Raw genomic sequence first — 72,089 nt, forward strand, 5'->3', positions numbered from 1 at the left:
GTTTCCTTATCATCGAGTTTGGTGTGTGCGAGAAGAAGAGCCGGAGGGTCAAAATCCACGCATCAACAGAAGATAATATCATAGAATGTTCGCGACTTTAGGCTTTCCGACGAAGAGAGCTTTAAGCAAAGATACCATCACACCTATCTATCTTGACATTGTTATTCTCATTTCTTATTGAAACAAGAACCTCTTCGATTAGTGTGATGAGTTAATTTTGGGATTAGTAATTTTGAGGTGTTTTTGAGTCATTTGATAGTTTTCTGTAGGTTTTTCATTGGCTAGCTAGTTCATTTACTTTTTTTGTTATTCCTTATTTTGTAGGAGTTGAGTTAAAGAAGTGGAGAAAAAAGCAATTTTAGAAGAAAATCGAGCCAATGTTCCAGCGCATTGGGTGCAGGTGGCACTACAAACAGATTATGAGTTTTAAGTTTAATTTTACCCTAGCCAAAAAGGGATAAGGACACTATTTTTTTAGAGAAAAAACGAGGGAGATCGAAAAGGAAGAAAGATTTTGAGATTCCAAGGAGAAAGCAACGACACGAACATTGAAAATTCACGAGAGTGTTCGGAATTTACTTTCTTCCTACCTTTTTCCCTTCTTTTCTCTATTTCTTATGAACATTGAGATGTTAATTTTTTTTAGTTGCAGCATGAACTAAATACACTTTTGTAGGGCATCGATGTAGCCTTTATCAAATTTTACTCTTCCATATTTTTTGTTTGATTTCTAGTCTAAACTTGTTAGTTGTGAAAACATTTTTTCTCTCAATTGAGATTGAGAAACAAGATTTGGCCAATTTTTACATTGATTCTTTGTCATAAATTGAGATTGAGAAACAAGATTATTGGCTAGGTTTGAATAGTTCTCCTTGATTAAAGCAAGAGATAAAGTTATTCTTACACAAATTTGGTGGCATCTTTGGGTTTTACGTACTTGAGTATTTGAACTGTCTGAGTAGTCATAGAAATATAGATACTCTACTCTTCGAAGAAATTCATTATTACTTGAGAAAGAATATCGAGTCCATAAGGTAGAATCTGCCAACAACCTTAATTTAGAATAGTTCAAATTAAAGTTGTAGAAGAGTCAAAGCGCGATATCGGTGAAGTCATACTCTAGAAGTCACATGGAAAGAGAACAAGTCACATGAAATTTAATCTCCTCAACTTTCCCAGTTTTTTTACTTTCTCCTTCTTGTGGTCACAGATTGCATTTCGTGGAATGTTGCAAAGGATGGTATTTTTAGTATAGAATCTATAATGAATCTACTAGCATGTCAAAGCAATATCGCACACCGATTGACTCATTTGCCAAAATAGGGGATAAATACTCATGATAGACTCCAAATTAAATTTCCTTCTATATGCTTAAGCCAAAGTTGCTGCACCCATTGCAACCAAAATAGCGATTCTATATGGATCATCTATTTCTCCACTGTGCATACACACAACATCTCTTTGGAGGCGTTTCCTTGATACCTTTAACTTATGCATTGTCCTCCCTGCCGACATCAACGTGTTCATATGGGCATGTATAAACATTCCTCTTTCAAGTTGTAAGAATGTCTTTGGTGCAATGGCTTCTGCTCGATCCTTTAGTTTATTTGGCTAGAGAAAAAAAAATCATCTCTTCTCAATAAATATAAGTCTTCAACCCTCGTCTGGGATGACACATCAAAACAGTTGCCTCCTCATGGTCCATTAAATCGACTTTCTTTTGTAATTATGACATTCCCTCTCTCTTTTTGAACTAGAGCACTTTTATTTAGTCTAGAGCACTTTTATTTAGTCTCCATTTGATGTGCGTGTCTCACCTACACCTTTTGAATATGAATGGTGTCCTATGTTTCAGAGAAAAAAGAAAGTGCCCCTCAAGCTCTCTCTAATTTGTGAACTAATTCTCCTTTACATTTGTGTTTTTAAATAATTCTTTTTCAATATCTTTAATCTCAAAAAAAAATATATATATGAAATTATAATTAAATTCAAATATTTAAACATAATTTATTAATAAAATATAAAATATGAGGGTATTTTGCATCTTATACAAAAACAGTACTAGAGCTGTTTTTTTTTTTTTTTGAAATTTTTAAACTTTAGTAAACTTATTTAATGGTTAACCTTTTGTATTAATCAAACTTAATTTTGTGCAATGTTAAATTTTCATTAAATTTGCTAGTTTTTTAGTTTTAATATTAATTTTTGTTTAAACTTAGTGGATGAATTAATGGAAACTAAATAAAGAGTAAAAATTGCAACGTCACATATCTAATCTAAGTTTAAGGTGAAAATTGATACAATTTATTGACTTTAGGATTAAAAATTTATCTCTCTCTAATAAAAAAACAAGAATTTAAAAATAAATAAACAAGTCACCAAACACCTGGCTTGTGGTTGGAGGATATTTTTATGGCCTTTCCCACTAGAATTTTCCTAATGCTCCAACTGATTTAAAGTGGAGTTTAACCTAAATTGTGGGGAAAATAAGGTATTTTAGTTAATTAAAAAGTGCTATTCAAATTCTTTTATGGTCTTTAGTTGTATAGTCAAAAAGGTAATTTTTAAAAGTTTTAGAATACATAAATGTGTTTTTAGGAGAAAGTAAATATTTTCTTCAAAAGTGTTTATAATTAAAATTTTCATTAAAATCATTTTTCCAATTGCCGTCTCAAAGTTAATTAATTAAGATGTGTGTGGGGATACCTTGAACAAGTGTTTCTAAGTGAGCACCTAATTTTTTAATTTTAAGCCTTTTCAAAACAAAACAAATTAAATGCATGCTTCATCTGAAAGCACTTTAGGTTCTTTTTATCTATTTTTAAAATCTTGCAAATTCTTTTGATTATTGAAAAGGTTTAAATAGTATATTTCTAGCTAGCTAAAAGCAATTTTTACTATTAGATATCTAATATATAAATTAAATTTACCCCAAACTTAAACTTTTGTGTTCAGTGGTGGTTTATTCATCTTTAAAATGGTATTAGAGTGGGAGGTAGAGCGGGATCGGAGGATATCACGTTGATAAAATAAGAGACCTAACAAAGATTTATTATATAAGTGAACTAAAACGGCTATCCCGTTTAAATTAAGAGATCGAGTTGCATGGCTCTACATGCCCCAACATGCCCCAACCTACAAGTTAAACAGCTCACTCGACAGCAACCAAATAATGGAAAAGAAAATTGGAGCCTCCAACAAGAAGACATAGTTTTAGTTACTTGCAAAATGGAATGTCTTGGTCGTTGGTTTGGTTTTGCTTGGAGTAAAATAGCTTCAAATGAAGGATATCCAACTGTTCAATATTTTATCTCTTCCCCAAGAACTGCATGCAATATTCAAACTTTGCTATTTCAACTTACTCCAAACCCTACAACGATAGATCAACTAAACCCCTCTTCCCTTTGTTTTCTCACCAAAAATATAACTAATTATTAATCACAAACTTCCCAACAAACACAACAAAGAAAAAAAAATTTAAGTCAAATTTGACATGTCTTTCATATATATGGTTCTTTCTTGTTACTATTATTTTTGGGCCCGTTTGATAGCGTTTTCATTTCTTGTTTATGTTTCCTATTTTTAATAAAGAAAAATAGAAGTGCATGACTCAAACACTCATGGATTCACGAATGATAAAACAATATTTTTATTTATGTTGGAACAAATTAGAAACCGAAACAAAAAACAAGAAAACTTGTTTTTGTTGTTTTCAAAATTTTTATACAATTTTGAAAACGTTTCTAAAAAATAAGAAACAAAAAATATAAATATTTGTCAAATGATTAGATTTCTTAATAAAATTGGAAACAAAAAACAAAAAACGAGAATGATACCAAACGGACTCTTAATGTCTTTCTCTCTCTTTCTTTTTGTTCTCATTTTTTCTTTCAAGATACGAGAATGAGTTGCAATAAAATAATAGAAACATTCATGGTTGGTGAAGATCGTGGTTAAAAAAACAAATAGAAGTCCATTAGATCTATGAGAATATATATCTAAATAAAAGTTTACAACAAGTTTTGACACCATGATCCGTTGGATATAACTTTTCGAGAATAGTATTTTTAAGTAAAAAACATCATTTTCTACAGATTATTTAAAAGAAAATAGAGGGTTTAGTTCGAGAGAAGAGAAATCAAAATCTAATTAACTTAAACTAAATGAAAGAAAGTTTTAATTTTAGAGAGAAGAAATCAAAATTGCAATGTTGATTATCTTGGACACTACTCTAAAGTTGTTCCAACAGCTGGCCCTCCCTGATTAACGAATATGTCCATATCAAAAGTAAGTGTGTTCTTGATTTTCATTATTCTCTCTCCCATTTTGACCAACCAAACACTTCTCTTTTCTCCACTATATATACTGTACCCATAATCCATTAATTCACACAGCAGCTCAAGATTCACCCACCAATAATTTCCAACACCCAAAAAGCTTGAACAAAAATGGGTGTCTCTGATCTCAAATTCTTCCTCCTCTGCTTCATTTGCTCATGCATGATTCCTCACCTGGCATTTGCAGGCATAACCAGGCATTACGAGTTTGAAGTATGTATTTTTTTTTTCTTTTGTTCAGTTTACACAACTTCTTACTTGGAGATATATATTTTTTGAATTTACACAATAATAAATAATACTCTTTTGAACACTATATTTTGTAGATTAAATTGCAAAATGTGACACGTTTGTGCCACGCGAAGAGCATGGTGACGGTCAATGGCAAGTTTCCTGGGCCTCGTATTGTTGCTAGGGAGGGTGACCGTCTTCTAATCAAAGTGGTTAACCATGTCCCTAACAACATGTCTATTCATTGGTAAAAAGTTATTTATATATGAAGTAAAAAAGTAAAAAAAAAAGTTATTCTTATTTATTAAAGATCGTAACAATATAATAATTTATGTGTGTGAGTTTAGGCATGGAATAAGGCAGCTGAGATCGGGGTGGGCTGATGGGCCAGCATATATAACTCAATGTCCAATACAAACTGGGCAAAGTTATGTGTACAATTACACCATTGTTGGGCAAAGAGGAACTCTTTTCTGGCATGCTCATATTTCTTGGCTAAGATCAACAGTGTATGGGCCTCTGATCATCCTCCCCAAACATGGAGTTTCATATCCATTTACAAAACCCCACAGGGAGGTTCCAATCATCTTTGGTGAGCTCTCAAATTTCAAGCCAATTTTAATTTATTATCTGTCAACTGGTTAACCAGAGTGTGTTAATTATTTCTATATCTTTAAATTGTGTTTTTTAGGAGAGTGGTGGAATGTAGATACTGAGGCTGTCATTAGCCAAGCACTACAAACAGGTGGAGGTCCAAATGTCTCTGATGCTTATACCATGAATGGTCTTCCTGGACCTTTGTACAATTGCTCTGCCAAAGGTATAGTAAAATATCATTAATGAATGTTATTAAACCACCGGTGAACCTAAAAACTTAAATTGATGACTCATTTATTGGTTTTAAAATTTGTGGAGGCTCAACAAGTGGTAATCAATATTAAATGAAAACGAAAATGACAATTGATCTCTACCATTATAAGAAATAAGAAGAGTAGTCCATATATACTATAAACTTTTATTAAATGATCTCTTATTTTTTCACGTGAGATCGTGCCCTTAAAGAGGGTGGCTCTTTTAAAAATCATATTTTGGACCGGAGGTTTGTTTGAAATTGTTGGACTCACTTTGGTACCATATTATAATATCAATAAAAGAAAATGAGTAATAAAGCCCCAATAATATTATTAAGAGATGAATACGATTACTCTTATTGAAATAGAGATAACAATGCCAGATTAAACTATTCAAACTCATCATTAAACTATATACAACGGAAAATAGAAAATTGGTTAATGAGAGGAGTAACCCAGATTTATAGATCTTAATATCTTCCGTTCTATAAAATTGTCACATTTGTAAAATCTTATCCCTCTTGCTATATTTACAAATATGACAAAACTATTATTCATCCTCGCACCCATTATAATACTTTTCCTCTTATTATTATCATTATTCTTGGTTCTCCTGCGTTTCTAGTAATCGTGTAAAACTCGGTTTGCAGACACATTAAAACTGAAAGTGAAGCCAGGAAAGACATACATGCTGCGTCTAATCAACGCAGCACTAAACGACGAGCTTTTCTTCAGCATAGCAAACCACAGTCTCACAGTGGTGGAAGCAGACGCCATGTACGTCAAACCCTTCGAAACCGACACCCTTCTGATCGCCCCAGGGCAGACCACCAACGTCCTTCTCCACACCAAATCCAACTCCCCAAACGCCTCCTTTTACATGCTGGCTCGCCCCTACGCGACAGGCCAAGGCACGTTCGACAACTCCACCGTCACAGCAATTCTCGAATACATTCCCGATTCGCAAAACAAAAACCTCCCACTTCACGCCCCAACTCTCCCCGCCTTGAACGACACCTCATTCGCCACAAACTTCACCGCAAAACTCCGCAGCCTGGCCAGCTCCGAGTTCCCAGCCAACGTCCCCCAGAAGGTTGACAGGCAATTTCTGTTCACTGTGGGGCTGGGGACAAGCCCTTGTAGCCACAAGAACCAGACCTGTCAGGGACCAAACGGGACCATGTTTGCTGCTTCGGTGAACAACGTTTCGTTTGTGATGCCGAGTAGGGCTCTGCTTGAAGCTCACTACACGGGGCAGTCCAACGGGGTTTACAGCCCCAACTTTCCGAGCAGGCCTGTTTTTGCGTTCAATTACACTGGGAATCCGCCGAACAATACCATGGTTGGGAATGGGACGGAGTTGGTGGTGTTGGCGTTTAATGCGAGTGTGGAGGTGATAATGCAGGACACGAGCATTCTTGGAGCGGAGAGCCACCCTCTGCATTTGCATGGATTTAACTTCTTTGTGGTTGGGCAAGGATTTGGGAACTTTGATCCTAACAAAGATCCTCCCAAGTTTAACCTTGTTGACCCTGTTGAAAGGAACACTGTTGGTGTGCCTTCTGGAGGATGGGTGGCCATTCGCTTTCGAGCTGATAATCCAGGTGAGTTATGAGTCAATTTTACCAACCAGATAAATATATTATTTTCTCAAAATTATTGGCCATTGGGGAGTAAAAGCATTGACCTTTGTGTTATGGGACAGGTGTATGGTTCATGCATTGCCACTTGGAGGTGCACACAAGTTGGGGTTTGAAGATGGCTTGGTTGGTATTGGATGGAAAGCTCCCTAATCAGAAGCTGTTGCCTCCCCCATCAGATCTTCCCAAATGTTGAAACTTTACCATTTTTTTTCCCTCTTGTTTATTGCTATTTTGTCTTGTTTGGAATTTTGAAAAATCATGTTTTTTATTTTTTAATTATTATTTTACCCTTGTCCTTGTCCAAGGCTGAGATTGAAGAATGCGGATCCCTTTTTCTTGTGTACTTGAGTTGGGGTTGGCGATTGATTGCTTTTCCCTCTCCGTCTAAGAGAGATCGGCTAATATATGTACGGTTGTAACATGGATTTCTTTGTTCATTAACAAAGTAGAGTTTGATTATTATTGAGTTTTAATTCTTAATTACATTTTACCCTTAAATATTTAGTTGGTTACTGTTTTCTTTATTAATTAGAAGAAACGAGGAATGACAAACAAAAAACGAAAAATGAAAAACTAGAAAATATGAAAATATGAATGTTGCTAAATAGATCGTTCTATAGTAACACTACAAGAAAAATGAGTTTCAGAGACACTTAAAAAATGTCGCTGAAAATCCAATTTTGTCGCTAAAAGTTTCAGCGACGAAACTTTATTCGTCACTAAGGACGTCGCAGATAACTCATCGTTTAAAGTTTCAGCGACATTATATGTTGTCGCTAAAACTAATTTTCAGCGACATCTCCAGTTATCGTTGAAAACAATTTTCAGCGACTTTCGTTATACTATGTCGCTGAAAATGATTTTCAGCGACAGCATAAAATGTCGCTGAAACACATTTTCAGCGACAATATTGATTGTCACTAAAAACCAGTTCCATAATAGGCAATATCATGTTTTCTTTCCAACTTCGCCTTCAATTTTGTTCAATTTCTGTGCTTTAAAATGACACATATATAAAACGTCGCTGAAAAGTATTTTTAATATTAAAAAATATGTAAGGTAGATTCTCTAAATGTGTAACATCCTATTATAAAAAAAAAAAGTACTTTCTAGCTACAAATAACAATTTGTCTTATAAGTTATTCAATTACATATAACAAAAGAAAACATGTTGTTTTGTGCACGAAATTCTTCTTCTGAATGATCCAGCACAGCCGCTTTTAATGACATAGTATATCCTATAAAAAATTAACAACACAACTTATTTAACATGAAAATATAATCAAAAGAGTTTTTTGACCTATTAAACCAACATATATATATCTATATTCACACCAACTTACTAAATAATGAAAAACGTAGTGAATAACACTAAACCAATCAACAAAAAGTAATCTATTAGAACTCCAAAATCATAGTTTATAATCCAAACAACTATTAAATCATTTCTAAAACAAACAAAATTGTAACACTACAAGAGAAATAGCCATGTTATATCAACACTATAAACAACCTAAAATGCTCATAACTTCATAAAATACTAATAAACTCATTTGTATATATATACAACACAAGTAATGACTACCATAACTGCAAGATCATCACGACATTTCAACTACATCAAAACTAATATTTATAAGTATATGCATCAAACGATCGTTGTTATGCTTCTATTAACATCATAAACAACTCAAATGCTCCTAACACTTGAATTTACTAACAAACTTATATTAGACATAATATATGCTATGACTACCATAAACCTATATTAGCCATAATATAAGCTATGACTATCATAACTGCAGGATAGCCACAACACTTAGCTACGTCAAAACCAGCATTTCATAAGTACATGCATCAAATATGTAGCTACACTTCTATTAACATCATGAACAACTCAAATGCTCATAACATATGAATATACTAACAAATTCGTATCGATATAACATAAGTCTTGACTACCATAACTGCAGGATAGTCACACCACTTCAAAGCACATCAAATCCAATATCTATTATAAAGTATCATCTACTTAAATATTCATCTACTATGGACAATATGTATGAATACCTTTTTAAACATCATTCGACGGTTGAGAATTAGCTCGTTGTGACGATCCTTCTCCAGCATTGCTTAGCCTGTTTACAATTTCTTGTAACTGACTCAATTGAGCCATTACTGATTCAAGCAGGCTTTGTTGCGTCTGTACAACGGATTGCAATTGAGCGATTTGATTTCTTGACTCTCTATTTCTTTGAGAACTTCGTTCAACTGAGTCGTTGCTGTTGGTGGTCTCTATCCAAGTGCACCTCGCCTACCTAGTACTTGAACACTGATTTGTCGAGCTAAAGGAGGTTCTGCACCTTCTTCCACTGGTGCATTTTTCAGTTCAACCATTTGTTCCTACAATGTTCATATATAAATAATATTAGTACATGTCAAATAACACAAAAATAAAAAAAGTAGTTTTACCTACATGTTTTTGACCAGCCACCGGGCTCACCCACTCGTCGTTCATCCTTTTGTGTGTTACTTCGAACAGTTCAATGTCATCTACCTCTCATCCCTCTTTGTTTTTCTACATAATTCAAACAAGGTTATGAGTAGTGAAATATTTTTGAAGTTATAACAAGAAAAGAGATACATACAATGTTTTCTCTGTGACGTAAAAATGCGATCGTTCGTGTGACCGTACAGTACAGACGCTCGAGCTCTAGTGTTTGTTTCATAAATTTTCTGACATATATATAATAGTTAGTAGCAAAATACTTAGAATAAAACTAATTCATATCTACAAGACATACCTTAAACTTCTCTATTTCCCAACAATCGCATAAGCGATGCCAATCTTCATCTCGTGCAACATCTTTGTGTTTGTGATGTCGTGCTTTTTCTGAGGAATATTGCATGTAATGCTTATGCAACCTATACCGGAAATCTCTATGCCTACTACTCATCTCATGCTCCAGATAACGATAAACAATTGGATCATTGAGATCGAGAATGAATTAGTTCTAACAATAAACAACAAAAAGACGATGTGTTAATGATAATCACAATATAACAACATTTTAAAAAGTGTAACTAAATGAAACTTACGCTAAGTATATTTATAATACTGTTTTTATCGTCTTGGTTGACATCTGACCAATGTTCACAATTCAGAGGAACGATTGACCGCACCCATACCCCAATTTGAGAGACCAATTTCGAACTATGGCTACAAACTTGCTTGCCATCTTATTCTTCGATATTAATTTCTTTCAGACCATGATTTTGGACATGTTTATCAACATTCAGCCCTCTAGTGTTGCGTTTCCCTTTTCTTTTAGTCATGCCAGAACCTACATGAAAGATATCATATATTTATATATTTAAGTTTAACTTGGAATAAAAAAAGATTTCTATTTAAAGATCATACTCTGTGCTGTTTGATTAGCCTCTCTTGGTTGAGTGCTTTCTATTCTATCGACATTGCTTGTGTAACTCCGTCGGTTTCCTGGTCCAAGATTTTAAGACGACATCCTGTAACATAATAATGGACAAAATCAAACTGTAATTAATAATAGGTCGAAATAGAAAAATAGTGTAAATATAAGACGAAATATTACATGCATATTTATCGACTTACAAATAAGTTTATATGTCACTATCGCTCTCTTCATTGACTAATAACATATTGGAATCTGTGCTTCCAGAATCATCACTAGAATACTCAAAATCAAACTCTTCTTCATCACTAGTTGTTTTCTCGTCACTATCTATATATACTGCATCTTCAATAGGAATCAGCTCAACATCTTCTCTATTGGAGGTTTGTGAATCTAAGTTATCATCAACTTATGGGTAACATGTGCGAATGCTTTCATCCGCCACTACTTCTTTCGTTTCATTATTTTCAGCCTCCGGAATATCCCACACATGTCTTGGTTGAATTTGTTGAACAATCTTCTATTCTTGACCAAGTTTGTAATCATCTAAGTAGAATACTTGGCCAGCATGACTTGCAAGTATGAATGGCTCGTCTTTGTACCATCTATAACGAGTATTAATCGATGTATAACCATCAGATACATTAATTCTATCCTTTTTGAACTTGTATCATACCATTCACATTTCAAAAGAATTACTGACTTCAGATGAATGTATTGTAGCCTAATTACTTCATGCAACACGCCATAAAATTTATTTGTCCGGTTTCATCATCTCTAGGCACCATCACGCCACTATTTTGTGTAACTCGACGACTATCATGCTCTTTTGAATGGAATCGAATTCCATTGGCTATACACCTAGTGTAAGATCGAACACAGTCGTTTGGGCCAATTGCTAGGGCATATAACGCATTAGAAATCCCTTTTTCACGATACAATACTTGAGCCTAGTCAAAGAGTTTAATTTATAGTTAAAATAATGGAGATAACAGAGTTGTCACTCTAAAAAGTACCAACTTACTTTTTTTAAAACCAAGTAGGAAATTCCAATTGTTGTCTCCTGTGCAAATCACCATGACCGTTTGATTGGAGAAGACTTATATGCTCCCAAAACATGAAACATATCTTAATTTCATCGTAATGTCAAAATCTAGTATTAGAGTTGTACTAGAATAGATATGTACTTTAAGTAAGGTTCCACTTCATCACAATTGTTTAGAATATACCAATGTATTTTTTCTAACACATTAGAAGTCAAGCGTTTAAATTGGCTACCACCCAATAGTCGTACATGTCCAGAAAAAACCGATAGCTCACTATTGTTCTCTACATCCTTGACATTATCATAATTATGCTCACTCCTATTGAATCTTGTTTCAATCCCATGTAAATACATAGAACAAAAAGTTAAAGATTCATTTATGATGTAAGCTTCTGCAATTGAACCTTCAGGTCGAGCTTTGATGAAGCATATTGCTTCAAATATCGCAGACTCCTAATACAAAAATCGTGAAGAATGACTCAGGACTTAAAATCAATCGTAGGAAAAAAAATGGAATGAACGAAAAATGATACATTTTCATACCTTTCAATTCGGTACATACAACTATAACCCATTGGACCAACGATCGTTGCTTCCCACGACAAATGAACAACTAAGTGAACCATAACGTCAAAAAATGCTGGTGGAAAGATCTTTTCCAACTTACACAGGATGAACACTATGTCAGTCTACATTCTTTCTAATTCTGATATACGCAGAGTTTTTGCACATAAATCATGAAAGAAGTTTGACAATTCTGATATAGTTGTAGCAATATCTTTGGGTATATATGGCCGAATACCAATTGGAAGAAGTCTTTGTAATAAAACGTGACAATCATGACTTTTCAGATCGGTGATTTTGCCCTCATTCGCGTTCACACATCGAGATATATTCGAAGCAAAACCATCTGGAAACTTCACAGATTTTAAAAATGTACATAAGCTAACTTTTTCACTCGCAGTTAATGTGAACGATGCATGAGGCTTCACACACCTGCCTCCAATTTCTTGTATATGAAGTTCTTTTCTAATTTTCAAGTTTGCTAAATCCTCACGAGCTTTAATGGTATCTTTAGTCTTCCCATCAATATTCAATATAGTACCAACCAAATCATCACTAATGTTTTTCTCAATATGCATCACATCAAGTTTATGACGTAACATAAGATTTTTCCAATATGGAAGATTAAAGAAGATACTTCTTTTACTCCAATTGTGCTTGTTAGCTAATCGCTTACGTTTGTTATCAGATACTATTGTAGGATGCTTGCTCAACGTAGGGAAACTCATGAATTCAATTGATTTATAATATCTTGTCTAGTTAACATCTTCGAGGCTAATCTAAATTCTTGTTTCCCATCGTGTTGCCTACTCCTACGCCATATATGTGTTTAAGGTAAATATCGACGATGTCCTATGAAACAGATTTTGCTTTTCAATCTCATTGAACTCGAATCATCGTTGCAAACTGGACATGCGTTATATTTTTTCGTCCTCCAACCAGACAAATCACCGTAAGCTGGAAAATCATTAATCGTCCACAATAGTGCCGCATGAAGTTGGAAGAAAGATTCACTAAAACTATCATAGGTGCGAATGCTATTCACCCACAATTCATTCAACTCATCTATCAAGGGTTGTGAATAAACATCAATCTCTTTACCAGGAGACCTTGGCCCAGGGATGAGTAGAGATAGAAAAATAGATGATTCTTTCATGCACTTCCAAGGAGGCAAATTATGTGGAATGAGCATAATTGGCCACATACTGTACGATAAACTCATATTTTCGAAAGGGTTAAAACCATCTGAAGAAATCGTCAATCTCACATTACGAGCATCTGCAGCAAAAGAGGGTACTTTCTATCAAAGTGTTTCCAACCCTCAGCATCAGTAGGATGTCGAAGTATTTCTTCAGTTTCACACCTTTTATCTTTATGTCACCTCATATCCTCAGCAGTATGTTTTGAAACATATAATCTCTACAATCTTCCCTTCAATGGAAATTATCTCAGGACCTTGTGGGGAATTTTTTCCCTTTTGATTTATTCAGTTTGTACCTCGACTCTCCACACTGAGGACAATTGTCAAGAGATGCATATTCTTTCCAAAATAAAACACAATCATACTTACACACGTGAATTGATTCGTATCCCATCCCTAGATCACGTAATTTTTTCTTAGCCTCATAATTTGATTTAGGAAGCTTTACACCATCTGGAAATGCATCGTTCAATAATTGGAGTAACATATCAAATGATTTATCACTTCAATGATTAAGAACTTTAGTATGCATAAGCTTCATTAAAAAATTAAACGATGTATACTTCGAACATTCTGGATACAACTCTTCTTTAACATCGCGAAACATTTCAGAAAATATATTATTAGTCTCCTGCTGCTCACTGGATTCTCCGGAACTGTCTTCAAACACTGGACCATTTAAATCATTCATCATTTGAAGCATCTCATTATCATTGACCATAGTTGTCACTTGATCCATACGATTCCCACCATCATCTGGTCTATTATTTCTAACAGAATCTGAAAATGTTGCTCCAAAAAACCTTTATCCAAGTCTTAAAAATGAAGAAAGATCTACATTTTATCCAAATACGATCCGTAGCAATATTTTCTATAAAAACATATAACTTATAGTTAATTACCTAACTCTAAATTTGATTTAACTAAAACTAATGTGAATTATAACTAAAAACGGTATCGAGATATATCGTCACACCAAAAACTACATAATCAAAACATCAAATCAAATTCAAATAAGTCTCACCAGAAAATAAACACCAAATTGATTTATATAATCTTCATAATTCATGTCTAACATAAAATTTATAAAAAAAAACACTTCGGAATTCATATCCAACACAAACTTCAAACTCATAAACTTCATAATCAAAACTAAGTGCTAATCAATATCCAAAACTACACTTCAATGTCCATCACGAAACTAAGTGCTATGACAAAATCCAACAATTCAAAGCATCAAATAAGAATCGAATAACTCACATCACTTCATTGCAATATTAATTAACATTCACAAAGAAAAAATCAAAAAAATCAACGTCAACTCCCTTATATACATCTTCACTCGACCCAACTCCCTTCCATTCTATTTTTACTCCCACAAACTACATCAAAATCAACTTCAACAACATCCAAATACAACAAACATTCAATTGACATCATAATCAGTACACAAACACTTCATTACTAAATTCCAATTCAAATCCATAATGTATATTTCTAAAAAATCGAACCTTGAGATGGTGATGCTTACAGCAGCCGGCACGGATGGACAGTAGCCACAAAACTCACGGAGCAAGGCACGATGAACCAAAACTGAAATGAGAAATTATATGAATCATAAACTTAATCGAGCGGTATTTTGACAAAAGCATTCATTCGAGGAGGACAAGAAGCTTACTTTTTGTAAGATTGAAAGGGAATACAACAAAACCCCCAATCTTCCCACGGCCGAACTTCAAAATCTATCACCAAATTCCATTTCAAAATCACACTTCAAAACATCAAATAAAATCCAAATAACCCATATCTAACATAATCATAAAAATCAAATATATAAACTTTACAATCCATAGTTAACATAAACTTCAAATAAGAAACTAGAGAATGCATATCCAACATAAACTATACAGTCCTTACCTCCCATAGAATGTTGATGAATAAAAAACATAATTAGAATCATAAATGTCTTTCAAAGGGAAAAATAAGAACTCTACTTCTATTAGCTCAATGACTTGCACATACCAAATCAAAACACCCCACATAAATTTCTATTTAAAATAAGATTCATAAATCTAAACAACCCACATTTTAACTCATTCCAAAATCAAATCCTAAACCATCCAAAAGTGAAAATACAACTTAAGGAAGAGATTAAAACACCCCACATTTTAACACATTCCAAAATCAAATTCTAAACCATCCAAAAGTGAAAATACCAAATCAAAACACCCCACATAAATTTCTATTTAAAATAGGATTCATAAATCTAAACAACCCACATTTTAACTCATTCCAAAATCAAATCCTAAACCATCCAAAAGTTAAAATACAACTTAAGGGAGAGATTAAAACACCCCACATTTTAACACATTCCAAAATCAAATCCTAAACCATCCAAAAGTGAAAATACCAAATCAAAACACCCCACATAAATTTCTATTTAAAATAGGATTCATAAATCTAAACAACCCACATTTTAACCCATTCCAAAATCAAATCCTAAACCATCCAAAAGTGAAAATACCAAATCAAAACACCCCACATAAATTTCTATTTAAAATAGGATTCATAAATCTAAACAACCCACATTTTAACCCATTCCAAAATCAAATCCTAAACCATCTAAAAGTGAAAATACCAAATCAAAACACCCCACATAAATTTCTATTTAAAATAGGATTCATAAATCTAAACAACCCACATTTTAACCCATTCCAAAATCAAATCTTAAACCATCCAAAAGTGAAAATACAACTTAAGGTAGAGATTAAAGAATATCCACTCGAATCTGCGACTACCCACTCGAATCCAGCGACTATATGCAACGACAACCACCACACCTCGATACCCGCAACCGGAGGAGGTGAACGGCCACTAGAATCCGCGACTACCCACTAGAATCCGACGCTACCCACTCGAATCCGGCGACTATATGCGACGACAACCACCATACCTCGATACCGGCAACCGGAGGAGATGAACGGCGACGGGAGGTGCTGAAATCGGCGACGCGACGACGGAGGGGAGAAGAAATTGCATTGGGCGGCGAGGGTTTGCAAAATCGCGAAGTGAGGAAGATGGGATAAAATCTGGGATTTTCAGCGATACATACAACTTATGTGTCGCTGAAAGTGCATTTTCAACAATATTGCGCTAACGGCGTCGCTGAAAATACACTTTCAGCGATATTCTGTTGATGGCGTCGTTGAAAATGGTTTCAGCGACAACACGTGTGTCGTTGAAAATTACTTTCAGCGACATATACTTCAACACGTCGTTGAAAATAATATTCAGCGACACTGTATGTTGACAGTGTCGTTGAAACAATATTTTAGTGACATTGTTGCTAATATGTCGCTAAAAATATGTCGCTGAAAGCTCCGTTTCTTGTAGTGTAATCTTGTAAGAAGGCATTTCAACTTAATTATGAAGTATTTGCCCATCATCAAAAGTCATATGAGCTTCAGTCATATATAAAAAGGGCAACTGCATAAATAATGATCAAAATAAATAAGGTGTTTTAGGTTAAAGAATCCTAAATATTATTTTAGACAAATATATCCCTATAACTATATGTGCTTAATTTTAGGGATTTTATTTGGTACAACAACTTGCAAAAACAACGCATCCTAATTATACGAATTAATTTTAAATAATCAAATTTAAATAACTAAAATCTAATTTAAATTTTGAAAGTATATTTTGAAAGTAGATAAATAAAAATTTATTCAAAATTTGACTAACGTTTAAAATTTATAAAGAAACTACATATACTAAAACAGATTTCGGGTCTGAGTGATTTGTTTTGGTCTCAACTACCATCATATAGAAATGCGATTAGTATAGAATTTTCTAGGCTGTTATATGCCCACCAGCTTCCACTTTAGACCAATATGAGTCTTTTCAGATTGCTCCAGGTCAAACACGCTTAACTTTGAAGTTTTTACGATTGAATTACCGAAAAGGAAGGTGCACCTTGTTAGTATAGGTAGTAACTATTATTTCTTTTAAGCTTTCTTAACCATACTTTCTATGGTCTCAGGATCCCTCTCATTCGAATGTGGTATCGGTTCATTCTAGTCGGGCGTTACAATATTAGGTAGTTTCAAATGGGTAGGAAACAACATTTGAATGGAAAAGTAAGTTTGTTGGGTGGTTAAATACTTGTAAATTCCAAAAAAAAAAAAAACATAGGAAGAGCATTATGGGGAAAAAACTAAAAAAATTCAAATATCAAATATATCATTTTGCCATTTTTGTAAAATTATAAAAAAAAATGGACATTTTCTTAAGTGGGTGGCATAATTTAGCCACTTACTTAAATTCTACTACATAAAACAAAGAATAATTTATAAGAAAGAAAAAAGCAAGACAAAAAACACCTTCAAGAGAGACTATGATCAAAATTGAACTAATCTTCCAATTAACCAAAATATACCAGGTGTATCTTTACACTCTTTAGCTAGGTGACTCAAACAATCACCACCAACAAAAGAAATAAGCGGTATATCTTACACTTTGTTTATGCAAGGATATGCACAATAGTGTATTTCAGATTGCAGCTCGAACTCGGCTTTCGGACCGATCTGAATACTTGGGCGGACCTGCACAAAAAGGTGAGCACTCCGACGATCAAGTCAGTATAGGTCGGATTCCCAGTTTAGTTCGAGGTCAGAAATCATCGTATCTGATCGCGGAGTGAGGTCCTCTACTTATGGGTGGTAGTCTCGCTAATCTCGCGACGGTTACACCCGGTAATCTCGGGACCGTCGGTTACACCCGGTAATCTCGGGACCGACGGTTACACCCGATAATCACGCCGCTGACAGTAGCTCACATCAGCCCCCACCGAGCTTCCCGGTAGGTCGGACCTCGGCCAGGTTCACCTCGGCCCTCATACTTAGTATCTGTCAACGCTAGTGGTGGTGATCTCGGCCGTCCGAGCTGGGCATGACTCATGACTCATCTTGGAGCACCAATAGGGGTCCTCCACGTGTCCAGGGTATTCTTTTCCCCAAACATTGGTCCCCTCTCTGTCTGGTCCGATCTCGACCTGGCAGAGAAGTTCATTCGACTTGCTTTGGACGCGTGGCGACTTCCTATTCGTGGGAAAATATAACCGTTGCGATGGATTTATCGTCGGAATATTCAAATATTCCGACGCTTCGGATCTTAGGGAGGATCCTAGCCGCTCGTTGATTACACATGTACGGTGGGGAAATTTTTCCGACGAGCTATAAATACCCCCAATCCTTCAGGTCATACCTTACGTTCCCTGAATTCTTGGAGTTCGATCTGAAGGCAGCTCGAACCCTTGGTAGGTCGGTCTCTTCCCTCACTTTCTCTTTCGAACATAGTTGCCATGTCGTCCTCTTTTAGCAGCGACTTAGGGTCCGATGAGGATTTAGCTCGTAGGTTAGAGTCCGAGCTCGAGGAGATAGAAAACTTTAGGTTCTTCGATGACGGGGAGGATAGTGATGCCTCCACCTCGGGTCAGGGTTTGGAATACCCTTCTAGGATACCTGAGCACTACCTCGGATCCCTTCGTAAGGGGTTCGCTATCCCTGAGAACATCCTCCTTAGGATTCCGGAGGAGGGGGAGAGAGCTGACAATCCTCCAGAGGGATGGGTCACTCTCTACTTCAAAATGTTTGAGTACGGCCTCAGACTTCCCCTTCACCCTTTCGTCCAAGAGTTTCTTTTCCGAACTGGGCTGGCTCCGACTCAAGTGGCCCCCAATGGGTGAGGTGTCATTTTCGCTTTGGCCATCCTTTTTTGGCTACGAGCTCGGGATAGTGAAGAGGCCGAGTTGTTGGACGTAGACCAGCTCCTCGCGTGCTTCGAAGCGAAAATGATAGCTAAGAAGCCTGGTCGGTTCTATATGTGCGCAAGGAAAGGCGCAGGCGGTATAGTTAAGGGGCCGACCTCCATCAAGGGATGGGTGAGGAAGTGGTTCTACGCTTTTGGGGAATGGCTTGCAAAGGACGAGTCAGGTCGTTCCTTCTTTGACGTTCCCACTAGGTTTGGGAACCTAGGTACGGAGTAGTTCTTACTTTTTGTGATTTTCTTTCCTGTCATTCAGGTCTAACTCGGATTTTGTCTTTGTGCAGTTTCAATCCGACCAGTCCCCGAGCTTACACAAGCCTCCTTCGACACGTTGAAATATTACAAGGAGCATTTTCCGAGGGGTAGGAAGGTCGGAACCTTGGTGACCGACAAGCTGCTGCTTGAGTCCGGGCTGCTAGATTACAACCCTGCAGTTCGTCCCGTTGAATCCTCAAGGCCGAACTCCGAATTAGGTATGCCGAGCTTGCTACCCCCTCCTTTTCCTCTAACTTTGTGCTGATTTCTTTCCTTTGTTTTGCAGCCATGGTTTGCGGGTTTGCGAGTAACGTGAAACGCAAGTCCAAGGGCCGAGCCCATGCTCCTGAGGTCGCCCAGAGTTCGAAACCTGCCACTCCTGCTGTGGTAGGGCCAGCCTCGAAAGATCCAGCCCCAGTGATCGAGCTGGAGTCTTCTGGGGGTCCTTCGAGGGAGAAGCGCCCCAGGGATCAGACCGAGGCGGTGGACGTCTCGCCCTTGGGCGAGGAGGTGAGAGAGGAAGTCCCTCTGAAGCGAAGGAGGAAGAAGAAGAAGACCACCTCCCCCTTGGAGGTCGGAGCTCGTGGGGTCTTGCCTGCGAGCTTCGCAGATCGGGTGGACGATCCTGAGGCCAGGATAGGCGGGACGCCCGACGTGACAGCACGGTTCAGAATCGAGCCGTCAAGTTCTGGGGTGAGGGACTAGGTGTCCCGCATCTCGGCTGCAAGTTTGGACCGCTGCCTAAGAAGAGCGTCCAAATTTGTAAGTGACCCGGGGTCCGTCCTGCAGAGGACCATCGACTACGCCGCTGAGGTAAGATTGGTGTCTTCATTTTTGCTCAATTTACCTAACAGGTAGCTCGGTCTAACTTTCTTCTTTGTACCTTTTCTCAGGCATTTGTTGCTTCCATTCAATCGGCTCTGGCCGTGAAGGCCGAGCTGGATGGGAGGGAAGCTCTGGCAGCGAGGGAGAAAGAGGAGTTCTCTGCTGCCTTAGAGGCTGCCTCTTCCACCATGAAGGATGAACTGCTGAAAGCTCACTCTGAGGTGGAAATTTTGAAGGCTGAGGTGGAAGCCAAGGCCGAGCTGCTGAATAAAGAAGAGGACAGACGCAAGGCCCAGCTCCGAGCTGCCCATGCTATCACCAAGGGCTTGGAGAAGGAGAAGTTCCAACTCCTCAAGGAGAAGGACGACATGCTCCAGGCGCTTGAAGCGAAGAAGGAGGAGCTGAAGCATGCGACTGCCGAGTTAGAGACGGTGAAGGAGCGTCTCAGCAATGGAGCCCTATTGGAGGAATCGTTTAGGCAACATCCTGACTTCGATGGAGTTGCCAAAGACTTCTCTGACGCGGGCTTCAAGTTTCTCATGAAGGGCATTGCTTCCGACATGCCTGACCTTCAGATCGATCTCGGTGGTCTGAAGAAGAGGTATCCTGAGCAATGGGCGTCTGGGCCTAGCGGCACCCCTGGTCCTCAAGCGTTGGTGGATAAGTACGTTAGAGATCTGGACTCTGACTACTCCGACCTCGAAGAGGATCAGGTCGGCACCACTCAAGAGGGCGCTCCTCAAGTAGGCTCTTAGGCGACCACCCTTCAAGAGGTTTTTCGCTGTCTTTCTTCTCTTCTCTTTTTTTTTTTTTGTAAGTGTCAGGGCAGAGCTGCAAGGTCAATAAGCCTTGGCTCTGCTCTCCATTTAATGAAGAAGCTTTGTTCGTTTTTACTTTGGTGTTGGCAACATCTTTCCTTTCTTTGCTTTTTCTTTGAACTGCAGCCAATGTCACCTCGCACCTCTTACTTTTGAGGTCGCGCCTTCAATTAAAATAATTGAAAGTTTGAATTTGAATCTCTGTCTAGTGTTCAATGCATTGCACCAACTCTGGATTTTTTAACATCGCACCCTTAACTTAAAAACGTTAAGAGGCTAAAATCCTAAGTTCGTAGCTGTTCTTCATATCGTACATCGTACCCTCAGGTTCAGAGGCTTGATCATTTTGAACTTTTCATATTGTCTCTTTACCTTGAAGGTTTGAATTTTAAGTTCATCAGTGGTTTTGGCATCGCACCTCGTACCCTTAGGTTTTGGAGGATTGAATTTTAACCGACTGCTGGAATGTGATCGTGTGGGAGTCCGTGGCCCCCATTTAATTTCTGGTCGAACTCGGAATCATGAAATTAAATCATCACATTTATTCCGATCATAATTCTTTTGAAACAGTTTTTACAGATCCATTGAAAATCCTTTTGGCATTTCAAGGATAATAACGCTTCAGGTGCTCCGCGTTCCACGGGTGCGCGAGGACGTCTCCTTTCAGATTGGCCAATATGTACGTCCCAGGTCGGACTATGCCCTTGACCTCAAACGGCCCCTCCCAGGTCGGGTCAAGGGCACCCACATGGGTTTGGACCCTCCTTAAGACCAGATGTCCGACCTGGAAGGTCCGAGGTCGAACGCGGGCGTTGTAATGTCTGGCCATTCTGCCCTGATATTCTGCCAGGCGTAGCTGGGCCATTGCTCTTCTTTCTTCCAACAAGTCGAGGTTGAGGAGCAGCTCTTCCTCATTTGCTGTAGGCTCGTAATGCTCTACTCTGTCAGATGGCATGCCGATCTCAACCGGGACTACAGCTTCGGAGCCGAAGGCCAGGGAGAACGGGGTCTCACCCGTCGATTCTCTTTGGGTGGTCTGGTATGACCATAGAACCTCTGGTAGCTCCTCGGCCCACCTGCCTTTCTTGGAGTCCAGTCTAAGTTTGATGCCTCGCTTGATGATCTTGTTCACTGCCTCCACCTGCCCATTTGCTTGCGGATGTGCGGGGGACGAGCTAAGGTGACTTATGCCAAACTTGCTGCAAAAGTCTTTGAACTTGGCGTTGTCAAACTGCTTCCCATTGTCTGTCACAATGGCCTGCGGTATACCAAAGCGACATATGATATTTGTCCATACGAAGGACGTGACTCTGGATTCCGTTATGTGGGAGAGCGCCTCGGCCTCGGCTCACTTTGTGAAGTAATCCACAGCAACCACAGCGAACATGGTCTGGCCTTTGCCCAAAGGGAAAGGACCAATGATATCTACCCCCCACTGCGTGAATGGCCACGGGGCCGAGATAGGGGTGAGTAGCTCAGGAGGTTGGTGGATTATGTTTCCGTAGCGTTGGCAATTGTCGCAAGTTCTAACGAACTTCTTGGCGTCCTGGCTGAGGGTCGGCCAATAGTATCCTTGGCGGATCACTTTGGCTGACAGCGACCGGGCGCCTGAGTGATTGCCGCACACTCCTTCGTGGATTTCTCTGAGGACGTATAGGCCCTCTTCAGGGGTTAGGCATTTCAATAGAGGCAGGGAAAAGCCGCGTTGGTACAACGCTCCACTTCGGACCACGAACCGAGTTGCTTGCCTTGCCAACCTTCTGCGCTCCTTAGGGTCTTGTGGTGAATTGCCCCTAATAAAGTTCACAATCGGGTCCATCCATGAGGACTCTGGAGCGTCGATCTCCATCAGATCTGGCTCTGAGATCGAGGGATTATCTAAGATCTCGACGGGGACCGACCTGGCCAGGTCGGTCTCGTACGCTGATGCTAACTTGGCCAAGGCGTCAGCATTAGAATTTTCTGCTCGGGGAACCCGGCTTACTTCGTAAGTTCGAAATTGGACGAGGTACGATCTGACCTTGCCCAAATACTTCTCCATTCGGGAGTCCCTGGCTTGGTACTCTTCCGTGATCTGGCTCACAACCAGCTGGGAGTCGCTGAAGATCTTAACACAAGAGGCCCCCAATGCTCTGACGATTCGTAGACCGGCAATAAATGCTTCATACTCAGCCTCGTTATTGGAAGTCCGAAAGCCGAACCTCAAGGCATACTCAAATCGCTCGCCTCTTGGTCCGAGCAAGAGGACCCCGGCCCCGCACCCCTTCTCATTGGAGGATCCGTCGACATAGATTGTCCACGGTAGGTCGGACTCGCCAGGCTCGGAAGGTAGTGTGAGCTCGGCTATGAAGTCTGCCACTGCTTGCCCTTTCAACGCAGCTCTAGGTTCGAACTGGATGTCGTATTCACTTAGCTCCATTGCCCACTTCATCAGGCGTCCAGAAGCTTCTGGCTTATGGAATATGCTTTTAGGGGCAAGTTAGTGAGCACCACCATAGTATGGGCTTGGAAGTATGGTCTAAGCCGTCGGGCCGAGGTGACTAAAGCGAAAGCCAACTTTTCCATCTGAGGGTATCTAGTCTCGGCTTCGGTCATAGCCTTGCTTGTGTAGTAGACCGGGTTCTGATTAGGGCCGAGCTGACGGCACTGTCAGACACTGCTAAGTACAATTGGAGCTTGTCCCCTGGCAGGGGCTTGGCGAGCAAAGGTGCCGAACAGAGGTAGCTCTTCAATTGCTGAAATGCTTGTTCGCACTCTGCTGTCCATTCAAACGGCCCTTTCTTTCGTAGGACTTTGAAGAAAGAGAGGCACTTATCTGTCGATCTTGAAACAAACCGGTTGAGGCACTGAAGCTGTTTCAGCGTTTTGGGTGCCTCCATCTCGAGCACGGCTTTAATCTTTTCGGGGTTGGCCTCGATCCCCCGGTGGTTCACCATGAAGCCAAGGAATTTTCCCGAAGAGATTCCAAAGGCACATTTAGCTGGGTTGAACTTCATTTGATATGTCCTTAGAACCTCGAAGGCTTCGGTCAGATCGGAAAGATGCGACTTAGACCGCTTGCTTTTGACGAGCATGTCGTCCACATACACTTCCATATTCCGGCCGATCTGCTTTGCGAACATTTTGTTCACCATTCTCTGGTAGGTCGCTCCTGCGTTCTTTAAACCGAAGGGCATGACCTTGTAACAGTACAGACCTTGGTCTGTTATGAATGCGGTATGATCTTGATCTGGGACATGCATCTTGATTTGGTTGTACCCAGAGTAGGCGTCCATGAAGGTGAGCAGTTCGTGCCCGGCTGTGGTGTCCACGAGCTGATCAATCCTCGGCAGTGGGAACCAATCTTTCGGGCATGCCTTATTTAAGTTCGTAAAATCTACGCACATTCTCCACTTTCCGTTAGATTTTTTAACTAATACAACATTGGAGAGCCACTCGGGATACGAAATTTCTCTTATGTATTTAGCTTTCAAAAGTTTGCTAACTTCCTCAACAATTACGTCACTCCTCTCCTTGTTTATAGGTCTTCTTTTTTGTTTTACAGGTCGGAATGATGGATCTATGCTGAGGCGATGCGTCATAATTCGCGGGTCAATGCTAGGCATGTCCTCATGGGACCACGCAAAGACGTCCGAGTTGGATCTGAAGAAATGGATTAGCTCCTCTCTGTCGGTGGCCCCCAGCTTGGTTCCTATGCTTACTTACTTCTCGGGACTAAGCAGAGGAACAAGCTCGAGCCCCTCAGTGGGTGCGGCAAACTCCCTCCTCGGTAGGTCGGCCTCGAACTCGAGCGTCCCATCCCTACTGGCGAGAGTTTCAAGGGCGCAGACAGATGAGCCTTTGAGTGCGGAGGCATAGCACTCCCTCGAAGCGGTCGGTTCTCCTCGGACCGTGCCCACGCCATTGGGGGTGGAATACTTCAAAACTTGATGAAGTGTCGAGGGAAGGGCCCGAAATGAGTGGATGATGGGTCTCCCAAAGATGGCGTTATAGGCCGATCTACCGTCAATTACCACGAACTCGGCCATTTGGGTGACCTGAGTTTGGTCCTGCCCAAGCGTGACCGGCAAGTCGATGTAACCCTCTGGGATGACCGATTCTCCAGAGAACCCAACCAGCGGTGTCGGGCTTTTCTTCAATTGCGACCTCGTCCATCCCAGGGCGATGTAGGTCGGTAAGGACAGGATGTTAGCAGATGCGCCTCCGTCTACCAGCACCCTCCTGACCACCACATGATCAATCAAGGGAGCGATCACAAGTGCATCATTGTGGGGCAGGTGGACCTCCTCCAAGTCTGCACCGTGGAAGGTGATTGGGCAGGTCGGCCTCTGCTCTCTGATGATGCACACCTCGCGCCTGGCTGCACGAGCTAACTCCTTTCTTTTATGTCCGGACTGACCCCCGCTTGGCCCTCCGAAAATGGTATTGATGACCGCAGGTCGGTCAGTGCGCCGGGGCGGCGTCCTCGAACGCTTCTGCTCTTCCTTTTTCTCTGCCGAGCTGGTCCTGGGCTTTCCCACAAATTTCTTGAAGTAGCCATCTTGAATTAGATCCTCAATTTGGCGCTTCAACTCTAAGCAGTCCGACGTGTTATGGCAGTGCTCCCGATGGAAGCGGCAATACTTGTCCTTGTTGCGCCTCTCCGGGGCTCCCCGAAGCTTCTCAGGACGCTTGAGTAGTTTTTCCATTCCAGACTCCTCGATGTTCGTTAGGATCTTGGAAATTGGAATCGTGGTCGAGGTGAAGCGTTCGTAAGGTCGGCTCCTGGTAAGTCCGTTCTCCGCCCTTCGATACTCAGCTCGGCCGCTGGAAAAGGATCCCTTGTCCTTGGACTTGGGATCTGCCTTTTCTATATCTTTTCCACTTCTGCCCCGGCCGATCTTTCGTTCTGGTCGGCCGGTTTTGGTTCGGAGGAGCTCCTGTCCATTGATGACTTTCTTCGCCTTCTGAAGCACCTCGGCGAAGGTGGCCGGGGCCTCCTCTCCAATTTTCACCGTGAGGGCTTCGTCGGCTAGACCGGTGAGAAAATAGCACATGGCCGAGTCATCGGAGCAGTGTGCGACCTTCAATTGCTCCTCCTGGAATCTGGTGACATATTCTCGCAGCGTCTCACCCTCCTTCTGTCTGATGGTGGCGAGATGGGTCGCTGTCTTTTTGTCATAATGCCGAGAAGAGAACTGGGCGAGGAATTCCCTTCTCAGCTGAGAGTAGGTCGAGATCAACCTGGCTGGCAGTCTCCGATACCACAATCGCGCGCTGCCAGTAAGCGCGATCTGAAAGGCGCGGCATTTGATTGCGTCTGATGCCGCTTGGAAATCCATGAGGCCTTCAAAGACCTCAACATAATCCTTGGGGTCCTTCGACCCATCATAAGGCTTTACGGTAGGAGCTTTGAACTTCGGAGGGATCGGCGCTTCCAAAACGTCCGAGGTGAAGCGCGATTCTCCCAAGTCGCCATCGTTCAGTGAACCTTCTTTCTGCTCACATTTGGCCTTTAAGGCCTCCACCTTAGCGTCGAGCTGGCCCCTCAGCTGGTTGAACTCCTCCCTTGTAATCACTCCTGCAGGAGTTGCTGGGTTGCGAGAGGATTCAGCCTGCTGGTTGGACTCCTATGTGAGCGGGATGGTGACTGTCCTTTTCGGAGAGATGAGCCTCTCTTTCTGTTGAGGTGTTCACGGAGGTCTTCTCTCTGGCGAGTGTGTCCCTCGCTCTCGTTGTCTTCGGGATGTTCCTCCTCGACTGGGCCGAGGTGGGAACCCCTTTGCTCGCGTATGCCAACGCGCGTCACTCGGTTCTCAGATCGAGACCCTGCGCCTGCAACTAATATCATTTCGTTATACATTTCCTCCATGGACCGCATTTTCGTGCGCATTGCCTCCATTTCTCTCTGGAGTGCATCCAAGTTCTCACTTGTCGGGGCCGGGGCCGGACCCCGGGCGCCCTTCTTAGAGGTTCCACCTCGGCCACGGGTGGCCTTGGATGTCCTTGGAGGGTGCGCAGGTGGTAGAACAGGCGCGGTGATTCGTGCCGACCTGCGGAGGGGTTCTGTTGCTAGGCCGTCGTGACCTTGCCCCTCTACCACTGCTGCTCCGACCTCCCTCTGGTGGGCATCGCTGGCGGCTAGGGTCCTTCGATCTGCCGTATTGGTCGAGTTTGCGGGTTGAACCATTTTCGCTTGCATGTTGGTTTAAAAGAATTGGGATGACTTAGATTGTCCTTCCCACAGACGGCGCCAAATGTTTATGCAAGGATATGCACAACAGTGTATTTCAGATTGCAGCTCGAACTCGGCCTCCGGACCGATCTGAATACTTGGGCGGACCTGCACAAAAAGGTGAGCACTCCGACGATCAAGTCAGTATAGGTCGGATTCCCAGTTTAGTTCGAGGTCAGAAATCATCGTACCTGATCGCGGAGTGAGGTCCTCTACTTATGGGTGGTAGTCCCGCTAATCTCGCGACGGTTACACCCGGTAATCTCGGGACCGACGGTTACACCCGATAATCACGCCGTTGACAGTAGCTCACATCGGCCCCCACCGAGCTTCCCGGTAGGTCGGACCTCGGCCAGGTTCACCTCGGCTCTCATACTTAGTATCTGTCAACGCTAGTGGTGGTGATCTCGGCCGTCCGAGCTGGGCATGACTCATGAGTCATCTTGGAGCACCAATAGGGGTCCTCCATGTGTCCAGGGTATTCTCTTCCCCAAACACACTTCATAAGTACTATCTAGATATACATAAAACATATTCATACAAAAAATCACTAGCAGTACATATAACTATTAGTATTCAATTCTTTTGAATTATTAAAAAAAAACATAGCCACTTATGTTATTATGCCTTAGAAAAATATAATATAACACTGCATATAAATATAAAAAAATATGTCAAAGCAAACATAGCTCAACGGTAATTAATATATATCTCCAATCAAAAGGTAGTGAGTTCGATCCCCACCCCCACATGTTGGATTGCGCAGAGAAATATGTGTGATTGTAATTATTTTTCACATAATAAATTTTCCTTTGTGGAACTTGGTTTTTCTCCAGTTTGGAGTTTTCCACATAAAATTGTGTGTGTATTTTTTTTTTGTGCTTTCTTTTAATTTTTAATTTATTTTCGGTTTTTGCCTAGATTATAAATAGGGGGTTTTTTCCCATCATGATTACCTTTATATGGTTGAATACTAGGAGTACTAGACAGAGTAATATTCACTACTATACTCAAAGCCGAAACACTCCACAAGTTTTATGACCAACCAAACTTGAATGCTTCTTAGCAATGCATCCTAAGCTATGCACAAGGAATAAACCAGGGGTTTCGCACTAAAGCAAAGGGTTAAAGAGAAACTAAACTCTCAACTTTACTCTATTAATATTCATGAGGTTCCATCTCAAAACTAATTCGCAATGAGAGAAGTAATTCATGTCTATTACAACAGTATCCTGAGGAAGGAGTTTAGAGCCCTTATAGTAGCACATACTTGTTTTTCTTTCTAGGGTATGTTAAGGGGGCCAATCCAAGATCGTACTGTTACTCTACAAAGACGAAAGATCACTCCTAAATGCAACCTTTAAACCTTAACATGTCCCTTCAAGATCGTGGCTCTTTTGGCTCATTGATCTTGGTCAGATCCCATTTTTGGACCGGATGCTCGTTGGAATTTGTGGGCTCTGATACAATATTAATATTCATGGGGTTTCATCTCAAAACCATTTGACTATGAGAGGAGTAATCCATGTCTATTATAAACCTTTAACATACTCAATTCAATATCTCAAAAACTGTGTCTTCAAAAGAATATAAGTACATATTAATAAGCTAAGACCATCCACCGTTATAAGGAAAAATAAAGATAAAATAAAATCCTAAAACTAAAACAATTTAAACAAATGTTAAAACATTCTTTCCCAATTTCGTAAATACTCAGTGATAATTGACATATATCTCAAACCAAGAGGCTGTGAGTTCGATCCCCACCCCTACATGTTGTACTAAAAATATATATATATCAACCGTCTTCCAAACGGATAGGAATTAAGATTCCTTAAATAGAGATGGCGACTAGGTCACTTGGGCGACAAGCACAAGGGCGCGGGCAACAGACATGAGTATGGGTAGGCAGGCGGGTGTAGGTACCGTTGGCAAGCATAGGGGTGCACGTGGGCAAATGACATGAGCTTTGGGATTTATTGGCGTGCGCAACATGGGTGCAAGTGATGTAGGCAGGGGCATGGGTGTAGGCGCTGTAGGTAGGGGTGCTCGCAGGTAGGGTAGCAGGGCGCGGGTGGGCGTGGGATAGCAGGGGCGCGACAAGGGCTGGGTGGTAACACTAGCATGTTGGGGGCGTACGTCTACGATGTTGATGTGTAGGATGTGGGTGTGCTGGGCATACATTGTGCGTGCGATGGGTCTATCCTTGATGCATGGTCGTTTTCTTGGCCCCTTTCGAAACTCTCTTCCCCTATGAGCTCGTGATGACTTTTCTTGACCTTTAAAAATTGTCAAAATATGCTAATGGGTCCAATGAATCATCTTTGTTTGCGGGGTTTTCAAAACATGTTATGTTGTGTGGTTGAAGTTGTTGGCAATTATGATACTATATCAAATTGGATCTTCTACAAAACTCAGCTGGAATCATACACAAAATTTTAAAACTTAAAATAATGACCAAGTTAGAGAACTTACACCCAAGAGCAAAGTTTAAAATAAGGTAATTTTAATCAGCATGAGCCCTTATTATTGGCATTATTGCAGCCTAATATCTAACATTTTCCTCATAAATTGAACTGCAAAAGGATAAATTTAAAGTCACTTTATATATATATAAACTTGTGAATATGAATCCTTGGGTTGTTTTAAGAAAGCAGTAGTAGAGGAACATACTCTAGAAAGTATATGTACTTGACAATATGGGAAAGTTAAATAAATTAAACAAACAAACAATCACAAAAATAGTAACAAATTAATTCATAAATAATTGATTAAAAAATTGGCATATGTAAGACTCAACAAAACACAATTTTCTACCTAAAATGATCCCAACCCATGAAAAAGGATAAAAACACATTTGATTAATCCCTAAAACAATTCCGGAATTAGGGGTTAAACTTTAACACTTCTTCAACTCATTTAATTATTTGGTGAAGTTTCTTTCATGAAACTAATTAATTTGTTTACACCATTTTGCTGATGAATCTTCAACATATTTCAAACAATGTAAATCTTCAAAAAAGTCGAGCACCTCCCAATCTCAATTACTCAAAATTGAGTCAAAATTTCTTCCATATCTTTGATTATTAGTGAAAATGTAATGATTTTGTTGCATTTTTATTTCTAATCTTTTCCTTGTCGGGTAAGTCATGACTCTTTTAATTTGTTAGTCAAAATCATTTTAGAATCTTTCTATTTCTAGTAAATTTACCCGTCTTTTCATTACTTTAAACTGAAACAACAGTTTACAATAGAGCGACTCGAAATATCAAGCATGTGCGTATTCAGAGTTATGCGAACGCTAGAACCCAGATCAATATCATGACAACGTCATTCTGATGGTATATCAAGTTAAATTTGTTGGATTTCCAACTTTGGAAGGGTAAGGTAAGAATAATTAAAAATTTAAAAATTAGATTCAAATTATTTTGGCATATTTTCAAAAAAAAAAAGTTATTGCTATATTTTGTAATAAGACAAATATTTTAGCTACCGATTGCAAATTTCTAAAATAAGTGAGAGTTTTCACTACAAAAATTCTCAGATTTTCTTCTATTCTTCATTATTTTTTTTTCTTTACTTTTTACTTATTATTTTAATTTCTAACGAACATCTTAAATCGCCAGAGTTCTTCCCGGCCAGTTCTTAATTCTCATGGCGTTGGGTGCTTCGCTTGCTCGAGGTGCGTCTCTAAATAATTGACAAATAATTGTAATAATAATGAGGAAAGAACCCACGCGAATTTTAGGGCTTTCTATTAATGGAAAATCTGAAAGTTGTATGTCCTTGCTCTTAATCGCTTTTCTTTCTTCTAGCTCCCAATTAAGCATGTGAGGAACTCCTTAAATTCTTTCCACCATGTGGGTTCTTAATATTTTCCTTATATATTTGTTTCACGTTCAGGAAAATGTCAGCATTTTCTTGCCCAGGTCCTTGCTTCTTCAGGACGAGTACTGAATCTGGACGAAACCAGGACGTTTAAAAGGTATAACTTATAAGGATCTTTCAAATGCATTTGAGACTTCGAAATTACCTTCTTGGTATACAAGTTTACCTCTGCATGAACCCAAGTCTTTTATTTTACAGATTAACTTCTATAAATCTTAAATCCAATAAACCCAAATTAAGTTAAATAAACTTAAATTTTTATAAGTTATGCTTTTGTACAATCCAAATGAAGGCTGTACGAACCTGAACTTTCTAAGCATGGACTTAAAAATTCCCAGCTCATTAAGATCATGAGTTAAAGATCCCATTTAAGGTCTGAAAGGCTCTTACTATTGATAAAATTGAATTGGTGAAGTGGATAAAAGAAAGAACTATTCCTGTTGTTCTGGCATCTTGGACTGGCTCTGCTAATGTAGTTTTTTTTTTTAACTTGATGCAACTGCCATGCAACCTTTCCTTCACTCATTTCAACCATTTTTGTTTATCAGTGATGATGGCTGAGTTTTGATTTTGAATTTTGGATGTGTTGAAGGGAGAAATTCAACTGGATCTCTCCATCTGCTTAATGGGCATAACCTGCAAGTCCAAGTTCTTTTGTTAGAAAGTGAGATAGGGAGGCTTTCGTTCCTAAATTTCATTGATTTGGTTGTAAATCCAAGAGGAAAGTAGAGAGGTAACTATGTCCTAAGCATAATTAGTTATCTGGTTATGCAGACCATGCAGGCTTCAAATAGTGGCAAGAGTTGGGAAAAGGCCCCCGTTGAGGCGTGGAAAGGTTTCACCATGTCGACCTGTTCCTGAACACATACCGAGGCCTCCTTATGTTGGCTCGCCAACCATTCCAGAAATTTCAAGAGACTATCAAATGCATGATTCCAAAGGGATTTATCGGATGAGGGCTGCATGTGCACTTGCTGCTCAAGTCTTAGACTATTCAGGGACACTGGTTAAGGTAAGATTTTTGGACTTACATTCCCTTCAAAAGTTGACTGACTTTGTAGGACTGTCTTGTACAATCTACAAAGTCAGTCATCTTTGTGCATATGTTTAGCATTTCTGAGACATATGAAAAAGCATAATTAAATCTGTTCTCATTTTGTGGTGACCAATTTCCAACACTTGGTGCTGGGGATTATTTAAATGATAAACAAGAACATATAAAATTTACATGTCCTAGAACGATGGTTTCTAAGTCATTACAATTCTATTAAGAACTCCTGCCACAGCATTTTTCATTGCACATAATTTCACTTATTTTTTAAAAAAGCATTCATCTGACATATTAAAAAACTAAAGAGGTTTAAATAAGACATATGGCTTGGTTGCTCATACATATTTTGGATTGAGAGTCAACAGATTACTAGCTAGAAGGTATAGTACTAAAAAAGGAAGGCCTAATTAATTAGCAGAAGATGGTCTGTTTTGCTTCTTGTTGACTTGTAAATTGTCCATCGCTTGATGATATGAAACTGTTTATGAGAAAATTTTACTCTGCTTTGACATGGTTTCGTTTCTCACTAGTCCTCGATAACGACAGATGATATCGATGAGGCAGTGCATCAGATGATAATTAGTGCTGGTGCTTATCCTTCACCCCTTGGCTATGGCGGGTTTCCAAAGAGTGTATGCACATCAGTTAACGAATGCATGTTTCATGGAATACCCGACTCCCGTAAATTGCAGGTTTGTGTTCTGCAGTGTACAAAAATATTATTATCATGATTTTGTACGGCCCTGAAAATTATGTCTTTTGCAGAGCGGTGACATAATAAACATCGATGTGGCAGTCTATCTCGATGTATGCTTCTAGACTAAGTCGTTTCATTTGATCTAATTCATTTGGATGTTTTTGTTGAATGTGCCTTGACGGTTGAGAACAATTTTTTTTTTTTCTTTGAGAAAACGGTTGAGAGCACTTTATAATGATCTTATTGTCAACATTCATTTTGAACAATGAACACCATTATGACATATGATCTTTATTAAAAATTATCTCATCGGGAATCTGGTTTTTACTTGCTCAACAGGGATATCATGGAGACACTTCCAAGACGTTTCTCTGTGGGGATGTTAGCGATGAAATGAAACGTTTAGTAAAGGTGATCTATTATGACTAGTTTGTTATTTTTGTGCACATTCCTATTTGGTAATTGCAATGTATTACTCGTGGCCTTTTTATAAGCATTCCAACCAATTTCATTCTGATAAATTAGTATGTACCTCTCTCTCCTGCTTTTCTTAAAGCAAATGATTGTTATTAGTATTACCCAACTCTCAGGCTTGAGGAAGAGCAAAGACCGATATTTTACTTTCTCACCACAATTTGTGCAATTGGCTTCTTGAATGAAATTCGCTGACAGGTTACAGAAGAATGCTTGGAGAGAGGCATAGCTGTTTGTAAAGATGGTGCCACTTTTAAGCAAATAGGACAGACAATCAGGTAATGTTTTCATTCATAATATCAGAAACACAAGTCATAACTTTAGATTCATATTATTGACTTTTGTCCACATATTATTTATAAATCTATTGATGTTGTCACTCTTAAACATGAAGAGATTGTGATTGAAGTCCCACATCAAGTAAAAGTGAGAAATCATGAATTTATGAGGAAAGATATCATTTTCATTCATATCAAGCCTTTTAGGTAGAATCTAAATATAGATCAATGAGGGTCAGCCGGCCAGGGGACGTTTGACTCATTAGTTAGACTTATGTAACGTGGGTTTAAGAAGATGAACCTATGTTTCATTCATGTCTTGCTTTTCCCAAGCTGTAGATTTTTTAGCCTCAGTGGCTACATAAACCCATATTATATATGAATCTCACCTTTTATACTACATATTACTCTGAGTTAAAAAACACGTTTGGTCCTTTTACTTTAGCTAAAGTAACGATTTAGTCCCTGTACTTTTGAATCGATAACAATTTAGTCCTGAAGTTTAGCATATAAAATTTTAGTCTCTACAGTTTAAAATTTATAAAAATTTAATCCGTACTGTGAAAAATCTTATCAAAATTAAGTGTCAATTTTATCATATAACAATTTAGTCTTTATAATTTATAAAGACATTTGATCCCTCATTGATGTATCAATCTATATATATAAGAAACTTAACAAAATTTTTCATGACTGAGATTAAATCATTACGAACTTTACACTACTGAGACTAAATTGTTACATATTCAAGCTCATGGACTAAATTGTCACCAATTTGAAAGTGCATAGACTAATCGTTACAAACTAAAGTTTAAGGATTAAATCGTTACTTGAGTGAAAGTAGAGACCAAAAGTGTTTTTTAACCTAACTTTTGTTAAATCAAACTCAAAAACCAAACATGGATTACACAAACCCAGCTTTCTATAACTTGTTTTTTTATAATCCAAACATGTATTATCAACTCACTCCCCAAATTCAAACTTCCATAAATCCGAACTTATTAAATCGTGAGCTTAACATCCCTCGAGAACATAACCATTATGAAAAATATCAGACAAACATGGACAATATGCAGATAGGAAACTGGGCATGTTTTCATGACAATATGGTTTCAAACTTCCAATTGATTCTTAGCTGTGCATTGAAATTTCTTTTTAATTGCTCTTGTCTATCTGTGTGTATAAATATCTCACAGGGAGCATGCTGAAAAACATAGTTTTGAAGTAGAGCGTTTTATTGGGCATGGTGTGGGAACAGTATTACATTCTCAGCCGCTTATATTTTATCCCTGTAAGTCACCTACTATTTTTCATTTCCAAAGAAATGTCTAGTTGTATTGTCACTCCTATTAAATTTTAGTCATTATTATACTTTAACTTATGTAATCCTTTGACTATTTGAGAGGAATGGAGTAAAGGAAGATGAACGGGTCTGTTGTTCCTTCCTTTATGGTTAGTAAAAAGTTGGAGGGGGAGTTGAGGAAATTAATGGTGGTGATAGACTTTCTTTTGTGGTGCCCAAAATATCAATAAATTCTTATGCTTTGCATGGAGAGCAGGGTAGGTTTTGATGAGATGGGCATTTAATTCGATGTCATGCATGATGAGCACTTTATTAATGAGATTGGTGGTCAAAACTAAACTAATTCGGTGGTTGTATTCTATTCGAGGGGCATTTATTTCGGAGAAATTTGTGTTGAACAATGTGTTGCATGAAGAGTATATTAATGTTGATTGCCTTTTTAATAAGAGGAAGGAAGCTCAAAAGTTACTTCTGATTTTTCTAAAAATAAAAGGAGGAAAGGCATAGCTGAAGTACTCTGTTAATGCTGAAGGTTCAGTGTAAATTTTGGAAGAGAGTGTTATGGACTTTGTCTTGCATGAAAAGCACATTAAATCCCCTATTGGTGAAGATAGCCTCTGCGCTTGGAGATTCTTCCAATTTAAAGGTGCATAACACTTTCGTCTTTTCGTTTGATTCAATCAAGAAGAAAAGATTAAGCTGCAGCTGCTGCATTTTGGAAGACGAAAGATTTGATTTTAAAGACGATTTAAATACCAGTGTTAGTAGTTTAGATGAGGAGAAGTTTGATTTGATAATGAAGATTTTGGTTGGTAGCTAAAGGTTTCTCTGAAGGGTCATATGAAGAAGATATTAGGGCACTTTTTGAAGATGGCTTTGGAGAATGTAGTGATGAATTCTCCCACAAAATGGAAAAGGAAGTTTTAATGAGTTATTTTGATGAGGTGAGTCTCACTTTATTCCAGATGAATCCTATGTCATAAGATGAGATTTTCAAGTTTACTTTGATTAAGTCATCATTTTTGGATGTGCTTGGTTCAGTTCTCTGGTTTAAAAGTAGGATTTGACCCTTGACTTCTTCACATTGCTGTTGAAATGTTTACTCTTTTGTGTATTACAGGCAATGAGGATCCACCCTCACTTGGGTGCATGCTTGAAGGTCAAACTTTCACAATTGGTGAGTGGCTTTCGTTAAAATTGACCATCGGTAACATTCTTGTTCTTTGTTTTCTATCTATTTTTTGTTTTTTGTTTTTTTTAATTAAAAAATTACCTTTTTACTTGAAGATTATTTTTTTTTAAAATAAAATATGTAGAATAGGTTAGCCTCCAAGGAACAACCTGGTTGGCAATGACTTGAGGTTTCTTGGTAATACTGGTCTCAAGTTCGAACTTTTTGGTAACCTCAATACCAAAAACCATTGGTGGCTCCCGGATCTAGGCCTTGGGTTTGGTATGGGAAGAAGGAAAATAGTTTTATTTATGTTTTCAGAAATGGAATATGAAGGCAGTAAACAAAACAAAAAGCTATATTTATCTAGAGGTTAAATTTCAAATTTATCCCTTGTTGAGATTGTTGGAAACGTTGATAAACTCTCACTAAAATTCACTCTAAAACTCACCAACTTTGAAGAGAAGAAATTTGTCCTCTTATGAAGCTCAAGGACACAAATGAGGGAAGTGATCCCGGTTACAAATGAGGGAAGTGATCCCCTGACACAAAATATATGGATACATGTATACATACTATTCATGTATCTCAATACATTAACTTACATGAACCTATCAATTCATGTGTCAAGAAATTCATATGTGTCTAGAAATTGAATCTAGCTTAAATTCTAGCATCCCCTTAAGCTTGACTTCCATAACTCCAAGCTTCTCCTTCATTTTCAAGAACAAGGCTATCTTCAATGCTTTTTTAAATATATCTGCAACTTGATCTTGTGTCTTGCAATGTTTGATGCATACTTCTCCATCTTTGATCAATTCTTTGATAAAATGATATTTGATCTCTATATGTTTACTCCTTCCATGAAAGACTGGATTCTTTGAAGGAGCAATTGATGAAGTATTGTCACAAAACATGATAGTCTCTTTTTCTTACACTTAAATTCATGTAGCACCTTTTTCAGTCAAAGTGTTTGACAACTGACTGTAGATAAAGAGATGTATTCATCTTCGATTGTTGACAACGCTACAACGTCCTGCTTCTTTGATGCCAATGAAACTGCTTCAGAACCAATACTAAACACATATCCAAAAGTACTTTTATAATCATCAATATTTCCTTCCCAATCACTATCACTATATCCAACCAGAACATTATCCATGTTCTTCTTATAGTGAATTCCATGATTAATACTTCCATGAATCTCCTTGAAACTTGTAATAAAAAGGAGATTATAAAGCTAACACCGGTGTGATGTTGGCCAACCACTCTTCGATGTTTAAGTCAGCTGATGAACTTATTTCGGAATAGGTAAGGAGATGTATTCGGTTGATTTCACTTACCTTGAAAGGTTGCACCTCTTCCCAATTTATAGGACGAGGGATGTTCATTTTGCACTTGCCTTTGAGCTATGTTAAAGATGGGCCGCACTATCTCATAGGTTGTACCTATGCTACGTTGCGCTATGTTAAGGCGCCTGCGCGCTATAGCGTTCGATTGCTCTATTTTAGTGCAAAGGGGTGCACCATTTTAGGGTGTGGATTGCACTATCTTTCCCTTTTCCTTGAACCCATTATTATTTGATTGCACTCTCTTAGGGGTTGCACTATTTTATGGAGGAGTTATGGATTGCACTATTTTAGGGTGTGGATTTCACTATCTTTCCCTTTTACTTGAGCCCATTATTGCTTAAATTCAATCTCTAGCCCAAAAATAGTGCAATTCCTAGGTGGGTCCCAACACAAGACCCCTATTTCAAGTTCGGGCGTCGCTCAATGTTCCTTTTATTAGCCCTATTTGCACCTTACATTCTACAGCTGCACTATTCTCATCCTTCCTCTAGGCGAATCGAGTGAAGTGCCTACATAGGACTATTTCCTTAGCATTCTTCTGTTTTAGTGCGAGTTTGGGCGGTTTTTGGGTGATTGCCGAACTATTACCCCTTATTTTAAGACGTTTGGGGTGGGTGTATAAGAGGGTAATGTTTCCTTTTGGTAGCAAAACTTTTTTTGTAATGACCAGTTAAGGACAGTGAATGAATTATTTTGAGCAGCATGAGGTTGAAGTTTTTTTTAGTAGAGAATTGTGCGTTTAGCCTTGCGAGATAATCTTGCTACTTCTTTGTTTTTTTTTTTTTAAGTATGTCTGGTTTAGGAGCCGAAGAATTTGATATAGGGGATTATGAATATTTAAGCCCATTATAGTCGGCGTTAAGGGACTTAGGGCTGTCGTCAGTAAATTTATCGTGTATGGAGGCGTTTCCATTTCCCGCTTTACCCCTAGATGACTTGATGACGGGGAATGGTTCAGTTGAATGTTTTGCCATGAATTTTGAGGATGTTACAACAATTATGATTTTGATAGGATGATTAGCAGGCTTCCTGGTGTTGACCTTTAGGGGAACGAGAGATATATGAACTAGTAATTACCGATAGAGAGGTGGATCCTGTGGTTACAGATATAATGCCCATATTTACAGATATAATGCCCATATCTAATTACGAGTTGGTGTCGGGATCACAGAGAATCCCTTAATAGGTTGTATAGAAGGACTTGGACTATTATCGCTCTCGATATTGTATTCCGACATCAGTTCCTGAACCTTATGAACGTATGACACACCCTCTTGAGGGAGAAACAACCATGTACATAAAGATGTTCGAGAATGGGGTGTGATTGCCTTTTCGCCCATTTATTGAGCATTTCATGTGTGAGCTCCAGGTAGCCCCAGCGCAGTTACATCCTAATAGTTGGAACATGTTACTTGGTAGTTACATTACTTGGAGGTGTTTTAACGGAGGGGAAGAACTTGATATTTCTAATATTTTGCATGTGTTTAATATAAATGTGGCCCCACCCAGGGAGAATATGTTTGTGTATCTTTTTAGGAAGCAGGAGAAGAGGTGCTCGGATGAAAGAAAGAGTAAAGCTAGGTTTGATCAAGGGTCTCAGGGGTCAAGTTGAGTCTAGTCCAAGGATTGTGGAAGGGCAGGAGTCTCAAGGAGAGGGCTCTTCGAGAACGTCCGTGCACCGTTCTTGGCAAATGGTTACTTGCCCTATTTTTAATAGAGATTGGAAAGAATCTTGGTTTTTAGTGAGTGGAGATTGGCTCACGAGTAGTGCGGGCAATTACATGGTCCCTTCCAGCGTCATGTTTCTCTTTTCACCTACTTAACTAGTATCTTTGTTCGTTATTGACTTTATTTCTGTTTTAGCTAGTACTTTCTTTCATTTTCAATGATGTGATTCTGATTTTTTGTATGATTCTCCAATGATGCCGTTGGATAGAAATATCCACCTGATTGGGCCATTAGATCCATCTCCCACTATAATGGGCCTTCCATCACTCGCTTCTACTCGATTGATGGGTGTTACTCCATCGACCGACTCTCCAGTTGTCGGGACTCCTTGTGGGGGAGGCTCATCCTTCAGAAGCTTCATTCCCATTTTTCAAATTTCTGAGTCCTTATCGAGCCTCCACCCCCGAAGGGATTGTCGACAGGGAAGGTTGACCTATTTATGATAGGTTGTAGACTATGACAGTGACTGAAGTTTTTGGCGTCAAGGACCCTAACCGAGAATTTTGTCAGGCTCTTTATGATATTCGCAGGGTTAGTTTTGCTTATGTATTGTATGTGTCTTACCTTTTAGGTCCAGCTAATGCATCATCACTTGTTTCTCTTTTTAGGCTGACATGTGCATTTGTCCGAGTTGTGAAGAGCGGAGTTAGAAACTTCTGTGGAGCAAGCGCGCTCTGATTGGGGTCGGGCAGAGGCCGAGGTGGATGCAAAGAAGGTGACTCTATTGCGGCGCGAGACTGAACACAAAGTTAAGTTAGAGGCTCAGCATTCCCAATTTGAGGTTGTCCTGAGTGATGTGAAGAAGCTAAAAGAAGCAATGCAGAGGATTGGAGCTTACGATGCCCTTGAACGAGAGATTATGGAGTTGAGCGTGGATTGGGTGAAAAACCGGGTTAGTGAGAGGTTCCCTGATATAGATTTTGGATTTATTTCTACCTTGCTCAATACCGAGTGGGGTGGACCTCATGCACCTGAGCCTTCTGAAGTCGCCGCAAGATGTGTCCCCAGCGTTGGTGAGATAGGGATAGTTGGTGCTAGCAGGAGCATAGTAGCTACCCTTATTGGTACGGTGGGATCGGACTCCTCTCGTGAAAGAGCCTCGCCTATTGATGTTAGCCCTTCTGAGGCCACCCATATGAGTGATTTAGTGGGCGACTTGATGTGTTGTTAACTGGGGGAGAGCCAAGGGCCAGTAGCATTATTATTTTGCTTGACATTACGACAATGTCGTGTATTGAGAACTTTTGTCCGCTAGTATTCATAACATGATTTGGATTATCTTTTAGCAACATGTGCTTTCATGGATGATACTTTTTGAGATGCTTTTTGAGATGTTCTACATTCCATGGGTGTTTTATTTGCTTACTTTCACAAATTGCTAGATAATAAGTACTCGACCGAGCAACTCGAATAATCTTATATGGGCCTTCCTAGTTAGGCCCCAATACTCCATTTGTAGTTTCTTTAGTATTCTATGTTACTCGTCGTAAACCAAATCTCATTCCTTGAACGTTCTCGGTTGAATATTTGCAAGTAACACTGGGAGATTTGTTGTTGACGTGCTTGAATCCGATGTTGGGATACTTCTCGTAGTTCCTCTACAAGGTCAAGTTGAAACCTAAAATGTTCGTCATTGGTAGCAAGGACGTATTCTCTACTTGTAATGACGAGAGTTCTATTTCAACAGGAATCACAGCTTCAATTTCGAAGGCTAGGGAAAATGGGGTTTCCCTAGTTGCAGTTTTCGCTGTCGTCCAGTAGGCCCATAACATGTTGGGTAGATCTTCCGTCCACCCCCCTTTAATGATTCCATGCGGGTCTTTAAATGTTGCTTGATGATCTTGTTTACAGCTTCTACCTGTCTATTGGACTGTGGGTGAGCTGGCGAGGAGCGAAGATATGGTGGATGTTAAGTTGTTCACAAAAGTTCGGAAAGTTGCCGTTGTCAAATTGTTGTCCATTATCTAAGATAATGGCATATGGGACATTAAACTGACATACGATGTTCTGCCGTACGAACTTTGTGATTTTCTTTTCGGTGATGGTGGCTAAGGCTTCAGCTTTGACCCACTTAGTGAAATAGTCCATGGCAACTACCACATACTTAGTTTGGCCCTTTCCCCGAGAATTGCACGAAAGGCCAAGAGCTAACTATGATAGACAGAGGCTCGGTTGGCAATCTTGGGATTAGGGGTGAATCGTTGGCATTGATCACATGTCTTAGTATACTGCTGAGTATCCGGTCGTAAGGTTGGCCAGTAATATCCTTGTCGGATAATTTTATGATCCAGTGATTGTGCCCGTAGGTGATTGCCACAAATCCCCTCGTGAATTTCCTGCATCACGTACTTGGCATCTTCTTTGTCAAGACATCTGAGGAGCAGTTGAGAGTATCCCCGTTTGTATAAAGCCCCCTGAACAATTGTGTACTGGGTCGCTTGTCGTTTCAATCGACGGGCTTCAGTTGCCTCAGTAGGTAGTTCTCCGGTGGTCAAATAATTAATTATCGAGCTCATCTATGAAGTGTTGTATGGGGTGTCCATAGTATTGACATATTACAACTCCTTGTGTGCTGGGGTGAGCAACTTTTGTACTCGTGCCTTGTAGGTATTTAGCTTTTTCCCTTTTACTTGATATTGATATTCCCCCTTGACTTGGTTGACAACTAGCATTCAGTCACTAAGGACTAGTAAATTCTTAACTTCACGATGTTTAGCCGTTTGGAGACCAACAATCAACGCTTTCATATTCGACTTTGTTATTGGATGTTTTAAATCCAAACGTCAAAGTAACTTCTATGCATTCTTTTTCAGGTGACAATATCACCACCCTTGATCCACATCCCTAGCTATTTAAAGATCCATCAACATAAGTGGTCCAAAGTTCGGGATCGAAGGGGTCTGGTAGTGTGATGTCACAAGTAGAATCTTTTTCGTGTTACGACGAGTAACACAAAACACTAAAGAAACTGCAGTGGAGTATTGGGGCCCAACTAGGAAAGGCCCATACAGGGTTATTCGAGTTGCTCGGTCAAGTACTTATTATCTAGCGAATTCTGAAGGCAAACCATTAAAACAGCCATGGAATGTAGAGCATCTCAAAAAGTATCATCCATAAAAGCACACGTTGCTAAAAGATAATCCAAATCATGTTATGAATACAAGCTGACAAAAGTTCTCAATACACAACATCGTCGGAATGTTCAAAAATAAAGAAAACAAGCACAATAATAATGCTATTGGCCCTGGGCTCTCCCCCGATAGCTGCTACGCTCTTGCTAGCACCACATATCCCTATCTCCCTAGTGCAGGGGATACACTCGTGACAACCTCGAAAGGCTCAGGTGCACGAGGTCCACCCCACTCGATATTAAGCAAGGTAAAAAGAAAAAAAAAATCTATACCAGGGAGCCTCTCACTAACCTAGTTTCTCACCCAGTCCACGCTCAACTCCATAATCTCTTAGTTAAGGACATCGTAAGCTCCAATCCTCTACATTGCTTCTTCCAGCTTCTCCGCATTGCTCAAGACAGCCTCAAATTGGGAACGATGAGCCTCTAACTCACCCTTGTGTTCAGCCTCACGCCGTTCAAGGGTCACCTTCATTGCATCCACCTCGGCCTCTACCCGACCCCAATCCGAGTGCGCTTACTTCACAGAAGTTTCTAACTCCGCTCTTTGCAAGTTGAACTGGTGCAAAAGAGCCTAAGACTCTTTGTCAGCATTTGCCTTTTGCTTCCAAGCAGAAGAGAGCTCGGTCCCCATGTGATGGGCTGCCGAACAAATGCGCATGCCAGCCTAACAATATAAAAGCAAGAGAAACAAGTGATAATGCATTAGCAGGAGCTAGAAGAAAAGACACTTACAATATAGAAGCAAAAGTAACCATGCAAATATGATAAAGAGCCTGCCAAAATTCTCGGTTAAGGTCCCGATCGTAAAAACTTCGGGCACTATCATAGTCTACAACCTATCATAAACACGTCGACCCTCCTTGTTTGCAGTCCCTTGGGGGTGAGGGCTCGATAGGAACCTGGAAAGTTGAAAAATGGGAACGAAGCTTTTGGGGAGAGGAAAAGCTTCCCCCACGAGGAGACCCGGTCGATGGAGTAACACCCCTCAATCGAGTAGAAGCGAGAGATGGAGGGCCCATTATAGTGGGAGATGGATTTGATGGCCCAATCAAGGTGGATATTTATGTCAAGCGGCATCGTTGGAGAGACTTTGACGCCACATTCGAAGATCCTCCCTGAACAACTGTTCTCTTTTGTGCACCAAGACGGTGGTGAGGATTCATTGCCATCGACTAGTAAGTGGTAGGACGACGGGCAACGAAATAGTAGTAGGTCTCTCGAAACCTGAAAGCAAAATAGAATTGAGGTGAGAACATAAAGATGAGATTCACAAAAGGAAGCATAACCAAAGGCGGAGTTTCCTTACCAAAGAGAAGTTCCTCAGGTGTTGTTGTATCACTATCTGAATCGCCAATAGATGCCGTGTTGATCCAATCATCGTCCAACTAATGCGAAGGAGAGGTCAATCGAGACAAGATCATACTTGCGTAGGTTGGATTCAGACAGTAGATCAACCTTCTTGCCTACTAAAGACAACGACTTCTTGAGAAAAATGGCACCGTGATCGAGTGAGGCGTGAACAAGAACTAGAGAATCATACAAAAAGTCAGAATCACATCACTAAAAATGAATGAAAGTACTAGCTAAAATAGAAATAAAGTCAATAACGAACAAAAATACTAGTTAAGTTGGTGAAAAAGGAAATAGGAACCACTGACCCAGCATCCCGAACCTAGAAGAGACCATGTAATTGCCCGCACTACTCGGGAGCCAATCCCCACTCACCAGAAGCCAAGATTCTTTCCAATCTCTATTAGAAATAGGGCAGGTAACCATTTGCGGAAAACGGTGCACGGACGTTCTCGAAGAGTCCTCTCCTCGGGACTCCCGCCGTTCCACAATCCTTAGACTAGGCTCAACTTCATCAGCGTGAGCCCTTTTATCAAGTCTAGCTTCACTCTCTCTCTCATCCGAGTGCCTCTTCTCATTCTTCCTAGAAAGATACACAAATAGATTCTCCCTGGGTGGGGCCACCTTTAAAGTAAATACATGCAACATATTCCCTCCCCCCCCCCCCCCCCCCCCACTCCACCTCCACCTCCACCTCCAAGACACCTCGAAGCAATGTAACTACCAAGTAGTATGTTCCAATTATTAGGAGGTAATTGCGTTGGGGCTACCTGGAGCTCACACATGAAACGTTGGATAAATGGGTGAAGAGGCAATCGCACCCCATTCTCAAACATCTTTGTGTATAGGACTGTCTCTCCCTCGGGAGGGTGTGTCATACGTTCGTAGGGTTTAAGAACTCTCATAGAAATTGACGTTGGAATACAATATCGAGAGTGATAATAGTCCAAGCCCTCCTGTACAACCTGTGAAGGGATTTCCTGTGATCTCGGCACCAACTCGTATCCAGATATGGGCATTATATTCGTAACCATAGGATCCACCCCTCTATCGATAATTACTGGTTCAGATATCTCTTCTTTCCCTGAAGGCTCAACACTAGGAGGCCTGCTAATCATAATTGCTGTTAACATCCTCAAAATTCATGACAGAACATTCAATTGAACCATTCCCCATCATCAAATCATCTAGGGGTAAAGCAAGAAATGAAAACCCCTCCATGCACGAGGAATTTACTGATGGCAACCCTAAGTCTCTTAATGACGGGTACAATGGGCTTAATTATTCATAATCCCCTATGTCAAATTCCTTAGCTCCTAAACCAGACATACTAACAAAAAATTAAAATAAAAACAAAGAAGTAGCAAGATTACCTCACAAGGCGAAACGCACAATTCTCTACTAAACAAAAAAAACTTCAACTTCAAGCTGCGCAAAGGAATTTCCTCACTGGTCACCAAAAAAAATTCTACCGAAAGGAAACATTACCCTCTTATACACACAACCCAAGCGTACTAAAATAAGGGGTAATAGTTCGAGAATCACAAAAATCACAAAAACCGCTCAAACCCGCACTAAACGCCCTCATCATTTTTCCATCTTTCGGTCAGGGTACATTTTGTCTATATTTGAAATTCCATCTTATGGTATTGCTTCGTTTCAGTAGTATCATATTATATTTACAATTTTTATTCTATTTTATGTTCAGTAATAAATATGATGTACCCCGGCCCCTAGTTTTTTTTTTTTTCATTATTTTAGTTAGTTTTGTAATTTATTCATCATGATTTAGCTTATATTAAAATATATACCTCATATATTCTTTAAATACTTGTCATATATAATAACTTATTCAGCATGATTCAGTTTAAGCAAATAATTTCTTTTTATACCTATCATGTAGGCTACCTTTTACAACAGGTAATAGGTAATATATACGTTTTATATGCATATCATATAGGCTAACCTAAACCATCATGGGATGGCTCAAGTGGTCAATAAGGACTTTTGTATATAAGTAAAGGACTTAGAGGGAATGAGTTCAAGCCATGATGGCCACCTACTTTCGCTAAAAAAAACTATATATTTACTAACTGTATCACGAGAAAGCATAAAGAAAATTGACCCAAAATGTTTTAGATTTAAGAAACAGACCTAAAATTTCAAAACTTTTTTGCCTAATCCAGAAAACTTTTTTCTAACAATTAGCAAAGGTAAAAGTACAAAAATACCTCTTTTATGAAAAATGTAAGGTTTGAAACATAATTGAGGTGATCAAACTCGGCTTGCCTGAGTTGTATGAAACTTGCCTTAAACTATTGGTTCATGGGCGAGTTTTGGGGGTTTTTTATTACAAGGAAATGCATGTTAATTAATTTATGGAATTGAGGTGATCAAACTCGGCTTGCCTGAGTTGTATGAAACTCGCCTTGAACTATTGGTTCATGGGCGAGTTTTGGGGGTTTTTTATTACAAGGAAATGCATGTTAATTAATTTATGGACAATGAGATTTTATTGGAACATGATGTTTTGTGCAGCAACTTCTTACATGAGGTAAAGCAAATCAAAAATACTGTAATGGTGTCCAAGGTATTTGTAAATATCTTAGATAATATTTAATTTAGGAATGATGTATAAATAGTTATTATATATAATGCAGGGAATATTAGTTCTTGTGGTTCCAATCCACCATATAACATGCGTACAAGAATTGCAGTACTGCTATACATGATAGGATTATAAAAGAAATATTGAATTATGTATTTGCTTAATCTTTTTTTTTTCTCCTTCGAGTATATATATTTGCTTAATCTATATCATTCTGAAAAAAAGAGGTACATAAATATATTTATTATTAAACGCAAAACAAAATAATAATTATATATAATCAGTTAGTCTATTTCATGTTGAATAAGGTAGCCAATATTACAGGTATAAATATATATATATATATATATATATATATGATTTTTCTTAAATTAAATCATGTTAATCAAGTTATCTGATATGTTAGGTATATAAACAATATATGAGGTATATATTTTTATATAAGTTAAATCCTGATGATAAATGAGAGAGAAGTTAGTGGGTACGTAAACAGATTTATTCTTATTTGTCTCTATCTATTGGCAGAACCAGTGGTATCAATGGGAAGCGTGGAGTTGATGACGTGGCCGGACAAGTGGACGGTGGTTACGGCGGACGGCAGCCCAAGTGCTCAATTTGAGCACACTGTTTTGATCACTAAATATGGAGTCGAAGTTTTGACAACGACTTCAATCAATTCAAATTCACACCCTTTTTCTTTGTAAGCAAAAGTCATAGCCCATTTTGGTTGTGTTCAACAGTGGATTTGGTTTGGGTCATTCCGTTGATTTTAATGCCACAACCAGAATGGATAAATTTGTGTAGTTTCTTAAATTAAAGTTGGCTAGCAGTGGGTTATTGTCAAAGTGAGTATAGTTCGACATATATCTCCAATCAAGAAGTTGTGAGTTCAATTTCCCACCTCCACACGTTGCACTCAACAAAATATAATCTAAGACCATTGTTGAATATCCAAAAAATATATTCTTAATTAATGGATATAAGTCACATTTTTCAGCTTTAATTCAATAAAGAAAGATGTTAAATTGTTGTTTTATTCCTCCTAATTTGTGCTTAACTTTGATTTTTATTGACATCTTTCCAATAATCTATCCTCTCTGTCACATTCCTACAAATAATTGGGAGTACGGAGATTCAAATACTTCAAGGGAATGAACATATGTCAATTACCGCTGAGTTACGTTTGGCCACATCTACTAACATTTGATAGGAAGGTAGCAAATCGATTAAAATGGTTCTTTAACTTAAAATGAATCTACTTACAAGAAATGACTTTTCCTCTTTAATTTATGGTACTAAAATAACTTTGTTGATATTGTTGTTGAACTAAGGTTGGATATATATTTTAGTCCTTAATCTTTGAGTGTTTTTCAATTTAATTCAGAGTGTTTAAAGATTATAATTTAGTCCTTAATGTTGTAATATTTTTCAATTTAGTCTCTTCCTATTGTTGAATGTCAAAATTGGCTTATAATAAATTTACATGGCATAATGCTTTGAAGAAATTTCTACAGAAATTTGTAGAATTAGAAAATTTTCCTCTTTTATATATATATATATATATATATATATATATATAATTTTAATGCTTAGTCAATTGAGTAAGTATTGTGTCAATGTAAGGACTCAATTTTAGTATTTACCAGCAATGAGAAACTAAATTGAGAGTTTTTAAACAATAGAGGACTAAAATGAAAAAACATCGGAACATTAGAGACTAAAACATATATTAAATCTTTCGTTTGTAATCATTTTTCTAACAGAATAGTGGATTGTATCTACAATTATATGTTTTGGAATAAATTCTGAGTAATTATATCTATCAATATGTATGGTCTTGGACTATCGAGAGTGCGAGAGTGCTTCTTGCTTCTTGCTCGAATTCTCATACTAGGACCCGTTACATAGGATATAGTTCTACTAGGAAAGAGACAGGTTTGAAATTGTCCTTCCACTTCAACCTTGTTTATAAAAGAAAAATGAAGTGATTAGAGAAACTAATAAATAATTGAAGATTTAAATATATGAAATGTAAATTTCAAATTTTATTAAATATAACTTAAAATTATATCTTAATTCTTAAAACTTTCCAGTTTTTTCTATTTCCGGTCTCCACATTTCTAAAAATTTTCTTAATTTTTTTAAAAATAATTATTCTGGTTTCGAACTTTCAAAACATTTATTTTAATTATTGACTTTAAAAAGATGATTATTTTGGTTATAACTAACCATTTAATATCTTCTCACCATATATCAATCTCAATAAATTTATGTGGTTCAAATACACATCAACACATATATATTAAAATTCACATAAATAATTGATGACAGTGTAATAGCAATAATCAAAATATTTATTTTAAAAAAATCAAGAACTAAAATAAAAACTTGGAGAATGATTTAAAAAAGGTAATTTAGGGTGTGTTTCGTAGGTGATTTGAAAACTGAAATGTGAAAGCAAGTGGTTTAATGAAAAGGAGAGTTGTATTCCATGTTTTCAGGTCACGTTTACCTATCCACAATCGTAATGGAAATCAATCGAAATGAAAATCTATTGTAATGAAATCAATCAGAATCATAATGTTATTCCATTGATCTTGTTTATCATAAATTTCTCTGGAATTATAATCAGAATTCCTTTGATGTTGTTTACTAAAACTGTTTGGAATCGGAATTCGAATCAGATATATAACAATTACTAATATACTTCCTTCTCCTTTTTAGCTAATTAAAAATATATTATTGTGCTAATCTTTTTTTAAATTACAACAATAATAAATTTTAATTTAATTTATTACTATATTATTGATAGTAAATATTTTTTGTTATAACAATTTATCTAATATTAATAGATAATGAATAATTAAAATAAAATTACATATTGATAAAATATCTTTTATTAGAACAACCAAACTTTAATATAACATATTATTAAGTTTTATTATTCTAATATTTAAAAGTAATAATATCTATTTAAAAAATTTATTGATATTAATTAATATTAATTTATCATATTATATAATCAAATCACGTCAAGTAATAAAAATTAGAGTATAAATAGAGAAGAAATTATAAAAGTATTAAAAAAACTAATTAAAAAATATATAGATCTAATCCATAGATGAGAGAGAAGTGATAAAAGTGGTACATTAATTATATTATATATGTGGGATCCATAGAGTAAGGAATGAGAATGTGTAATGGAATTACACCTTTTTATGTAATAGGCAAAGTTTGAGGTGGGATCCACCATTTGATTACATCCTACAATTTGGTAAACACCATCCAAGGGAATCAAAGTTTTCATTGATTACGATTGCGGGTAAGTAAACGGGGCTTCATTGTTTTTGAAATATGTTTGGTAGCAGCTAGATTCAGAAATTGGATCTCAATTTTTTTAAAAAAATATCAATTGTATTTAGTAATATATTCATAAGTCAGGTAGTTAAAACTTAATACTTAATTTAATCTAAAATATTACTATTTTACTTATTAACATATATATTACAAATTTGGTATAATTATTAACTTTTAACGGAGCACTAAAAAAATTTTTTAACAAAAATAAACGAGTTTATAACATTAAATAATATTTTTACCGAAGTTTTTTTTTTTAATGAACCAAAGTTTTTTTTTAATATAATTTTACATTTTAAAATTTTAAATTCTAAATTTGAAAACACATAAATTTTCAAAATTCCCGCTAAATTACAGGATTAGTAACAATTATAAAAAACAAATCTATTATTCACTTAAACATTTAATTCGGTTAATCTAAAAACAAGAAATATAATTTCATTTCATACAAAACAACCCCTTAAAAGTTAAAAATACAAACTAAAAGAATTGTTCAAAAAAGTTGATAACAAAATCAAATTTTATGAAGAATGGAAGAATAATGATGGGAGCCGTTTTTCCCTATTTATTCACGTGCCAATAAAAGCAGTTCTTCAAGGTTTGACTTTGACTCCTACATCAGCCAGTTTGTGACCTTCTCGGCCAATAATATGAGGACAGCTCACCCAAAGTCGCATCTAAGTGGAATTTTGGTCGTTAGCATTTATTTATTTATTTTTTTTTTCACACCGACCGTGTGCGTCGAAGGACCACATCACCGACCGTTCCTTGATTAATGATCTTACGGCAGTCAAATTGCCACGTTTCTCACAATTGTGGTTTCACTAGTATTGAGCAATTCCCATGTGAGAAACACCTTATACGAGGCCGGAAAATTGGGTTTTTTTTCTTTTTAGAAAAAAAAATACTTTTTGGTTCAAAGTTTAGACTTTAGAGTTGAGTTTTAAAATGTTTCATTTTTACCCTCAAATGTGGTTTTTTTTTTCTTTTTAATAATTGAAGATTCCATATAATTAAAGTAAAATATTTGATTAGAAGCAGATTACACGGGGAAGACCAAATTTAAAATGGAATTTTCTGGCCTTTTTTTTTATTTGAACAAAATTTCTCTCGTTTTCCAACTAATAAAATAACATGACACGAAATAATAGAATTCAACAGGTGAAGTCAGACTCAGAGGTTTAGAGTTCTAGAGTTTTGATTTCCATGTTTGAAGTGTAATGTAATGTAACACATTAAACACTGCTCTAAAAGCAAAATTAATAATTTTCACAAGAACCGTAAATGTTTGAATTATAATAAGGAAAAAGCAAAACAAAAGTCTCGCACGTGTAACCCATGGCATGGCAACGTCTTCCATTAGAATTAATTTCCTCGGTGCCACCTCAAAAGGCAAAACAAAACCCACGTGCCAAAAAAACTCTGGCTTTAAATACTCTGTAAATTCCCATAAAGCAACCACTCAAACAAACCACACTTCCCAAGCTTCTTCTGATCACCATTAATGGCGTCCTGCACACCAATTTCTTCCCTGAAATTCCCCACCTCCCAAATCCCATCGCCTTCCCAAACCCACAGAGATTTGGGTTTCAATCTCTCACAATCCTTCCCTGCTCAAAGATCCACATCCTCAAAATCATCATCAATATCCCATCGAAGCTCCAACAACAAGTCGTCCATCACATCAATGTTCGCGTTCCCCAAATCCAAATCGGACGCTCCAACTCCAACCACAGGTACCAAAGTTCAAGAACTGTTCGTATACGAGATAAACGAGCGGGACAGGGGAAGCCCCGCGTTCCTGAAGCTGAGCAAGAAGCCGGAGAACTCACTGGGCGACCTCGTGCCGTTCACCAACAAGCTCTACTCCGGCGACCTGCAGAAGCGGCTCGGCATTACGGCGGGGCTCTGCGTGCTGATTCAGCACGTGCCGGAGAAGAAAGGGGACCGCTACGAGGCCATTTACAGCTTCTACTTCGGGGATTACGGGCACGTGGCGGTGCAGGGGCCGTACCTGACTTACGAGGACACGCACCTGGCGGTGACCGGCGGGAGTGGGATCTTCGAGGGGGTGTCCGGGCAGGTCAAGCTTCACCAGATCGTCTTCCCTTTCAAGCTCTTCTACACTTTTTATCTCAAAGGGATTCCTGATTTGCCCGCTGAGCTGACCGGGAAGCCCGTCGCGCCTTCCCCCGCCGCCGAGCCCTCCGCCGAGGCCAAGGCCGCTCACCCTGCCGCCGCCATCGCCAATTTCACCGATTGATTGATTACCCACGCTCTGCCTCTGCTGAGTGCTGTCCCTTTTTTTGTTTTGGATGCAATTTGTATTTGGTAAAGTTAAGAGTTGTGTTGTGTCGTGTGTGTTTGATGATTTTGGGCTCACATATTTTGCTGACCACAAGTAGAATTGTGAATGCTTTTTTTTTCTTTTCTGTTTTTGTTTAAAATATGAAGAGTTGTAAAATATGTCGTACGCGGTGGTCAGCAGCAAGATAATGAGCACTAATATTTAGTTTTTTGTTGTTATATATTTGATTGAAACAATATCTACAGTTAAGGAGCGACTTGTGTAGTTTCTAATGATTTAATTGGAAAATCGAATCTAACTCAAATGGTTAACGCAGATAATACGACACAATAATTAAGACTATTTCTTAAGATTCCAACAAAAACTTAACTTGCAGAATAATTAAGAATAAATTATTCCAAAATATTGTCCTTTCGAACACCTGAGCCGCGAGCACGAAATTGCTCGCTACAAAAACTCACGGTGTTTTTGCTTTCCACGGCCACTGGACAAAATATAATAGCAAAATGTATATATATATATATTTATTTATTAAGACAAAAAATATGGCAACTAAAACATGACCAAAGATTTTCACTCCCTTCTTCTTCTTTTTCTTTTTATTTTGTATCCAATTTCCAACAATTCTTTTCCCATCCTATCAACTTATATTTTTCTTCTTTTTTACTAGGCTATGTTGGCTTTAGCCAGAACCAGATTTTTTCTTTACTATAAATACCCATGTTGGCTTTTCATTTTCCCCATGCCAAAAATAAAAGAAAACGAGTTTACTCTCTTTCTCTCTCACTTTACATCTTCCAACGTTGCCCCTCTCTCCTTTTTTCTTTTTTTTTTTCTATTGTTATTGGTAAGTAAATTGCACAAAAAAAATTACCCCTAGACAATTATGTTGAAGGTATTGTTACCTCTAGCTTTAACCAGATTCAACTTTCAAGTATCAATGTAGACTCTTTTTTTTTATCAGCTAATATAGCAAGTCTTCTCTGTCTCCTTTGAGATGCAACAATCCAACTAGATATAACAATCCAATTAAAATATTGTATAACTCAAACCTTGAACTTAAAATTCTACAATAAATACCACTCTTCTTTTGCCCAATTGTTCTTTAAAGAGCAAAAGAAATAGATGAGATAAAAAAAAAACAGAGAGAGAAACATTTATACAGAATTTTAGATCTAAAAATTTAATACAAACTTAAGTAATTAAATTTTTAGCATCTCTTTGAATATGTTTTCCTTGGACTTAATAAAATCTCAAAATTCATGATTACTTTATGTTTACTAAATTGTAGGAATAAAATCAAGTAGTGGATGATTACTTTATAACTCTTATCTTTTCTCTCTCATTTATTAATGATATCCATAGATTTTTAATTAATTGTTTCAATTTTATTATTTACTTTTTATCCATACTACTAATAATTTTTCTTCTAATAAAATTTTAATACAACCTTTTATGAGTTCATGTCATTTTATTATAAAATATTATAAACTCATATTAATTTTGTAATTATTTAATTTTACTTTGTTATTATGAATTGATATGAATAATATTTTTTTAAATGGAATTCATTATAATTAAATATTAGAACAATAAAATTTAATAATACTTTATATTAAATATTGTCTCTTCTAATAAAAAATTATTTTAGTTGACGTAAGTTTATTTTAATTATTTACTATTTGTTAATATTAAATATATCATAATAAAAAAATATTTACTATCAATAAAATAAAAAAAAATTAAAATTTATTATTAAATTTGCAATTATCTAGAAAGAAGAAAATAGTATACTAATAATTGTTATATATTTCATTCTTATTCCACACAGTTTTAGTAAACAACATGAAAGGATATCTGATTTCGATTCTAGGAAATTTCTAGTAAACAACATCAAGATAAATAACATTCTCATCCCGATTTATTTGATTCTGATTCATTGTCATTCCAATTTCTATAGCAGAAATTGCTTATCGCAAGTGTACGGGTCAAGCTTTAATCAAGTGGTAAGTCAATACCGATATCATCTTCTGGATTGGGTTTCTAGATCATCCTCTGGATTGGGTTTCTAGATCATCCTCTGGATTGGGTTTCTAAGGAATTGATTTCACCTATTGAATCGATGAACCAACTACTTAATTAATCAAGATTGAACCAATTATTAATTCTATAGGCCAAGAACTCTCAAAACCACCTCCCGATCTTAACGACTTCTAAACGACTTCTAAATCTCCCGATCTTAAAACCCTTTTAGTTATGCATCCCAATTCTAACTCTAAACCACCTCTCCCGAGCGTAAGATTTCAAGTCTAAAATCAATCAATCTATGGCCAGTAGATTCAAGGCATTAAGCATAGAGAAGCATAAGTAGAACATTCATCAACATTCAATCAAGAAAACTAAACAATCAATACATAAAGTTCGATGGTTAAATCAATTATCAATCCCTAAGATAAGAGGTTTAGCTTCTCATATTCAATGGAAAACAATAAAATCACAATGGGAACTCCATAACAAAACTAGAAAAAACAAGAGAAAGGAGAAGAAACTATGTTCCGCGTGTATCAATCGTCAGTCCCCGAAGCGACCTCCACGATCCCGAGCCTTGAAAATCTCTTTTTTAAGCTCTCCAATGGTCTCTTTGCCCTCCAAATTGGCCAAAAGGGGCAGCGCTCTAGGCCAGCGTCGTGGCTCTATCTCCTTGGATTTTTGGCTTCAAGTCTTGTTGTTATTCCATCTTGGTCACTTTGATTTGTCATGAAGAAACGAAAACTAACAAATAATTTCAATATAAATCTCATGAAATGTAGCTCACGAAGTGTGGGAGGGAGGATTCGAACTCATGATCTTTTGGTTGGAGATAGGTGCCTTAATCAATAGAACTATATGCTCGCTTTGACCATATTTAAATATTATTAAATATTAAAATGGCACAACATTCCTCTACTCATTTTAATATTTAATTTCATTCATCCAATGTTTTTTTCCCCAAAAGCAAAGTTTACATCTTATTTATAGTAATCGAAAAGACATAACCCTTGGACTAACTAATCTAAATTCAACCGAAACCCCTTCAAATCCATACATGAACTATCTTAAATGCAAATACATGAATTTGAATGGTACATAATACATTAGATATGATAATGAATCTCCATTTTGGTAACAAATCCTTGAGAATTTGATATAATTAATAACCTCTGCTGATAAATAATACATTTAGAACTCAATTTAAAAAACCCCAAGAAATTATAGAATCAACCTAAGGAAAATAAAAATCAAATTATAGTTGTTAATCAAATATCTCAAGATAAGAAAACTAGTTCCTTGTTTGAGATTTGAATCACTCCACAAGCAAAGATACTCATTTGAATGATCTTAAAAATGCAAACTATCACAAGATGGCAAAGTACATTGACTCTTGGCTAAAAAAGAACAAAAAAACCGCAAAATCTCATTTCATTACATCTAAATTCTCATCTATTGACACAATTCACATATGTAATTCATGGATTGGTGCCTCTCAACAAAATTATCTTGAAAAGTCTTCCAAAACAAATCATCAATATTGTGGTTATCATGACGTCTTTGCCTTTCGTGAAAATTTATGCAAAAGAATGTTAAATGGCAACAAATGGACCTCACAAAAACTCCTCACATATTGCTTTCTAGGAAGATGAAAGGTCACTCATGTTTGCACTAAAAAATGTAGAAATACACCTAAGACTTATAATGTCTCAAGCTTTAGCAAGTTTTACAGTATTCTTATGAAAATCATGCAAGAACACTTCAATATAGTTTAGAATGTGAAACGTCACAAAATTTCAAAGTTAGAAAACAAGTATAGAAAGATGCAATGGTCATAATTTTTTTCCCTTGCGCTGCAATATAAAAAATGAAGAAAAGATATATAACTCCCTTATTCGAGGTGACTCTCACAATAATAATGAGAATAACCCTAATAATTAGAGGATAAACCAACTCTAAGAAAGTTAAAAAAAATTTACTTGGAAAGATGATCAATGATCAACAAGAAAAGAGAACTTGTTCATATCTTCAAGATTTTAAACTCTCCACAACCTAATTGGTCAAAGTGGATTGAAAGTTCTAACATATTCATTCTAAACACAAAAATACAAAAAAAAAAAAAAACATACAGCTTTGAGAGAGACAAAACTCAATTTGAAATTGTCCGTTCATCTAATATTGTCCTAGTTTCCAAAGCAAAGTTTACATCCCTATTTATAGTGATTGAGAAGACAAAAGAAAAGACATAACCCTTGGACTAACTAGTCTAAGTTCAGCAAACACTCTTTCAAATCCATACATGAACCATCTTAAATGCAAGTACATGAATTTTTGAATGGTACATAATGCAATCTTAGATATGAGAATGAATTTGGATTTCCATATTCATTAAGCTTCTTTGACGAAAAAGTGCTTGCTAAAACTTGAATGAATATAACTCTTTACCAAGTATGAACACCTTAGTTGAAGATTTTCATATATAATAATTGCTTGCACGAACTTGACCATCAATCCTTGAAGCTTCTTTGCACAAAATCTTGTAATTTGCCCTTGAAGTATAGTTAGCACTCTCATGATCATATCACCTGTTTGATGACTAGACTTTACAACCCAATATTATATGTGCTATCGTTGACTTGCAATTTCATCATATTGCACCTAAAATTTGGATAAATGTTTGAATCTTCACTTTGAACTTAAAAAAATGTGGCAATTTTTACTTTTGGATATATTTTCGTTTGAAGAATCATTGAAAAATGTATTCTCATGTGCATTGAATGTATTTAAAACATATATTTGATATGAAATAGATATGATTTAGTTAAGAAAATAACATTAGAGAAGGTTTCTTATTGGTTGAAATTTGTAAATTTTGCCGAAATAATTTAATAGCCAATTCTGTGTATAAATTTAATTTAATTTTGGGTGAAGCTCAATTTTCACTAAATTTGTGAGTTTTGGAAGTTTATTACATTATTTTTTGTCAAAAAAATTGGATAGATGGATAAAATCGCAGCACTTATCTTCTAAGAAGCATGGACGATACGGACACGTGATACGAATACGACACAACACAGAAATGGTGACACGTTATTTCTTAAAAGTCTAGGACCACGTACACAGAAGAGCATATTTATTAAAATATACCATTTTAAAGTATATATCATTTTATTTAAAAAAAAGGTATATATCATTTTAACACTGGAAAGAACTCAACGTCAATAAATTTATGCATTTTTATACTAAAAATGACTTTGATGCATTTTACCCTCAATTTTTAATTTGTCCTATAATATTATTTATGCCTATTTTTTTTATTAACAACGGTTTGATACATGTCTAACAAGTATCAAATTCATAATTATTTTTAACAATTAGTATGTGGTAAACATCTATTGCGCTAACATGTATTTGATATGTGTCTGAAAAATGTTGGAGTGTTCGACATGGACACGTTACCCAAATTGAAGTGTCCATGCTTCTTAGCTTATCTTAATTTAAGATCAAATTTGTTGAAATTGAAAGTTTAGGTTAAAAAACGATACAATTTGTTAAGTTTAGGAGTAAAATTGGATTATTTTCCTTTTTCTTCAACGAGAAACCATGCAAACATTGTTATGTCATTAATATATATCCAAAATTAATTTTATTAAGGACATTAACTTTAGACCATTTAAAAGTATGAACTACTCTACAAAATTCAATGACTATAACGACATTGTTTAACTTCAGGAGTAGTAATTAAATAAACATAGAAATCATAAATATAGATCCCCTTCTAAATTCTTTGATTTCTAAATAGCTTATTATTTTCATTTTTCTGGAACCATAGCTTGGCGACCAATATCTCGACATGTAAGATTCTGATTGGCTATAAAAGGACTCAGTAGAAAATTTGGATTCAATTTATTGATTTATTATTATTTTTTGGAGTTCAATTCGACTTTTGAATGGAGAAGAAAAAGAGAAAATGGTGACTTTTTTTCAATTCAATATCACAGAATGTGGGGAAAGGAAAGTGGACGGAGAATGGGCCCTTTTGAGTGGGCGTGAACAACAGTCAACAACATTACGTCTCGTCACTGTTCATACTTAATTTCAAGCACTTCGAAGGAGAATTCAAGATCTCCGTCCAAAAAGATTAAAAAAAAAAAAAAAAAAAGGTTCAAGCACGGCAATCACATTATCTTCCGTCCAAAAGTCGGAAAAATCTCGTAAATTCTCGCAGAAAAAAGGTCCGCCTCTCTGCTATAAAGACGAAATGGTTGGTTTCTTGGCCGGACGAGCCGGACTTCCGGCATTTCGTTGATCGCCTTTTTGACCCCTTTTCAACTGCTACTCCACGCTCCATGGCCTCGGAACTCGGCTTCCGGCCGTCGGAGCTTTCTTTCTTTTCCCGGAAGTCTATTTCTCCGATCAACCTCCGATTTCCCTTCACCCCTCTAAGGAAAACGAACCCAGAGCCGCCGATGAGGTGGGCTTCCAGTCGCCGGCTTGTTGTTGCTGCGAAGAAGCCCCCAATCGATGGCGTTCCGGCGGAGCTCAACAAAATCGCTTCCCAGAAGCTGGACTCTGCTCCCGCTCGTCGGCGGGTTCGATCGGCTTTCATGGAGCTTCAACAGCAGCTCGATCACTGCTTGTTCAAGGTTTGGTTTGTAATTCCTTTCACATTTTGATCTCTGGGATTCCCTGTTTGATCGTTTGGCTGAAGTTTTTCTCTCTGAATTTGTGAATTTGGATTGGGGGATTTGATCCGTAGATGGCTCCTCCTGGGATCAGGACTGAGGAGGTGAGAAATGCTGTTTTCAGTTAATATTTCCAATTGATTTTACCTTTGTTTTGGTCCATATACCCAACATTTAGGAAATTAGTTCTGAAATTAAGCTCGAATAACATGGTATGGGGGATTTCAACACCCCAATTTTGAGGTTTTAATCCATTTACTCTCAGTTTGCTTTCAGTATCGTTAGAATCTGAATCTGATTGATGCTTCGGATGTGTAGTGGTATGAGTGTAATTCAAGGGGTCTGAATATTTTCTGCAAAAGATGGTTCCCTGAGCCAGATGTTCATATTAAGGGTGCTGTGTGTTTTTGCCATGGCTATGGTGATACCTGCACTTTCTTTTTTGATGGTTTGTAGTCGCTTCATTTCTCGTTTCTCTCCGTGTTTGCCTTGATGTTCGGGCGACTTCACGTGTATCTTGACATGTGGTGGCTTAAATTTTCAGGAATTGCCAGGCACATTGCTGCATCTGGGTATGCCGTTTATGCGATGGACTATCCAGGGTTCGGTCTTTCGGAAGGATTGCACGGTTACATTCCCAGCTTTGATCAACTAGTCGACGATGTTATAGAACAGTACAAGAAGTTTAAAGGTTTGCTGCCATGGTTGATTACTCTTGCAATCATTTTTCGTTCTTTTTCGGTTGGAAATCAACTCTTGTTTCGTGTTGCAGGGATAGCTGAATTGAAAGGATTGCCCCATTTTATATTAGGACAGTCCATGGGGGGAGCTGTTACCTTGAAAGTTCACTTGAAGGAACCAAAGCTTTGGGATGGAGTGGTTCTTGTGGCTCCCATGTGTAAAGTGAGTTCAAATATTTCCATGCAATTTGCATCTACTTTTAAAAAACTAATATTGTGAGGGTAGAAGATAGATCGTATTTTAGCATGTACAGATTTTTGAATACTGATTTCATGGTTTCTAAGATTGCAGACAATGTGAAACCGCCAGAACCCGTGCTTAAGGTTTTAACTCTAATGTCTAGTGTTGTGCCAAAAGCCAAGCTTCTACCAAAGGTCGATCTCGGTGCACTGGCTCTCAGAGAAACAGAGAAAAGGAAACTGGTTTGTATTCCTTTACATTCTCTACATAGATGCATACAGATGTATTATACATGAAGCCTTGTTGATTTTAGTTCACTAATAATACGTGGTACGCATCTGTAACCTGTGACCCGAGCGTCTATGCTCTGTAACCCCTTAAGTCTTAGACCATAGAGCACCATCATGAATGTCATCGAAATTGATGGTGCTTCAGTGCTAGAGAATTTACTGCAAGTACGTTAGTGTTGCAGTTCAGAGCTAGTAAATTCGGTTGGTCCAATTCTCTGTGAATATTGTAACATGAGTAAACATATCGATAAGTATAAAGAGAAACGAATCATTGATGCACGTAAACATTTATTTCTTTCATTTGGTTGAAGAATCTTTCACAAACTTCAACAGTGAGCAGCTTACAGTTGTCTTGTAAGAGTCCCTTCTTTATTTAGAATAGAACATTTGAAAAACTAGACCAAGAGAGGAAGTTTTAGGAACCTTAATTTTTACCAAAGGAAAACTATTAACAAAATCTTTATCTTACCTTTTCTCATGTCTATCTTTTAGGCTGTTTATAATGTGATATCGTACGATGATCGGATGCGCGTCAAAACTGCAATAGAACTTCTAAAGGCGACAGATGAAATCGAGAAACAAGTGGAGAAAGTGAGCATCTTTTTTCCCATATCAACATTCCTTGTGTTCCTCCGATGCTGATCTTGTTATTACTTATTTCATTTAGCATCCACTGATTCTAGAGAATCTGTAGGTCTCTTCACCATTACTGGTTCTTCATGGAGCTGCAGACAAGGTGACAGATCCTAAGATTAGTCAGTTTCTGTACGAGAAGGCGTCGAGCAAGGACAAGACTCTGAAACTCTATGAAGAAGGCTTTCACTGCATCCTTGAAGGAGAACCTGATGAAAGAATTTTCACTGTTCTTAATGATATCATCCACTGGCTCAATTCCCGATGCTCCTCGACGTAGCTCTCGATTAACTGTACAACGATATTCATCTATTGTTTATGGTTTTTTGTGACAATTCTAGTCCTAGTGAGAATAAGTTAGATGTAACTTACTCTTCGGTGCTCTCAAATAATATGTTTTAGTATTGGATTTAATAGAAAGCTCATGAAACAAAATTTTAAGAATTTTACAATTCTATGTATTATTTGTGAGTATCATCTCTAAAGTAATTGTCAAATTAATAGCTACTGGGTTAGCTAAACTTAAGCACAAAAAAATAAAAAAACAATCTAGAACTTCAAATTTTACATTGCCATCTTCTCAAGCTTTTTTTGCTATTTTAATCAGCAATGATATGCATTTTGACCAAAAAAAAAAATTATCTAAGTTATTTTCCAGTCTTTAACCATTTAAATAAACATCCATATAGATACATTATCCCTATGATAAGCTAAGATTTGTAACGACAATCCGGTGTTAGAAAATAAGAATAATTTATTTGGCAGAATAATTTTTAAATATAGTTTTTAGAAAAAGTAGGAATAGTTTTTGTTTCGTTTTGGTTTTGTTTTTAGTTGAATATGTGAGGGTGATGATTCAAAAATCAACCTTATGATCGATGATATATAATATACCTTAGCCATTTGTATTCAGTTGGTAGAAACTATATATTTTTTATTATACTTTTGAAATGAATTGTTAATTATAATTATTATTCATGGTAAACTATAACTTGATTTAAATATGTTATATTTTAAAACTAATACATAGAAGAAATAAATAGAAACATAATAATAATAATCATTATTATTATTTCAAAATAGTTTTCAAAATTAGGAAAAGTATTTTTTTTAAGTACAACAACGTGTGGAGTTGGGATAGCACGACTTTTAGATATGCAATACATATTTTAACTAACTGAGCTAATCTTAGGCGGGTAAAAAGTATAATAATGATTTTTTAATAGTCAAAATTAAAAAGTAATCAATAATTTGTAAATTACTTCTGGAAATAGTTTTATTAAACCAATTGTTTATTAACATGAGTAATTGATTGACTTAATTAATATATTTCTTTTAAATCATTTTAGGAAAACATTTTATTTATTTTTATCCCTGTGCAATATTATGTCAAGCCTTTTTAATTGCAGCAAGCTATTAAATTAATGTCATTATTAACCTAGAATTTTAAAATTAATAAGATTATTAATGATGGTTTGTTAATATAGTAAAAACTAGATAGTAATTAATAATTTGTAAATTATTTGTCTGTTGGATTTTATTTCCTAAAATAGTTTGTAAATGCCAGATATATTTTTATCATTCAATAAAGTTGTTATTGAACGTTATAATCAATAAGTAGTTATTGATCCAATAAAATGTTCTTACTAGATCTAAATCCAATTAACTAAGGATCTACACTGTTACATGATACTCAAACTTTATGTAGAGACATAAATATGAATCAAGTTTGAGTTAACAGTCTAAATGGTCTATAGTATAGGAATAAGGTTGGGCGCCTTATTCTGGGGACACTATGGATGTGGCCCACTTTGTAGCTAGTACAAACAATGTGATCCTAATTCGTTCATGTGAAGACATGCGAGTGGGGGCATCCTGTGCAATGAGTTTGCATAAGACCAAACCATGAGATAGTCACTTTTACTTTATAGCACCGTTTACTGTCTGAAATTGACTATCTCGACTTTCATGGCTTAGGTAACTCGATCTTAATCCTGAGCTAACTATGAACTTCTGTTTACTCGGGATTATCCTTAGATCTGCATGGGTGAGAGCAGCTCAAGAGCGCTGGCTCAATAAGCTTCCCATTTCAAGGGTAAAATCAGGTAGATAGTTAGGAACATAGGGTGCAAGAAGGAATTCACTCCTACCCAATTTTGGGATAGTAGAAAGGTTGTTCTCTTAAGGGTTGAATCCAGGTCTTGAACAATTGGCGTCACCCTCATCAAAAGATTTGAGAGGATTTTTTGATTTGATAGTTGGACTACAAATCATTGTTCATTAGAGTATCAGTGAGACTTAAGGAACAAAAGGTAATTATAAGGGTAAAACGGTATTCTGACCCAGTTGTAATTACGAAAAACCTGGGGCTTGGTTATATCAAATAGACATAATATATTTACAATGAGGAGAGTGCAGCTACGAGCTTTAATGAAGTGACCTAGTAGCTAACGAATATTGGTTAACTAGGTTAAAGAGTTTAAGCGATTAACTTGTAGGTCCATAAGGTCCCTTGGCTAGCTCATATAGGAATAAACTTGGAATAATTTGAAGGAATAATTCGAATCGTACAAATTAGGTTAAAAATCATATGAGATATGATTAAGTAATTGATATATGATATCAATTGAGAAATTTGGTCAAAATATTTAAATAGGATTTAAATATTAAAATTATGAATGCAGATTCATAATCAGTGGCATGAATTTCATCAAACAGTCGGATTTCAGAAAAAGTCAAATAGTTGACTTTTTGACCAAGAAAGTCAAAGGTTGACTAAGAAGATTAAAATAATGTTTTTAACCAAGTTGGTGGAAAATTTCACTAACTTGTTGAGTGGAACATTTAAATAATCTAAAAAAATGCACTTTTTGACACTTAACCATGACATGCACGAATGAAGTGTGTGTTGTAAGCTTTTGGTGAACTTAGACATGCATTTTGACACTTAGTCATGCCATGCATGAGTGAAGTATGTGTTGTAAGCTTTTGGTGAATTTAGACATGTAAGAGTTGTATGTAATTTGCCTATTTAAGAAGGCCTTTGTTCAAACATGAAAGTTCTTGGAACCTTTGGCCATTTGATGGTATTGAAAAAGCTTACATAACTCCTTTTAGCTCTATATTTCTCTCAAATTTTCCTTCTCTAAAAAGAGTCTCACCACTCTATTCCAAGCCTTGAGAATAGCTAGGAAGACCTCTTGGTGGTCCTCGCTAGAGCTATTTGAAGAAATTTGAAAAGCTACAAAAGTATGTAATTTTCTCTACCTTTCTCTAATTATCATAATGTATGATCATGCATGTTTAATCCTAGGTTGTAATATGCATCTAGATTGTTATTTCGATTGTTGCTCGCTTCTACTGTGCATGTATGATATTGTCCATCATTGTCGAAATGGTTTTTTTTCAAAACCAGTCATTTATCAACATGATTATTAGTTATTCTGCTATAGTGTAACTTGTATTATTCAGTTGTATGATTAGTTAACTAAAATAGTTCTTAGTTACTTGGTTACTCTTCCAATATTTAAAGAAGAGTTGTACTCTTTATTCATTAACGAGAAATCATCAATATTTTTCTCATCTCAGATTGCAATATTGTATAAGATGAATCAGTGACCTCTTATCATTGATTATGTGTCGGTTTTATCTATTTTCAGATGTCATTCCTTCTCGATTGGCGTGCAATTTTATTTGATTCCATTTTCCATGGAGCTTGCTCCTTCCATCACCACTAATTCGCTATCAGACTCACTCATCGATTCCTAGATCTTTCTTTTCCCTCAAATCTATCTGGAACTAAGCTTGAATAATCCATATTACCTTCATCACATTGACAACATCAACTTAGTTCTTGTTACTCAAGTTCTAAAGGAAGAAAATGACAATTCATGGAGTCGATCTATGCTTATCATTTTATCGGTGAATAATAAGTTAGGTTTTGTTGATGGATCTTTGGTTCGTCCTACCGGTGATCTGTTGCCCGCTTGGATTCGAAATAACCATGTGGTCATCGCATGGATACTCCATTCGATATCCAAAGACATTTCTGTTAGCGTTCCTTTTCAGAATCTGCTCACGATATTTGGTTGATCTAAAGGAGCATTTTCAAAAGAACAATGACCCTCGAATCTTTAAAATTAAGTGTGATATTACTACTTTAAGTCAAGATGAACAGTTTGAGTATCTATTTTATGAAACTCAAAACTACTTGAGATGAATTACAACAATATTGCCTTGTTTGCTTTTGTCATTGTTCCTATGGAGGAGCAAAATCGACCGGGAAATTTCTGCAGTTTCAATATATGATTAATTTTTTGATGGGCCTCAATGAGTCTCATGCCTCTACTCCGGCTCAAATTTTGCTGATGGATCCTCCTCTGTCTGTCAACAAGGCGTTCTCGTTGGTGCGACAAGAAGAGCAACAACGTTCGATTAGTTCTAGTTCCAGTGCTGTCTCTGCTTCTTCTTTTGCTATGACAGTTCTACATAGCACTACTCAAACCAAAACCTCGTCAAAATATAATTCCTCTTCTAGCAAGCCACGTCAGAATTGTCTGGTTTGCTCTCAGTGTGGAATTTGTTGGCCCTACAATTGATCGCTGCTATAAGTTACATGGTTATCTGCCTAGCTACAAGTTTCAAGGTCAGCATACTTCTTCACCTAATTCTCAGGTTAAGCCAGTTAATTTTGTTGCTTCTTAGCTACCCAATAGATTTCAGTGAAGAATTATAATCCTTTTGCCCCTACATTGGCGTCTTATTCCGAACCTGATGTGGTGCATCAATGTCAATAACTTCTTCAATTGTCGCAATATCAGATATCTACATTAGTATCTTATGGAGAAAATAGTGCCTCGGTCTTTCACATAGCAGGTACTACTTCATACTGGATTATTGATTCGATGTGTCTGTGCATATTTGTTGTTCCTAGTCTCTATTTGATATTATTACTAAAATACATCTTGTCTCTATGGGTCTGTTGAATAAATCTCGTTATGAAGTGGATTTCTCTAGTTGAATATGGTTATTCGATGATCTTTCTCTTCATGGTGTTTTGTATATACCACAGTTTCACTTTAACATACTTTCCATTAGTATGCCGTTAAAGGATATGCCTCATCTATTGGTGGAATTCTCTAATACCTCTTATATTCTTGAGGACAAGTCCACTTCGAGGATGATTGGCAGGGGTAGCTCGCTCCATGGACTTTATCCGCTTGATAATATGCATGTTCCTGTTGCAGTCTCCAACTTGTTTGTTCCCCAACTAGACATACATTTACCGTTATGCTTCTACTATTAAATTTCTGTTGATGTATGCCATTGCCGATTTGGTCATCCCTCTGGTAGATTGAATGTTCTTAAAGATGTTTTGTCTTTTGGTTCTTATGTTTTGAAAGATTCTTATTTTGATACTTGCAAACTTTGTCCGTCAGCAAAGCAAAAGTGTTTGTCTTTTCATTCGAATCATCATATGGCTACTAAACCTTTTGATCTTATATATGCTGATATTTGTGGACCTTTTGTTCACCCAACACATTCTGATTATAGATTTTTTCTGACCATAGTGGATAATTATAGTTGTTATACCTGGGTATTCATGGTGCGAAACAAGTATGATATTTGGGCTGTTATTCCCCAATTTTTCACATATGCGTTGACACTCAGTTTGGTGTTTCTATTAAGAGTTTTAGATCGGATAATGCTCCTTAATTTTTGTTTAAGGACTTCTCTCCCTCCAGAGATGTTGTTCATCAGTTCTCGTGTGTTGAACGTCCTCAACAAAACTCTGTAGTTGAGAGAAAGCATAAGCACATACTTAACGTGGCTCGTGCTCTATATTTTGAGTCTAGTTTCCATATCTTTATGGGGAGAATGTGTTTTTATTACTGTTTTTCTTATAAATAGAACTCTTTCTCTTGTCATATACAGTGGAAGTTTCCTTATACTTTTTTATTTCAGATCTTCTTAAGTTATAAAGGAAGATAGCGTGCACCATGCTCTCAAGTTTAGAAGAACATGAAGAGCACAGAGGTATGATGTCCAGACCCTTTTTGCTTAAATTATGTGTTGTGGGTAAATGATCATGAGCTGCTTTCCATAGAAATAATTTTACTTTCGGTGAAGTAGAGAGCTCCCAAATTGATTTCCACTGTTCTCCTCTGTTGCCATTACTTGTAGTTACTTGGTTACACTTTAGGTGCATGTATAACTTGTAACCACTTTTGAATCATATTCAAATGAATCTCTCTTGTATAACCTATATTTTTAATATGAATCTTATTCCAATTAATTATTTGAATTCTATTTAAATATTTCTCTCATAACATATAGTTTAATTTGAATATTTATTAAAATAAAACTATATTTATAATGTATCATAATATATATTATATATATTCCTTGATATATAATTTGAACATTTCAAATTCTCTCAAAATATTGATTTTTGTTTTACCCACTGTGAGCTAGCTAGCGGACCTAATGAACCTATAGATCATAAGCTCAAACGATACGAGATTAATTGATTAAACTCATTAACCAAATTAACCAACATTCGTTAACTGCGGGTCACTCCACTAAAAACCCGCAGTTGCACTCTTCTCACTACATAATATTTTTGTGTCCACGGATGTACGACCATTAACGGGAAGTCAATCTTTCACGAGTGCTTGTAACTCTAGTTATGTCAAATTACTGTTTTACCCCTGAGTTACATCTTACTCCTTAAATACCACTACTTCTCTAATGAACAATCTGGTTATGGTCTGACCAATAACCAGAAGTCTCTCTCGGGCCAGTGAGAGGGTGGAGCTCATTGTTCAATTCTCGGAGTCAGCATATAAGGGAACACTCATCTATTTCCCTAAAGTCGGGAAGAAGCGAATTCCATCTTCCAACTCCCCACTCGGTCTCGTCCCCAAAATGGTAGGATTATTGAGTCGGCAACCTGGGTCACTCTCACCCATACAAATGAAAGGACGATCCCTTATAGGTAGGAGTCCATAACTCGCTTAGGATTAAAATCAAGTTCCCTAGTCATCTTATGAGATAACAATCTATTGACTAACAGTATTAGAGCCAATGATTAATTATTTGAGCCAATGACTAATTATTTTGCGGTCCGGTCTTATACAATCTCATTGTATAGGATACCTCACTTGCATGTCTCTACATGAATGACTTGAATAAAGTCGTTTGTAACTATTACATAGTGAGCCGTATGCATAGTGTTACCAAAATAAGGTATCTAATCTTATCCATATACTATAAACCATTTAGGTTATTACTGAAACATTATCTACTTGTATATCGAATATATACTGTATATAAAAAATATACGTTGTATATTAAATATATACTGTATATCAAATATATACATTTTATATTAAATATATATTGTATATCAAATATATACTGTGTATCAAATATATACATTGTATATTAAATATATACTGTTCCAGTTACACTAAATAACCTTGGATCTTAGTTGATTGGAATATGAGTAATATAGAGAAATAATAAGATAACTCTTTATTGAATAAATAATTTGTTCATAAATTACAAATACACGAGCTACGGGCACCAAACCCAACAGTTTCTACTTCAGATGTTCCCATTACTCTTACCCATTCTCAGCAGCCTAGCACACTTGATCCTAATAGTAGCACTGATCCACTGTCTACCACACTTGGTCCTACTGTTAACAACTTGTTCGACGCTCTCCACAGGGGCGCCTTCTTATATGCAAGATTATCACTGCAGTTCATTGGCTCATTCTTTGCCATCTCCAGAATTTACTAAACACCTTTTGGATGATTATATTTCTTATGACAAGCTCTCTACCTCACATTAGTTTTTTTGTTCTGAATGTATCTGCCTCTTATGAACCCCAATTTTATTACCAAGCTATTATTCACCCTCATTGGCGGCTTACTATGAATGCTGAACTTGATGCCATGATGGGTAATAATACATATGGACTGTTGTCCCTCTTCCTCCAAATCGTCACACTGGTAATTGTCGTTGGATTTATAAAATTAAGCACAACTCTAATGGTTCGATTGAAAGGTATAAAACCCGTTTGGTTGCTAAGGGATATACACAAGAAAAAAGCTTTGATTTTATAGAAACATTTCTTCGATTGCCAAAATGGTTACTGTTAAGGTCCTTCTCACACTTGTTGTTTCTAAGTCTTGGCCTTTGATCCAATTAGATGTCAATAATGCTTTCCTCCATGGTGATCTTGCTAAGGAAGTATACATGGACTTGACCCTTGGATATAAACCTAATGTTATGGATCATTCTACCAGATCACGTTTGGTGTGTCGCCTTAATAAGTCCATTTACAGTCTTAAACAGGCTTCTCGACAGTGGTTCTCCAAGTTTTCTACTACCTTATTGCAATTAGGTTTCCAACAGTCTAAATCTGACTATTCTGTATTTGTTCGACGTTCTAGTGACACTTTAATTGCCCTACTTGTCTATGTTGACGACATAATACTCACTGGAGCTAATGTTTCTCTAATTCGATCCTTACAGTCCTTGTTGAATAATTAGTTTCGTCTTAAGGAGCTAGGTGGTTTGAAATATTTCCTTGGGCTTGAGATCACGTGTAGTTCTAAAGGAATTTGCTTGTCTCAAAGGCATTACACTTTAACATTGTTGGAAGATGCTGGCATTCTGGGTTGTCGTCCTAATTCAGTACCTATGGATCCATCACTTAGACTTTGTGCTTCCAGTAAACCTCTTTATGATCCTATTGTCTATAGATGTCTTGTGGGCCATTTATTATCTTACTATATCTGGTCCAGATATCACATTTGCAATTCACAGATTGAGTTAGTTTATTTATAAACCATGTAAATCTTATATTGATGTTGCGCATTATTTGATTCGCTACCTTAAGGGGTCTCTAGGCCAATGGATTTTTCTTTTGGCCTCTCATTTTTTTCCAACTTCGTGCATTTGCCGATGCTGATTAGGGATTTTGCCCGGACACTACGCGTTCGACCATTGGCTTTTGTGTTTTCCTTTGTGATTCTGTGGTATCTTGGAAATCTAAGAAGCATATAACTATTTCTTGGCCATTGTTGCTTGTGAGCTTGTCTGAATTTCTCATTTACTTGCTGATTTACAAGTTTCTTTCTCCCCTCCAGCCTTGTTTTTTTGTGATAATCAGGCAACTATCCATTTGGCATCAAATCCCGTATTTCATGAACGAACCAAACACATTGAGCTTGATTACCATTTTGTTCGAGATCTTGTTCGTGATGGATTTCTTCGTTTGCTTCCTGTTCGATCACATATGCACCTCACTGATGCTTTTACCAAGTCCCTTCATAATCCATCTTGAGGGGGCGTATTAGATCTTCTGTTATACTGTAACTTGTATTATTCAGTTGTATTATTAGTTAAATAAAGCAGTTTTTAATTACTTGGTTACTCTTCCAGTATTTAAAGAAGAGTTGTACTATTTATTCATTAATGAGAAATTATCAATTTTTTTTCTTATTCTCACATTGCAATAATGATTAATTGATTTTTCCTAAAAAAAACATGATTATTGTTTAAAAGAATCATTTATTTTTAGTACAACAACTTGGGGATACGAGGGATTGAACCTCCGACCTTGAGGGAATGAATACACGACAATTACTACTGAACTGTATTGTAAACCAAACAATCATTTATCAAGACGTGATTTACTTAATTTAGAAATATTACAATTAAATAATTTTAAGATTTTTTTTCTCCCTATGCTATGTTATGGTAGGTCATTTTAATTTCAACAAGTGATTAAATTAATGTCATTGTTAACCTAAAATTTTAAAATTAAGGATATTATTAATGGTTGGACTTAAAAAAAGATTATTAATGATGGGTTGTTAAAAACTAAAGAGTAATTAATAGGTAATCAATAATTTGTAAATGATTTGTGGAAATAGTTTTATACCAATCATTTATCAACCTATTGGAATAATATGATTTACTTTGAAATGGTGGTTTCAGGTTTTGTATTGTACTCCTGAACTAAATCATCAAATACTATAACTTGTTTTTTCAAATTTAAAATTGAAATTTACCAAACACTAATTTGTTTCATATCGTTACGTATTCAATCTTAAACTAACATAGATATAAATCCAGAAAAATATAGAACAAATAACTAAATTTCAACAAGAAACACTGATTTTATATTGGAAAATTTAGGTGGATGGCTAAATTTTGCCACCCGTTTTAAAAAATGTCTATTAGTTTTAAATTTTGCACAAATAGTTAAAGGGTATTTTAAGAATTTTATAAAAATACCCAAATTTTGCCATCCATGGAATTTCAGTATACACAAGTTGGTCTTCCAAGAAAAAAATGAAGCCAAAGGTTACAATAGAAAATTCCCCCAAAAGCAGCCCGCCACTCTCACTCACTTTTGAGAGGATGAATACAAAGAGTGATAAATGCCCAAGGGAAAAAAAACTACAAAACACCTTCTCTGTTTTCGACACTCTTAGCACCAAAGAAAAGGTCTCTGCTGTTGTAAGGTGTAGAGAAAAAAAAAACCAGTAGCTATATTCTCTGTTTTTCATAAAGATGTGCCGTAAAAGAGGCGACTGGAAACCTGATGTAAAAAATAAAAGTAAAAGAAATTTGGGATTAGTACACAACTAGCCTATTTTAGGATTCAAATTACACAATGAGTTTAACTTTTTAACAATTTACATTATTATCTAAACATTGACGTATTGTAGGTGGAATCCATCACGAAAATTACTCATAGGTCATTTCTAATATATGTTAAATAAAAATAAAAAATCAAATCAAATCAAATATGGAATAAATTTAGAATTTGGGTGATTTCCTAATTTTTGTTTTGAAATCCCTAAAATAGTGTAGCCATGTTTCATAACATACATAATTTTTGTTTTGAAATCTCTCCTTAATTTGAAAACCTAAAATCCCTCAAACACCACTACGCCCACATAAAAGACTAAATTTTTCATTGATTTTTTTTTCAAATCATAAAAATCGTGTCAGAGAGTTGATTAGATTTTTGATATATGACAAAATACTTCAAGGTATATATTATATAAGCTAGTATTTGAGTATATACTACCAAAAGTTATATATTATAGAACCTAAAATATTTGAGTATGTACTACTAAATGCTATACATTATATAACCTTTTGAAGTAGTATATGTTTATCATATAATGGTAGTTGGATTATATTCTTTAACGTAATAAAAATCAAATCTAATCATTTAAATAAAAAACAAATTTAATCAAATAAAAGGGTAATAATTGAGGACAACCTTGAGATTAATGAAAATTTAAAATTTGAGGATCCAAATATGTAAAAATTTGAAAAGTTAAGCTATTTGTGAAATATAGTTTCTAAAATGGCTCATTAAAAGGAATTTCTCAAGAAACTTTCACCATGTTTACTACTAGCCCAAAATTTAAGCATAAAATTGGGCCCAATGCTGAACAACCGGCCCAACAAATATCCATTTGGTTGAAAACACTTCACATTGGTTTAAAAACAAATGAACGAAACGCCAGATCCTGTGTAAGGGCACATCTGATTTTTT

At 37.0% G+C, this 72,089-nt stretch overlaps 4 protein-coding genes across 12 annotated transcripts; all 4 read left to right on the top strand.

Annotated features, from left to right (window-relative positions):
- Positions 1–4,398: 4,398 nt before the first annotated feature.
- On the top strand, positions 4,399–7,521 carry LOC111022338 (laccase-17). The gene is made up of 6 exons (XM_022299505.2): positions 4,399–4,550; positions 4,664–4,815; positions 4,916–5,160; positions 5,260–5,388; positions 6,070–7,023; positions 7,125–7,521. The coding sequence occupies exons 1-6, from the start codon at positions 4,449–4,451 to the stop codon at positions 7,253–7,255; spliced, it is 1,713 nt and encodes a 570-aa protein (XP_022155197.1). The 5' UTR covers positions 4,399–4,448; the 3' UTR covers positions 7,256–7,521.
- Positions 7,522–30,793: 23,272 nt separating this feature from the next.
- Positions 30,794–47,287, top strand: LOC111022344 (methionine aminopeptidase 1B, chloroplastic). 9 transcript variants are annotated; one of them, XM_088122844.1, is made up of 12 exons: positions 30,794–30,923; positions 31,145–31,226; positions 31,904–32,141; positions 32,711–32,872; positions 32,946–32,987; positions 33,217–33,288; positions 33,550–33,629; positions 34,826–34,920; positions 35,749–35,876; positions 36,053–36,109; positions 46,205–46,256; positions 46,800–46,928. In XM_088122844.1, exons 1-11 carry the CDS (start codon positions 30,896–30,898, stop codon positions 46,217–46,219), a joined length of 999 nt encoding a protein of 332 aa, XP_087978970.1. In that variant the 5' UTR covers positions 30,794–30,895; the 3' UTR covers positions 46,220–46,256; positions 46,800–46,928. The 9 variants fall into 9 exon arrangements, with proteins under 9 accessions (XP_087978970.1, XP_087978968.1, XP_087978969.1 ...); XM_088122842.1 differs by lacking the exon at positions 46,205–46,256 and having other exon boundaries at positions 46,800–46,968; XM_088122843.1 differs by lacking the exon at positions 46,205–46,256 and having other exon boundaries at positions 36,053–36,139; positions 46,800–46,940.
- A 3,789-nt stretch (positions 47,288–51,076) lies between these two features.
- AOC4 (allene oxide cyclase 4) lies at positions 51,077–52,188 on the top strand. Its single transcript, XM_088123144.1, has one exon. It carries the CDS (start codon positions 51,136–51,138, stop codon positions 51,892–51,894), a length of 759 nt encoding a protein of 252 aa, XP_087979270.1. The 5' UTR covers positions 51,077–51,135; the 3' UTR covers positions 51,895–52,188.
- A 5,863-nt stretch (positions 52,189–58,051) lies between these two features.
- On the top strand, positions 58,052–60,948 carry LOC111022337 (alpha/beta-Hydrolases superfamily protein). Its single transcript, XM_022299504.2, has 8 exons — positions 58,052–58,613; positions 58,727–58,756; positions 58,971–59,100; positions 59,197–59,343; positions 59,425–59,555; positions 59,678–59,815; positions 60,356–60,454; positions 60,558–60,948. Exons 1-8 carry the CDS (start codon positions 58,317–58,319, stop codon positions 60,774–60,776), a joined length of 1,191 nt encoding a protein of 396 aa, XP_022155196.2. The 5' UTR covers positions 58,052–58,316; the 3' UTR covers positions 60,777–60,948.
- The last annotated feature ends 11,141 nt before the right edge of the window (positions 60,949–72,089 follow it).

This window comes from Momordica charantia (genome assembly GCF_013281855.1).
Source record: "Momordica charantia cultivar OHB3-1 chromosome 4 unlocalized genomic scaffold, Mcharantia_2.0 BLBB01000004.1, whole genome shotgun sequence".
In the NCBI taxonomy this organism is placed as follows: Eukaryota; Viridiplantae; Streptophyta; class Magnoliopsida; order Cucurbitales; family Cucurbitaceae; genus Momordica; species Momordica charantia.

Bases quoted from the DNA above. Each gene is read 5' to 3' on its own strand.
- LOC111022338 (XM_022299505.2), top strand. From the start codon at position 4,449: ATGGGTGTCTCTGATCTCAAATTCTTCCTCCTCTGCTTCATTTGCTCA. The intron at 5,161-5,259 runs GTGAGCTCTCAA...TGTGTTTTTTAG, and splicing joins GGAGGTTCCAATCATCTTTG to GAGAGTGGTGGAATGTAGAT. The intron at 5,389-6,069 runs GTATAGTAAAAT...CTCGGTTTGCAG, and splicing joins GTACAATTGCTCTGCCAAAG to ACACATTAAAACTGAAAGTG.
- LOC111022344 (XM_022299509.2), top strand. From the start codon at position 30,896: ATGGCGTTGGGTGCTTCGCTTGCTCGAG. The intron at 32,142-32,710 runs GTAAGATTTTTG...GTTTCTCACTAG, and splicing joins ATTCAGGGACACTGGTTAAG to TCCTCGATAACGACAGATGA. The intron at 33,289-33,549 runs GTGATCTATTAT...ATTCGCTGACAG, and splicing joins AAATGAAACGTTTAGTAAAG to GTTACAGAAGAATGCTTGGA.
- AOC4 (XM_088123144.1), top strand. From the start codon at position 51,136: ATGGCGTCCTGCACACCAATTTCTTCCCTGAAATTCCCCACCTCCCAA.
- LOC111022337 (XM_022299504.2), top strand. From the start codon at position 58,317: ATGGCCTCGGAACTCGGCTTCCGGCCGTCGGAGCTTTCTTTCTTTTCC. The intron at 59,344-59,424 runs GTTTGCTGCCAT...TTCGTGTTGCAG, and splicing joins ACAGTACAAGAAGTTTAAAG to GGATAGCTGAATTGAAAGGA. The intron at 60,455-60,557 runs GTGAGCATCTTT...GAGAATCTGTAG, and splicing joins TCGAGAAACAAGTGGAGAAA to GTCTCTTCACCATTACTGGT.